This window comes from Lathyrus oleraceus, chromosome 6 (assembly GCF_024323335.1).
Source record: "Lathyrus oleraceus cultivar Zhongwan6 chromosome 6, CAAS_Psat_ZW6_1.0, whole genome shotgun sequence".
NCBI classification, from domain to species: Eukaryota; Viridiplantae; Streptophyta; class Magnoliopsida; order Fabales; family Fabaceae; genus Lathyrus; species Lathyrus oleraceus.
Genome location: NC_066584.1, coordinates 231,681,589 through 231,753,677, shown reverse-complemented (window position 1 = coordinate 231,753,677; position 72,089 = coordinate 231,681,589). Strand labels below are relative to the sequence as shown.

General features: G+C 38.0%; 2 protein-coding genes across 4 annotated transcripts; both read left to right on the top strand.

Moving 5' to 3' along the window:
* Positions 1 to 47,560: 47,560 nt before the first annotated feature.
* On the top strand, positions 47,561 to 50,394 carry LOC127091557 (protein WHAT'S THIS FACTOR 9, mitochondrial). Of its 3 annotated transcripts, none has more exons than XM_051030223.1 (3): positions 47,561 to 48,439; positions 48,601 to 49,935; positions 50,195 to 50,394. In XM_051030223.1, the coding sequence occupies exon 2, from the start codon at positions 48,649 to 48,651 to the stop codon at positions 49,681 to 49,683; it is 1,035 nt and encodes a 344-aa protein (XP_050886180.1). In that variant the 5' UTR covers positions 47,561 to 48,439; positions 48,601 to 48,648; the 3' UTR covers positions 49,684 to 49,935; positions 50,195 to 50,394. The 3 variants fall into 3 exon arrangements, with proteins under 3 accessions (XP_050886180.1, XP_050886179.1, XP_050886178.1); XM_051030222.1 differs by having other exon boundaries at positions 48,573 to 49,935; XM_051030221.1 differs by having other exon boundaries at positions 47,561 to 49,935.
* A 13,091-nt stretch (positions 50,395 to 63,485) lies between these two features.
* LOC127094915 (secreted RxLR effector protein 161-like) lies at positions 63,486 to 65,239 on the top strand. Its single transcript, XM_051033674.1, has 2 exons — positions 63,486 to 63,783; positions 65,034 to 65,239. The coding sequence occupies exons 1-2, from the start codon at positions 63,486 to 63,488 to the stop codon at positions 65,237 to 65,239; spliced, it is 504 nt and encodes a 167-aa protein (XP_050889631.1).
* Positions 65,240 to 72,089: the final 6,850 nt, after the last annotated feature.

Sequence of the window (72,089 nt, the reverse complement as noted above, 5' to 3'; positions counted from 1 at the left end):
CTCCCGGTTGGGGACGTCTGTTGGAGTTACCGATGAAAGAAGACAAGTTCGAGATTGGATATCAGCCAGCTCTGACTTCTACAACTTCAACACTTCAGACTCACCAGGGGCCGATTACTTTCTCCAGTGCTGGCATCATTCAGTATGGCTAGGTCTCTGCGGTCAACGATGAAGATGGGGATAGTGATTGCGACATCGATAACTGGGTGCGTCCGAGGATCCCGGGTGAAGTCATCAATAATTGGTCTTCTGAGGAGATTGTCCGAGTCACTTTTCTGGAGGAGTAATTTTTCTTGTTTATTCATGCATGTCTAAGTCTTACGTTCCGCCCAGGGCGTAATGACTCATTGTAGGGCTCTTCTATGCGAATATCTGCATTTTTATCATAAATAAAGGACGTCTTTTTGCATTCAAATATTTTGTTCACTGTCTTTCTATTTTTGCAGTTTTTAAAAAATAAAAAAATACATTTTGGCAATGTTTTTTTTAGCTTTCATTCCTTGTTCACACTCATAAGCACATACCATCGCTCATGCAGATGCACGTCACCGGATCCTATTGATAACGGTTCTGCTATGGCTCGCTTCGACTTTGAAAATCCAATCTTTCAAGCTGAAGAAGAGGGTGATGAAGACTGTGAACTCCCTGAAGAACTTGTCATGCTATTGAAACAAGAGGAAAGGGTCATTCAACCGCATCAAGAGTCTACTGAAGTGATTAATCTTGGCACCGAGGACGCCAAGAGAGAGAGAGAGATCAAGATAAGGGCTGCGTTGGAAGATAATGTGAAGAAGGGGTTGATTGAATTGCTGCAAGAGTATGTTGACATCTTCGCCTGGTCTTATCAGGACATGCCAGGGCTTGACACCGACATCGTGGTACACCGCTTGCCTCTCAAAGAAGGTTGTCCTCTGATCAAGCAGAAGCTCAGAAGAACAAGACCAGAGATGACTGTCAAGATAAAAGAAGAAGTGAAAAAATAGTTGGATGCAGGGTTTCTAGCAGTCACCAATTATCCGCCATGGATTGCAAACATTGTTCCAGTACCTAAGAAGGATGGAAAGGTACGGATGTTTGTTGACTACCGGGATCTGAACAGAGCTAGCCCTAAGGACGATTTCCCATTACCTCACATTGACGTTTTGGTGGATAACACAGCTCAGTTCTCGATATTCTCCTTCATGGATGGTTTTTCTGGCTATAATCAAATCAAGATGGCACCAGAAGACATGGAGAAGACAACATTCATAACCCCATAGGGCACCTTCTGCTACAAGGTGATGCCGTTTGGTCTGAAAAATGCTGGGGCAACATATCAACGAGCGATGGTGACTCTTTTCCATGATATGATTCATCACGAAATCGAGGTTTATGTTGACGATATGATTGCCAAATCTCAGACAGAAGAAGAACATTTGGTGAATCTGCAGAAACTGTTTGAGCGTTTGAGAAAATTCAAGCTGAGGCTTAATCCGAACAAGTGTACTTTCGGGGTGAGATCTGGAAAACTGCTGGGTTTTATTGTTAGTGAAAAAGGGATTGAGGTGGATCCGGCCAAAGTGAAAGCGATACAAGAAATGCCTGAGCCGAGAACAGAAAAATAAGTCTGTGGTTTCTTAGGCAGGTTGAACTACATTGCAAGGTTCATCTCTCACCTAACAGCCACGTGTGAGCCAATTTTCAAGTTGCTGAGAAAAGATCAGGCCATCAGGTGGAACGATGATTGTCAAAGGGCTTTCGAAAAAATAAAGGAGTATTTGCAGAATCCTCCTATCCTCATGCCTCCGGTCCCAGGAAGACCGCTGATTATGTACTTGACAGTACTAGACAATTCCATGGGTTGTGTTCTCGGTCAACACGACGAGACAAGTATAAAAGAGCATGCCATCTACTACCTGAGTAAGAAATTCACAGACTGCAAGTCGAGATACTCAATGCTTGAAAAGACATGTTGTGCACTCGCATGGGCTGCTAAGCGTTTGAGACAATACATGCTGACTCACACGACCTTATTGATCTCCAAAATGGATCCAGTCAAGTATATATTTGAGAAGCCAGCTCTCACCGGAAGGGTAGCTCGTTGGCAAATGGTACTGACAGAGTACGACATCCAGTATACATCCCAGAAAGCCATCAAGGGGAGTATTCTGTCAGACTATCTTGCTCAACAGCCGGTTGAAGATTATGAGCCGATGAAGTTTGATTTTCCAGATGAAGACATCATGTTCCTCAAGATGAAAGACTACGAAGAGCCAATTGTTCAGGAGGGACCTGATCCAGACGAAAAGTGGACTTTGTTGTTTGATGGGGCTGTCAATGCCAGAGGAAATGGAATTGGTGGTGTCATTACTACTCCGAAAGGGGCCCACATGCCTTTCACCGCTCGTTTGACTTTTGAGTGCACCAATAATGAAGCTGAGTATGAAGCCTGTATTTTGGGTATTGAGCAAGCCATTGATTTGAGAATCAAGACTCTGGACATTTTCGGAGATTCAGCTCTAGTAATCAATCAAGTGAATGGCGATTGGAATACTCTTCAGCCTAATCTGGTCCCCTACAGAGATTACACGAGGAGACTGTTGACTTTCTTCACAACGGTAAAGTTGTATCATATACCTCGCGATGAGAATCAGATGGCAGATGCTCTTGCTACTCTATCCACCATGATCAAAGTGACTCGGTGGAACTATGCTCCCAGGATCGACGTTATGCGCCTTGATAGGGGCGCATATGTGTTTGCTGCTGAACTGGTAGTCGACGACAAGCCCTGGTATCACGACATCAAGTGCTTTATGAAGAATCAAGAGTACCCTGCAGGGGCATCCAACAATGATAGAAAGACTTTGAGAAGATTGGCAGGCAGTTTCTTCTTGAACAAAGACAATGTGCTGTATAAGAGGAACTTCGACATGGTTTTGCTCAGATGCATGGATAGACACGAAGCAGACATGTTAATGCGGGAAGTTCATGAAGGCTCCTTCGGTGCTCATGCCGGCGGACATGCAATGGCTAAGAAATTGTTGAGAGCGGGTTTGTCATACCCCAAAATTTGCCCATTAATATTTCAAGACATTTTTCAGGGCACTCCGACTCATTTTTATGACATTGATCTTAAAGGAACAAAGGCCCAGCTCACGAGTGGCCCAATCCAGAAAATGGCCCAAACTGGCCTGCTCGCTAGGCGAGCAAATCCTTCGCCTAGCGAACGTTCGCTGCACGCTCGCCTAGCGAACGTTCGCTACACGCTCGCCTAGCGAACGTTCGCTACACGCTCGCCTAGCGAAGCTGACAGATAACAGAAAATTCTGGGCTTCACTCTGAGCCCATTAGGTCACCACAATCACTATAAATACCGACACTTCAGTCACGAAAAGGGACAGACGAAGGCGGACGGAAACCCTGGCATAGAAACCCTGAAGATCAACTTAGAGTATTCCGAGTAAAGAAACCCTGAAGGCCGCTCATCCGCGCCGAAGCTACCGCCGCCCAACTCCATCCGATACCAAGAGTGATCAGTCCTTTCAACATCGCCTCTCAGTTGCAAACAGGTTTGCGCATCATTATTGCTTTATGCTTTTAATCGGTAACCTCTACATACATAATGCATCATGATTAAATTTTTGGATATGTATTTTGATTTCACATGTGGATTTAAATATGCCTGAATATCCTGAATGTTTGTCCATGCTATTCCTGTAATTAAATGCCATGAGGTTCAAGGTTCCGGAGATGGTGCTGTTGTCAAACTCAAAACACGTAGCCGCTCGCTAGCACATCGCTAAGCGAGCCTGTAGCGAGTACTCGCTAAGCCTTCGCTAGGCGAGGCAGGGGCGAACGTAGCAGTGGTTGTTTTTTTTTTTTTTCTTTTTTTTTTTTTTTTTTTTTTTTTTGGTTTTGTCTTATGTTTGTCTTATTATAATCACGCGTTATTTGGCCATGTAACTGCTGTGTTTATTTTGTGGTGCAATTTTCAATTGCACCTTATCTCGGTATTCTAACCCGTGTGCTGAATTGTGTAAAGGCTTACATATTCCCGAAGAGACGGCCGGCTAGGTATTCCACTTTATTTGTGGGATGCCCTTTGTGGAGTTTCACCTTAAATTACCTAATTAATTTTAATGTGGAGATCCACCCTCAATTACTTAGCTGATTTTAATGTATTGATTTTAATGCGGAGATTCATCCTAATTGCCTAATTGATTATAAAATACGGCCTTTAAATATGTGATCTTGGACCTCTCTTTGCTGCCCTACGGTATTACGGTATAACGGTCGTGTCCCGCGAATGTAGGGATACACTTAGCAAAGACCCTTCGGTTAAATCATCATAAAATAAATCATGGTCCCTCGGATGTTGCCTTCGAAAATACGATTTTGTCCCTCGATGACCCTTCGGTGTAGCCTACGGTTAAATGATGATCGTCCCTTCGAATGCTAAGGTATCCTTACAACTGTTGCCTTCAATGACCTATCGATGACCCTACAATGACCCTTTTACATCCAAAGGATAAAACTACTTACTTCTCAATAGTAAGGACAGTTTTACCCTCATAAGGATAGGAAATGCCCATAACGACCTTAGGAAGGTATAACTCTCAATTACTGGATCATAACCTAAAACATTTTCCACCCCTCACACTTTGCAAGTCCCAGAAAATCACCACTTGGTATACATTCATACTAGAATCATTACCAAGTTATATTTTTCTAAACTGTTTTTTCAAAATCAAACGAGATAAATACTTTGTATACATTCATACGAGAATCATTACAAAGTTAAACTCTCTTTTCGAAACATTTTTAAACAATTCACCAACACTTTTCAGACAAAAATATAAGTGATCCAGCAATTAAGAGCCCATGGATAACCATGGATACAAAGGGTGCTAATACCTTCCCTTTGTATAATGTACCTCCCGAACCTAAGAATCTAAATTAAGGTCTTTCCTGTTCTTTTCCACCTTTCCTTATGGGATAAAAGAAAAGTCGGTGGCGACTCTTGCTATTCGCGACATTGCGATAAAAAGCAAAATACCCCAAGTCTGTTCACCGTATGACAGAACTGGCGACTCTGCTGGGGACGATACAAGAGAGGTTACCTTAAAAAACAAGATCACTTATTTAAAATTGTCTGATTTACTTTTAAGGGATTGCTTGGGTATTCTTGAGTGAAAGATCCTACACCCGGATCTAGTGTACCTTAGGTAAGTAGCAATAGATCATCGCGACTATCCGGCGTATACTGGAATGGTTAAAATGATGGCTACGGTTAATGTGACACTTTGGATGTCCTGATGTTCCTCATGTTTACTTGAGGAAAAATTTGGCATCTGCGTGGTGTCATTAAAGCATTAACCAGACCTTTAGAACCCTAATTGACTCATCCTGGCCATTAGAAAGTAGTGAGATAACTGACTTCGGTTCCGACTGGGGTTGGTTGAGACTCGATACTACACTCCTTGAGATTGGACTTTAGGGAAGCTTCGGTCAACCACTTGGTGTTGCACTGAAGTGGACTTGAAGGAAGGTCAATGATTGGAGATCCTTTTAGAACCCGGTTACTATTCTAGGACAGGTTGAACCAACCAAACTTCAGTAGGGAGGGTACTTACCTATGGAACTCATGCAAGCCTTAAAACTTAGGAGTGATTGTTGTGTGACTTGCTTGTGTTTGTTTACATAACATCATAACATAATAACATCATAACATCATAATAGCATGACATTATAACCATTTCAAGGACTTAGGGATTTAACTTTGCTCTGTTTCGTAAAGCTATGGCTCCCAGGAAGACTATCCGGATTAATCTTGTGGCAATCTCTCCTCAACTCAAGGATTTAGTGTCAGAACTTCCTGATCGGGCTCAGTTTATCCAGAAACATGGTTCTCTCCTCAATTTAGTTACCACTGGGTTCAAAGAAGATATGATGAGAGTTTTATTCCAGTTCTTCGACCCTAAACATCATTGCTTCACATTCCCAGATTATCAGTTGGTACCCATATTGGAAGAATTCTCCAGACTGCTTGGGATACCTATCCTTGATCAACTACCGTTCAGCGGTTTAGAAAAGGTTCCGAAGTCTGAAGAAGTTGCCGCAGCTTTACACATGACGAAGTCCGACATTGAAGCTAATTGGGTAACAAGGAGTGGAGTTAAGGGTTTACTTGCTAAGTTTCTGATAAATAAGGCCCGAGAATTCTTAAAGGATATGAATGTCCATGCTGTCGAAGATGTTCTAGCATTGCTAATCTATGGTTTGGTGCTATTTCCTAACCCAGACCAATTCGTAGATATGAATGCTATTAAGATATTTCTCACTCATAACCCTGTGCCTACCTTGCTCGGAGACATTCTGCATTCCCTTCACACTCGTACTATGAAAAGGCAAGGGACTCTCATGTGCTGCATACCTCTATTGTCTAGGTGGTTTATTTCACACCTTCCTCAATCAGTCTTGAAGAATGAGCAAAATCTGAAATGGTCTCAAAGGATAATGTCACTCTCCCATTCAGACATCCGTTGGTGTCCTCATCTCGAAGAAAATGTTACCATCATTGACCGTTGTGGCGAGTTCCCTAATGTACCACTCCTAGGAATAAGAGGAGGTATTACTTATAATCCTGCTTTAGCTCTGCGACAGTTTGGTTGTGCTCGAAGAGATGGTCCACATGAAATGATCATCGAAGGCATTGTGTTCGACTATGACAACGATTCCCAAGGCCTCCGTCAAAGATTTGTACGAGCTTGGGGCATGGTGAAGAGAGGTACGTTAGGACAGAAAAATTCTATTCCTATGGAACCTTATCTCAGATGGGTACGCGCCAGAGCTCGTGAACTTGTCATGCCGTATCTTGCAATCGGACCTCAGATTGTCGAACCTGAAGCTGAAGGAGGTGCTCCTCAGATCATTCCTTATCCAGATATGCCTACCAATGTTGAGGAACTAAAGAGATCCTGGATCCAGTTGAGAGAAGAAAGGGATACTTTCGAGACTCAGTTCGTCGCAGAAAGGAAGAAAGTGTTAGAACTTACCAGTCAGCTTAATGAGGAACGAAGACTCAATGCGTATCTTCGCCCAAAAAGAAGCCGTCCCTGGGAGACTTGAGCTTTTATTGTATTTTTATTATTATTTCTTGTAATGAGCAATGATTAAGAAATTAGTAATAAAGGTTCCTCTCTTTTTGGTAGTTTACGCAAAGTTAAATTCCAAAAGTCCTTGAAAACATTTCATACATTGCATAGCATAACATAACATTGCATAACAGGTATCCTAAAAGATCAATGTTCTCACGGTCTTCCTTCTAAACAGAAAAATGGATCTCGAACAAACTGTCAAAGATCTCCAGACTCAGAATGCTCAATTCAAGGAGATGATGCTAAGCTTATCCAAGGGGCAGGAGGAACTGAAGGCTCTTTTGCTCGAAAAGAAGAAAGACAAGAAAGCTGTGAGTTTCATTAACCCGGGAAGAAGGCGTAAAGGACAGGCCGCAAGAGTCAAGTTTGGGATCCCGAATGGTCCAGAAGAGGAGACAGAGAATGATTCAGAAGAGGAGAATGTCGATCTCTTCAACCCTGAAGACGACGATGAAGATTATGAAAATGAACAGTACTCTCCAAGAGATGATAAGTATAGGTTGCTGGAAGAACGTATGCTAGCTATGGAGGGTCAGAAGGCGCCCGGTCTGGATTTCGAAAGTTTGGGTCTGGTCTCCGATGTGACCATTCCTCGCAAATTCAAAATCCCCACTTTCACTAAGTACGATGGTGCATCCTGTCCTCAGATGCATCTGAGAGCTTATGTGAGAAAGATTCAGCCGCATACCACTGACAGGAAGCTATGGATCCATTTCTTCCAAGAGAGCCTGTCTGGCACACAGTTGGAATGGTATTATCAGCTCGAGAGCTCTGACATCCGCACCTGGACTGATTTAGCAACAACTTTCTATAAACAGTACCAGTATAACTCTGAACTAGCGCCTACCCGGCTACAGCTGCAGAATATGACTATGGGATCTAAAGAAAGCTTTAAAGAATATGCTCAAAAGTGGAGAGATTTGGCTGGCAGAGTCAAACCCCCTATGACTGACAGAGAATTGGTGGATATGTTCATGGGCACACTGACCGGCCCATTCTACAGCCATCTACTGGGAAGTTCTTCATCAGGCTTCACTGAACTTATATTGACAGGTGAACGTGTTGAAAGCGGCATCCGAAGTGGAAAGATACAGGCGGCTGCCTCTGCAAGCACCAAAAGGTCCTATCAGGGGAGGAATGAATCAAATGCTGTGTACGGTCAAAAGGGTCGTAACGAGAAAAACCGTGACCATGACATCGGAGCAGTTACGATTGCAGCACCCCCATCTCAAAACTTCCAGCCCAAACAAGACAGGCCAAGAAGGCAGTTTACCAGGATCAATATGACCTTGGCACAGGCACTGCAGGGAATGCTAAAGGCAAATTTGATCACCCTCAGAGACCCTCCTACGAATCCCAACACTACTTCTTCTCATTATAACCCTAATGCCAGGTGTGCATATCACTCCGATAGCCCCGGGCATGATACAAACGATTGCTGGTCATTGAAGAATAAGATTCAGGATATGATCGAAGCTGGAGAAATTGAGTTTGAGCCTCCGGAGACCCCTAATGTCATCACTGCTCCTATGCCTAATCATGACAAGACGGTTAATGTCGTGGATGACGACGATCACGTTTCCAATGTGGCGGACTTAACATCTCCTCTCCCGATCATAAAGAGGAATTTATTGCAAGCTGGTTTATTTCCAGGTTGTGCTGAAGATTGCAATCTCTGTATATTCCAACCAGATGATTGTTGGGAATTGAAGAATGGTATTCAACGGCTGATGGATGATCGTACAGTTCTCTTCGAAAATATTCCTAAGGCGGAAAACCCTATTGAAGAAATATCTGTGATTGCTAGGTCCAAAGTTCCAGTGAAGATTACCGCTACTAGGGCGCCTGTGAAGATTACTGTTGAGCCCAGGGTAGCTCCCCTAATCATTACTGCACCTGGCCCGATCCCGTATTCCTCAAGCAAAGCTATTCCGTGGAATTATGGCGGTGATGTTTACGTCCATGGCGTAAAGCAAATTGACAATTCTACTAATCCTAATGGCATCGTTGGGACTAGTAAAATTACTCGAAGTGGAAGGATCTTCTTCCAGAAATCTCACCTCCTGTCCTTGAAACTCGAGGAAAGGAACCAGTCAATCCTTCTCAGTCAGAGACACCGGTCGAAGTTACTCCCGAAGATGTTGCCAAACAGGAAATGGAAGAAGTGCTGAAAATCATCCGCAAGAGTGATTTCGATGTGGTAGAACAGTTGTGGCATACCCCGTCTAAGATCTCGATGTTATCCTTGCTGTTATCTTCTGAATCTCATGCCAATGCATTGATAAAATTCTTGAAGACTGCTCATGTGCCTCAGGAAACATCTGTCGATCAGTTCGAAAATTATGTTGCTCACTTGGCTGTTGACAATGGCCTAGGCTTTCCCGATGCTGACCTGACACCAGCGGGAAAGAATCACAATAAAGCCCTGCATATCTCCATTGAGTGTAGGGGAATCACTTTGTCTCATGTGTTGATCGATAATGGCTCTTCCTTGAATGTGCTGCCAACAGCTGTGCTGGATAAGCTGGATTGTAAAAGCATCGAACTGAAACCTAGTGACATTGTGGTACGTGCTTACGATGGTGCGAAGAGTGTTGTCCATGGCGAAGTAGTCCTCCCTATCAAGATAGGACCTCAAGTCTTCAATACTACCTTCCATGTAATGAGCATTCGTCCTGCCTATTCCTGCTTACTGGGACGCCCTTGGATTCATGGGTCAGGTGTTGTAGCTTCGTCTCTCCATCAAAAGCTGAGGTATCCCACAGAGGGCAAAATTGTCACCGTGTGTGGAGAAGAAGAGTACATTGTCAGTAGTGTGCATGCCTTCAGATACATCGAGATGGATGGTGAATTCATTGAGACTCCTTGTCAGTCATTTGAAGTAGTTCCTCCGACCAATCCTGTCCTTAAGCCAACTTCCGGTGTGCCCAAGGTTATTCGGACTCCTCCTGCTATGATTTCCCTGAAGGACGCTCAAGCTGTGGTTGAAGATGGTGGCTGTACTGGTTGGGGTCAACTGATCGACGTACCGTACAAGTCTGACAAATTTGGCCTGGGGTTTAGCTCTGAGAAGGTAGCCAAGAGTCAAATTAATGCTGTAGAAGACGCTGACAGCGATTGCGACCTGGATAGCTGGATTTTCCCAACAATTGGCGACGGACTCAATAATTGGAAGGCTGAAGACACTATCCCGATTTCCTTTAGTCAAGAGTAATTGTTATTGTCTATTTTGGTGTTGCAAATTTTTGTTTTTTTTTACAATTGAACTTCTCCAAGCGTTGTGTCTATGCCCGGGGCACAATAGCTAATTTGTTAAGGGTTTTTTCATTTTCATAAGCATATTCATATTCAATAAATCAATGGACTTTTTGCATTCAAATATTGCGCTCTTTGTCTTTTCCGTCATCTTCCAAACAAGCTATGTTTTCTTACACACACTCACGTAACGAATTGCAGATCCATACCCACTCTGGATCCTGTTGATAATAGTTCTACTACTGTTCATTATGACTTTGAAAATCCGATCTACCAAGCCGAGGATGGAAGTGTGGAAGATTGTGAAGTACCTGGAGAACTTGCCAGACTGTTACTGCAGGAAGAGAGGACTGCACGAGGAGTCAGTTGAGATTGTAAATCTGGGTACCGAAGTAGACAAGAAAGAAGTCAAAATAGGAGCAGGCTTGGAAAACAGTGTCAAAAGAAGGTTGATTCAGATGTTACATGACTATGTAGAGATTTTTGCTTGGTCTTATGACGACATGCCAGGACTGGATACTGATATAGTAGTACATCGGCTACCAACGAGGGAAGATTGTCGTCCTGTTAAGCAAAAAGTTCGTCGCATGCGTCCTGAAATGTCTGAGAAAATCAAAGCCGAGGTTATGAAACAATTTGATGCAGGTTTTCTGGCTGTTACTTCTTATCCTCAATGGGTTGCTAATGTGGTACCAGTGCCGAAGAAGGATGGCAAGGTGCGAATGTGTGTAGACTACAGAGATTTGAATAAAGCGAGTCCCAAAGACGACTTTCCACTGCCGCACATTGATGTTCTGGTAGATAACACCGCTCAACACAAGGTATTCTCATTCATGGATGGATTCTCAGGTTATAACCAGATTAAGATGGCGCCTGAGGACATGGAGAAAACTACGTTTGTAACGCAATGGGGCACGTTCTGTTATAAAGTAATGCCATTTGGTTTAAAGAACGCAGGGGCAACGTACCAGCGTGCTATAGTGGTTTTGTTCCATGATATGATCCATCATGAAATAGAAGTGTATGTGGATGACATGATAGCCAGATCTCATACTAAGGGAGAGCATCTCGATCATTTATACAAACTGTTCGAGAGGTTGAAGAAATACAAGTTGAGGTTGAACCCGAACAAATGCACCTTTGGAGTAAGATCCGGCAAACTCTTGGGCTTTATTGTCAGTGGTAAAGGGATTGAGGTTGACCCGGCTAAGGTGAGGGCTATTCAAGAAATGCCGGTTCCCCATACAGATAAAGAGGTCAGAGGTTTCTTGGGACGTTTGAATTATATTGCCCGATTTATCTCCCACTTGACTGCTACCTGCAAACCCCTCTTCAACTACTGAGGAAGAATCAAGAGATGATATGGAATGACGAATGTCAAGAAGCTTTTGACAAAATCAAGAAGTATCTCCAGGAACCTCCGATCCTGATACCACCAGTTGAAGGAAGACCTCTAATCATGTATTTGACCGTGTTAGAAAATTCAATGGGGTGTGTGTTGGGGCAACATGACGAGTCTGGTCGAAAAGAGCATGCCATATACTACCTTAGCAAAAAGTTTACCGACTGTGAAACAAGGTACTCACTGCTCGAGAGAACTTGCTGTGCTTTGGCTTGGGCTGCTCGCCGACTAAGACAGTATATGTTGAATCATACCACTTTGTTGATTTCTAAGATGGATCCCATCAAATACATATTTGAGAAACCTGCCCTCTCCGGAAGAATAGCGAGATGGCAGATGATTTTAACAGAGTATGATATCCAGTATACTACCCAGAAAGCAATCAAAGGAAGCGTGCTAGCCGATCATTTGGCTCATCAAGCAGTGGATGATTACCAATCTATGAATTTTGAGTTCCCAGATGAGGATGTCATGCTTGTTACTGATTATGAAGAACCTGGACCGGATGAAGGACCCGAACCGGGATCCCGATGGACTATGGTTTTTGATGGATCTTCTAATGCGTTGGGTAATGGCGTTGGTGTTGTAATTATTTCTCCCAAGGGTTGCCATACGCCTTTCACTGCTAGACTATGTTTCGACTGTACCAACAATATGGCCGAGTATGAAGCATGTATTTTGGGACTCAAAGCTGCTATAGACCTGAGTATCAAGTTTTTAAACGTATACGGAGACTCAGCCTTAGTAATCAGTCAGATCAAAGGAGAATGGGACACTAAACATCAGAATCTCATCCCTTATCGAGAGCGGATGTTGACATTAATCCCATACTTTGAAGAGATTACATTCGAACATATTCCACGAGAGGAGAATCAGTTGGCAGACGCCTTGGCCACCATGTCATCTATGTTCAGAGTCAGATGGGACAATGAAGCTCCCAGGATCACCATTGAGCGACTAGATGAACCAGCATATTGTTATGAACTTAACGCTGATGAAGTAGAAGAGAAACCGTGGTTCCACGAAGTAAAAAGGTATTTAGAAGCTCGGGAATACCCGAAAGGGGCGTCCATCAATGACAGAAAATTCCTGAGGAGGTTCTCCGCTAAATTCTTTTTGAGTAATGGAGTATTATACAAACGTAATCATGACTCAACTTTGCTTCGCTGTGTGGATAAAAAGGAAGCAGAAAAGATTATGGAAGACATGCATGACGGTATTTTTGGGACTCATTCTAGTGGGCATACGATGGCCAAGAAGATTCTGAGATCAGGGTATTATTGGTCTACCATGGAAGCTGATTGCCATCATCACTCCAGAACCTGTCACAAGTGCCAGATATATGCGGATAAAGTACATGCGCCTCCTGCTCCATTGAACGTGTTGACAGCACCTTGGCCCTTTGCAATGTGGGGCATTGATATGATTGGAGAGATTAAACCTACTGCTTCTAACGGGCATCGTTTCATCCTTGTTGCTATTGATTACTTTACAAAGTGGGTAGAGGCCGCCTCATTCGCTTCTGTCACCAAGAATGTGGTGGCACGATTCATCAAGAATAATCTCATTTGTCGATGTGGCATCCCTGAAAGAATTATTACTGACAATGGTACTAATTTGAACAACAAGATGATTACTGAACTCTGCACGCAGTTCAAAATAAAACACCATAACTCTTCTCCGTACCGGCCAAAGATGAACGGTGCCGTGGAGGCTGCTAATAAGAATATCAAGAAGATCATACAAAAGATGACGGTGACGTACAAAGACTAGCATGAGATGTTACCGTTTGCTCTTCACGGTTATCGCACTTCAGTACGCACTTCGACAGGAGCAACTCCTTTCTCTTTAGTCTACGGAATGGAAGCCGTTTTACCAGTGGAAGTCCAGATTCCCTCTCTAAGAATCATAAAAGAGGCGGGCTTAAATGAAGATGAATGGATTCAGACTCGACTCGACCAGATAAACTTGATCGATGAGAAGAGACTTGCGGCTGTGTGTCATGGACAGATATATCAGAAGCGCATGACCCAGGCATTTAACAAAAGAGTCAAGAGACAGGTATATCGAATTGGCGATTTGGTAATAAAGCGTATCATTCTACCACAGGGTGATCCCAGAGGCAAATGGATTCCCACATACGAAGGGCCATTTGTAGTTAAGAAGGTATTCTCTGGTGGAGCCATGATGCTTGCTACAATGGATGACGAAGAGTCCCCGCATCCCGTGAACACGAACATAGTTAAAAAAAAATACTACGCATGTACACCTGGCAAGTCGAAAACCTGAAAAGGCGGCTTGGGCAAAAAAGGGTATCCTGGTGGACTGAAAACCTGAAAAGGCGGTCCAGGCAAAAAATTAGGGATCAAAGCGTATGACTATGTCCCGTTCTCAGACAGCTTCATCCAAGTTCAAAGGACTGAACAAGCTAATCACTTCTATCCGACAGCAGGAGATGAGAGGCTTGAAGACATAATGGCAGTAGGGGAATTAAAGTCAATAGGACGTTTTCGGCATAGCTTTCTCTTTGTTTTCTTGACAATTTCCTCTTACTAGGATTTCTGTCTCCTTGTACACAAATTGCCTGTTTATAGGCCCTCTTTCGAAATCAATATAATTTTAGTTTAAAAAAAAATGCTTTTGTTTTACTTTGTCTGTTTTGTTTGCGTAAACGTCCATTGATTTAATTTGAATTAATATATGCATTTGAGTATGATCAATGTTTACCAAAAATACATACATAAAATAGCAATATCAATTACTAAAAGACTTCAGGATCGAGAAAAAGGTCTAACCATGCTTTCCAACAAGTCCGATTGCTAATTCTATTCCCCAACAAAAACCAGCTATTTCCCAGAAGAGGTCGGCATCACCAGACAGACGGATCATCTCTTCCATCCCCAGTAGATATTCCCACCATCAGACAAGAATCAAGTATCCCCAACTAAGAAAGGATCACCGATACCAGTATCTCCAACCAGAAGACTGAGATTTATTTCCCCAATGGAGTCCTCGGGAAGAACTTTTCAGATGCATAATTCATTCATTACATCATTTCACAGCATACGCATGCATACATTGTTCGCATTTATTGTCAAAAGCATAAAACATCTCATGCATCATGACATGGCATGAAGCTAACTTTATTTTTCAGGTTAATTATTCCCCTGATACAGTCAAAACAAAGGTCCATTCAGATGGACATCCTCATCAATTACGTTCAGGATTCAACTACATCTTTCAGATATACTCCATGTCAACATTCATTCTGACATCCTCCTAACGATGGCATCTATAAGCCCATCCCAGACATTTATTGCAAATACAACATATACAAATACTATCAGATATAGCCTAGCGTACGATTCATTCTGATTCAGCTCAACATATGACTCTTTCAACTCAGATGCGATCTAACGTACGATCCATTCCGACCTTCAACAACTCCAATACGGTCTAGCATACGACCCATTTGGACCTTCAAGGCCTCAAATGCTACCTAGCGTACGGTACATTCTGAAGTGTAGTCTGGCGTATGACTACCCCCTTCATCATCAGGTACAGCCTAACGGACGGCTCAGTCTACAACTCAGATACGATCTAGCATACGATCCATTCTGATCCTTCACCCTCAGTAACGATACAGCCTAACGGACGGCTCGTTCCGCAACTCAGATACGATCTAGCGTACGATCCATTCTGATCCTTTATCCCCAGCAGTGTATGACTCATTCGGATTCTTATCTCATTTTGATTCGGCACAACATATTACTCCTCCAACAATACGGTCTAGCGTACGACCCATTCGGATCTTCATTCCTCAGATACTACCTAGCGTACGGTACATCCCGAGGTATAGTCTAGCGTACGACTACTTTTCGTCAGATACAGCCTAACAGACGACCCATTCTGCAACTCAGATACGATCTAGCGTATGATCCATTATGATCTGTTATCCCCAGCGGCGTATGACCCATTCTAACTCCCCAGTGAAGTCGACGGCCTAATGAATGACTCACTATACGGTCTAGCGTATGACCCAGTGACACCCATGACTTCAGATATCTTCTAACGTACGACGTACTCTGAAGCTCTCATCATCAAACTCCCTAGATGGCATCTTTAAACCCATCTCCATCAAGACTAACTAATTGACAAGTGCAAATTTTTGGGGCATCCTAAGTGTTCAATAATCTTCCACCTCCAGACCACGAATGGCATACATACCATTCTGACTCTCTCGGTTCAAGAATATTGAACAGGGGCAGCTGTCATACCCCAAAATTTGCCCATTAATATTTCAAGACATTTTTCAGGGCACTCCGACTCATTTTTATGACACTGATCTTAAAGGAACAAAGGCCCAGCTCACGAGTGGCCCAATCCAGAAAATGGCCCAAACTGGCCTGCTCGCTAGGCGAGCAAATCCTTCGCCTAGCGAACGTTCGCTGCACGCTCGCCTAGAGAACATTCGCTACACGCTCGCCTAGCGAACGTTCGCTACACGCTCGCCTAGCGAAGCTGACAGATAACAGAAAATTCTGGGCTTCACTCTGAGCCCATTAGGTCACCACAATCACTATAAATACCGACACTTCAGTCACGAAAAGGGACAGACGAAGGCGGACGGAAACCCTGGCATAGAAACCCTGAAGATCAACTTAGAGTATTCCGAGTAAAGAAACCCTGAAGGCCGCTCATCCGCGCCGAAGCTACCGCCGCCCAACTCCATCCGATACCAAGAGTGATCAGTCCTTTCAACATCGCCTCTCAGTTGCAAACAGGTTTGCGCATCATTATTGCTTTATGCTTTTAATCGGTAACCTCTACATACATAATGCATCATGATTAAATTTTTGGATATGTATTTTGATTTCACATGTGGATTTAAATATGCCTGAATATCCTGAATGTTTGTCCATGCTATTCCTGTAATTAAATGCCATGAGGTTCAAGGTTCCGGAGATGGTGCTGTTGTCAAACTCAAAACACGTAGCCGCTCGCTAGCACATCGCTAAGCGAGCCTGTAGCGAGTACTCGCTAAGCCTTCGCTAGGCGAGGCAGGGGCGAACGTAGCAGTGGTTGTTTTTTTTTTTTTTTCTTTTTTTTTTTTTTGGTTTTGTCTTATGTTTGTCTTATTATAATCACGCGTTATTTGGCCATGTAACTGCTGTGTTTATTTTGTGGTGCAATTTTCAATTGCACCTTATCTCGGTATTCTAACCCGTGTGCTGATTGTGTAAAGGCTTACATATTCCCGAAGAGACGGCCGGCTAGGTATTCCACTTTATTTGTGGGATGCCCTTTGTTGAGTTTCACCCTAAATTACCTAATTAATTTTAATGTATTAATTTTAATGTGGAGATCCACCCTCAATTACTTAGCTGATTTTAATGTATTGATTTTAATGCGGAGATTCATCCTAATTGCCTAATTGATTATAAAATACGGCCTTTAAATATGTGATCTTGGACCTCTCTTTGCTGCCCTACGGTATTACGGTATAACGATCGTGTCCCGCGAATGTAGGGATACACTTAGCAAAGACCCTTCGGTTAAATCATCATAAAATAAATCATGGTCCCTCGGATGTTGCCTTCGAAAATACGATTTTGTCCCTCGATGACCCTTCGGTGTAGCCTACGGTTAAATGATGATCGTCCCTTCGAATGCTAAGGTATCCTTACAACTGTTGCCTTCAATGACCTATCGATGACCCTACAATGACCCTTTTACATCCAAAGGATAAAACTACTTACTTCTCAATAGTAAGGACAGTTTTACCCTCATAAGGATAGGAAATGCCCATAACGACCTTAGGAAGGTATAACTCTCAATTACTGGATCATAACCTAAAACATTTTCCACCCCTCACACTTTGCAAGTCCCAGAAAATCACCACTTGGTATACATTCATACTAGAATCATTACCAAGTTATATTTTTCTAAACTGTGTTTTCAAAATCAAACGAGATAAATACTTTGTATACATTCATACGAGAATCATTACAAAGTTAAACTCTCTTTTCGAAACATTTTTAAACAATTCACCAACACTTTTCAGACAAAAATATAAGTGATCCAGCAATTAAGAGCCCATGGATAACCATGGATACAAAGGGTGCTAATACCTTCCCTTTGTATAATGTACCTCCCGAACCTAAGAATCTAAATTAAGGTCTTTCCTGTTCTTTTCCACCTTTCCTTATGGGATAAAAGAAAAGTCGGTGGCGACTCTTGCTATCCGCGACATTGCGATAAAAAGCAAAATACCCCAAGTCAGTTCACCGTATGACAGGGTTATTACTGGATGACCATGGAAGCTGATTGTTTCAAATATGCTCGGAAGTGTCATAAATGCCAGATTTATGCTGATAAGGTGCATGTGCCGTCAAATCCTCTGAATGTGATGTCTTCGCCGTGACTGTTTGCTATGTGGGGCATTGATATGATTGGAAAAATTGAGCCGACCGCCTCTAATGGGCATCGCTTCATCCTTGTTGCCATTGACTATTTCACCAAGTGGGTCGAAGCAGCGTCATTCGCGAATGTCACCAGACATGTGGTTGCCCGATTCATTAAGAAAGAAATCATTTGTCGTTATTGGATTCCCGAAAGGATCATTACTGATAATGGTTCTAATCTCAATAACAAAATGATAAAGGAGTTGTGCAAGAACGTCAACATTCAACATCATAATTCTTCCCCTTATCGCCCTAAGATGAACGGCGCTGTTGAGGCAGCAAATAAGAACATAAAGAAGATTGTGCAGAAGATGGTCGTCACGTACAGAGATTGGCATGAGATGCCACCCTTCTCCTTGCATGGGTACCGTACTTCAGTACGTACGTCGACCGGGGCAACCCCTTACTCCCTTGTGTATGGTATGGAAGCAGTCATACCTGTTGAAGTGGAGATTCCTTCTCTAAGAGTCCTGTTGGATGTCAAGTTAGACGAAGCTGAATGGGTTCGGACAAGGTTCAATGAGTTGAGTCTTATCGAAGAGAAGCGAATGGCAGCTATTTGTCATGGGCAGTTGTATCAGAGTCGGATGAAGAGAGCCTTTGATCAGAAAGTGCGTCCTTGATGTTTCCAAGTCGGAGATTTGGTGTTGAAAAGGATCCTTCCTCCTCAGACAGATCACAGGGGCAAGTGGACTCCTAACTATGATGGACCGTATATTGTCACCAAGGTTTTCGATGGTGGAGCCTTAATGCTTGCAACTATGGATGGTGAAAACTTCACTTCCCCTGTGAACTCATACACAGTTAAAAAATACTTCGCATAAAATAGACCCGCTGGACAATAAAAAGAATAGTCCAGGCAAAAAATGGGCATCCCGACAAAGCAAGAAAATGAAAAGGTTCGGGCAAAAGTTAGGGATTAAAAAATGAAAAGACTGTACACCCGGTAAGTTGAAAACCTGAAAGGGCAACTTAGGCAAAAATGGGTATCCCGGTGGATTGAAAACCCGAAAGGGCAATCCAAGCAAATGTTAGGGATTAAGTGAATGACTGCGTTCTGAGTAGTTATGAATATCCTCTCGTGTCGATAACTGGAAACTTTCGAAAGGTAGGAAACATTCCAATCACTCTTTTCAGAAAGCTGATCATCTGGAGGATCTTGAAGACGAGCGAGTCATAGCAGAATTGGAACCGATAGGAATCCATTTCACATTGCCATTAGATTAATTTCTGTTTTTTATCTTTTGTGCGATTACCTCTTTCCAGGGATTGCTTCCTGATGTAAATGCCTATTCAGAGGCCATTCAATCAATAAAATCATGTTATTCAGTATATCCCCGTTTTATTTTCTTTTTACTGTTTTGTTTGCAAAAATGACGTCCGAATTTTTGATAAACATTGCATCATGAAACATAAGAGCTTTACAGGTACATGCTCAATAAACATTTAAAATTGCTGTAAAGTTTAAGTGCTTTGGATCTTCTATTTAAAACAAGTACACTCGGGGCATTTCCTTAAGGTCCCCATCAAATGATCGCGGATGTCTTTCCTCAAGCAGTTGGAATTTGGTATCTTATCCATGTAGAGCTGGTCCGAGCGTTGGATTCTTCAATCCCCAACAGCTTCTCATTACTGTACTCCCCTAAGCGGTTGTTTCAGATTATACACACTACGCCAAAAAGTGGAATAGACAGCGCCCCTTAGAGGGCGCTTTATTACAAAAGCGCACTCTAAAGTGAAGAGAAAAAATAAGGAGCATACTATTGGAATAGACAGCGCACTTTAGAGGGCGCTTTTGTAACAAAGCGCACTCTAAAGTGAAGCGAAAAAATAATGAGGAAATGGAGGGACACCAATAGAGGACGCTTTATTGAAAGCGCCCTCTAAGGGTAACCTTAGAGGGCGCTTTTAAAAAAGCGCTCTCTATGTCCATGTACATTTCCAGTTTATAAGGCGCTTTTGGAAAGCCTTAGAGAGCGCTTTTAGAAGCGCCCTCTTAGGCCCCATTTAGAGGGTGCTTTTGTAACAAAGCGCCCTCTAAAGTGAAGCCAAAAAAAAATAATGAGGAAATGGAGGGACAACAATAGAGGGCGCTTTAGTGAAAGCGCCCTCTAAGGTTACCCTTAGAGGGCGCTTTTAAAAAAGCGCTCTCTAAGTCCATGTACATTTCCAGTTTAGAAGGCGCTTTTGGAAAGCCTTAGAGAGCGCTTTCAGAAGCGCCCTCTTAGGCCCCCTTTAGAGGGCGCTTTTTTTACAAAAGCGCCCTCTAAGGTCCCCTTTAGTAAACATTAAAATTATAACATATACTGCATGTCTCTTTATTTTCCCTCTCTATAAGCTATTTCGTTTACGTAACTGGGTTTTCTCTCTACTGCGATTACTCTCGTCCTCCGTTCGTTCTCCCTCCCTCAGTGTCATCGTCGCCGTCGCCTTTTTCTGCTGCTGCGTTCACGTTCACGTCCACCGTCACTGTTCACTTTCTTCTCCATCGTTACCGTCACCTTGAAGGTATTTTTCTTCTCCATCGTTACCGTTCACTTTCTTCATGTGTTTGATTAGGGCATTTTCTAAACTTAGTTTTACATTTTGTGCATTATGTTGATTAATGTTGTTTAGGGAAAACTGAGTTTTTTATTTCTGATTGAAAACTGATATCATTTGAAGTGTGTTTGAGCTTGTGCTTGGAAGTTTGATGATTATGGATGCAAGTTTGTTCATGTTCCAAACACCATAAGTTTGCATTGGTCTTTTGCATGCAGTAGGTGTGTGTGAGTTTGTATTCAATAATGATAAAAAAAAAGAGTTTAGATTGTTGTAACATGAGAGAAATGGAAGGTATATGAATGTGTTCACGTATTGAATCATTGTCTTACTTGGGTCTTATTGAATCATTTCTATATTACAGATAAAATGGCTAACCAAGACGATACCCATGACGCGAATGGATCACGTAACAATGTTGAAAAAGAAATCAAACGAGGATTGACTGTTATGAAGTCAATCATTCGTGCAAGAGACAAGGGTGTAAAATTTGAAGTACATTGGAGTGTTGAAGACCAACTAATTGAGCCTAACGGTTCAATGTTGGCAAGTTACATTGGTTTCCTTGTTCGACAACATATTCCGATTACATGTGATAATTGGAGAAGTCCGGACTTGAAGGTTGGCAAAGAAAAAATATGGTCGGAGATACAGGTACTTACCATATATTGTTATATGTTTTTTTTGTTGACTATTTGTTGACCATATATTGTTATAATATTACTTTATAATAACACACTCCATGTGTATGTTTTTTAGAGATCCTTTCACATCGATGAAAGCCGGCAAAAATATTGTATTCAATTGGCCGGAAAAAGACTCCGAGGATTTCGATCCTTTTTGTCCAACAAATTTCTCAAGGATGAGGAAGGAAAATTTGTTGAAGCAGAACGGCCAATGAAGTATGCCGAGATTATTTCAGCCGATGAATGGGATAACTTTGTCGCCAAACGAAGAAACGAAAAATTCCATGTAATGTCTATTAATTATGGTATTATACAATTGTTAAGTTACTTGGTTCTAATATGCCTTAAACTTTTTTATCCAGGAAGTAAGCGACAAAAATCGGAAAAGGGCATCAAAATCCGCGTATCCGTACAAAAAAGGGCGTACGGGATATGCACGGTTACAACAAAGAATTGTGAGTATATTCAAATGCTATGAGCTTATACATTGTCACAATATGTTATAATTGATGATCTTATAATCTAATTCAATGTGTAGCTAGCCGAGGAGAAAAGCGACGCAACATCTCTTCCGGAGCACGTATTATGGAAGGATGCTCGGGTTGGGAAGGATGGGGCTGTCGTTGAAGCGGTCCAAACTGTTTATGACGAATGTGTAAGTATATGTAACATTATTTCTTTAATTATATCGAAAATTTTGTTAGACATATAATTCATTTTTAATCTCCTCTAATAATATTTCAGGAGACTTTATCCCAAACCTTACCTTCCACCGAGGTCCAGGATTGCAGGAGCGTACTTAGTCGAGTACTAAATGTTCCTGAGTATTCCGGTCGTGTGAGGGGTAAGGGTTTTGGTGTGACTCCGTCGTCATTTTATAAAAAACCAAAAACAAAAAATCCTACCAACAAAGAGGTGATGGAGACCTTGGCGGAGTTAAGGGCACAAGTACTCCAACTGCAAAACGAGAATGCAAGGTATAGAGAGGAAAGGTACGCCTCCGAGGCAAAAGATACTAGTGACCGAGCTAGTATCAATTGTCAACCGAAATTTCCCGAGGTAATTATATATGTTATTATGAAATTAAAATAGCATTTTTTTACTTGACACATATACACGTTAACAATAACATTTATTATTGGTTTAGGGCATTTCACCTTGTCAGCTGTATCTATCGTCACCAACTTATCGCATGGTTGGCAAGGGAAAAGTGCACAACACTTCGGGTGAATTACTTCACCATAATCCCCTCCCGGTGGGATATATGAAAGTTTCGGTTGACCTTGTATTAGATACCGACGCGCTTCTACCATTACCTGACGTTGTTTCAGAGACAACGTTGATGCGAGAAGCAGTCGGATCCTTTGTTGGATGGCCGTCAGATCTAATTTTCCTAGATGCCGAGGTATATATGTTCTAAATGATTATGAATCTTTAGTATTCACATTTCAATTCAGCTACAATTATGATATTTAATCAATCCTTATTACATGGTAATGTTAGACTCCTACAAGACCCACGCATAAAGCTGGTAAAGGGATTTCAAGACGCATCGAGTCGGTTGCATCTCTAAAAGAGGTACAAATATATATATACCTATTGAATTATATACGCAACGATTCTGTTGCATCACAAAAAGTCATGATTTAATTTATATGAATTTTTAGGTTCCCGGTCGAAAGTTGAAAAAAGCTGGTAACGATATTCCTCCAACGACGTCCGGGACAAAATCTCAAATTATGATGCGTCTTGAGAAAATGGTGAATGAGTCCGATATTATGCACGGGGCCATTCGTAGTATAGATTTTGATGAAGGTGTTTTCGGAGCTGCTCATTTCGAAATAATTGCAAAGGAGGACATGCAACAACTTTTTGAACACGACGAATTGGGCATCGCTGTCATTCATACATACATATGATACTCCGATCAATCTATAATTTACTTAGTTGAACAATTTATTTACACATTTCAATGAGTAGTCTAATGTTTATTATGTTTCTATTTAAGGTATATGTATGTAACATTGCTGCGGGGAACTGAATTGTGTAACCGTTTCAATTTTATTGCTGCTTCCCGTATCAACGCAACGTTAATAACGAAAAATCCAACATCCGTAAAGAATGATCTAGTCGATAGATTCATGGCGGCCGGCGATAATACTACACCCAGTTTGTATTTTTTACCGTTTAATTCTGGCAACGGGTTAGATTTTCTTTCTAATAATTTCATTCTAATCTATGTATATCTTTTACGTAGAAAATTTTCATTCATCTAAATTTTTGTTTTATTTTACAGTGGTCACTGGGTGTTGGTTGCTATGGATCTTTCGAGACTAATAGTGTATTATCTCGATTCGTTATCGGGTGATTGGAGTAAATATCCGAGTATGAAGAAGACAGTTGACGCGTAAGTGAAATTCCCCTAAATATTCGTGTGTATTTGTATATTTAATTATGTCTGTCAGATTGATCTCAATATACGTTTTTATTTTGTTAGGGCAATAATAAAATTTAGATCGAAAAAGAATTATCGCAATAGGAAGGACATTACCTAGATCAGAGTTCAGGTATATATTAAGTATCTTATTTTTTGCTTATAATAGTGTTTGTTTTTTTGCTTATAATAATGTTTGTAAGAAATTAACTATATATATATTGTTTGTTTTTCTGTGTAGTGTCCTCAGCAAAATAATTCGGTCGATTGCGGATTTTTTGTATTGAGATTTATGAGAGATATCATTGCGTTGAATCGTATAGACATCCCAAAAATGGTATGGAATAATAACTTAGGGTTTATTTTAATATTATCGGATATTTCATCTAATTTGTTACTAAATCATGAATATGTTTTATTCTCTTAATTGTAGTACTTTGAGGAATACAAATCTTACTCAAGAGCTCATTTGGATGAAATGAAGGATGAATTGTGTCAATTCATTGTTGATCAAAGAATCATATAGCTATGTTGTATATTATTGTACATATATGTATGGAATGTTGTTGTTGTATGCTGTTGTTGTATATATGTTGTATATTGTTGTTGTACTTTTACTAAATCATGAATATGTTGTTGTATATTGTTGATCAAAGAATCATATATTAATGTTGTATATAAATGGATTCATGTTGTATATATCAATGGATTAATGGTGTATAACATTGGATTAAAGGATGAAATCAATATGAATTTTACACTTTTGCAGCATGCGAATAGGTTACCAATTAAATATCCACTGTTTTTCAAACAAATTTTTTTAAAATAACTAACACTTTAGAGGGCGCTTTCTGTAGGAAGCGCCCTCTAAACATTTTACATTGACAACTTTAGAGGGCGCTTTGTCCAGAAAGCGCCCTCTAAACACTTTACATTGACAACTTTAGAGGGCGCTTTTTCCAGAAAGCACCCTCTAAACACTTTACATTGACAACTTTAGAGGGCGCTTTTTCCAGAAAGCGCCCTCTAAGGTGTCCCTTTATGGACCACTCCAGAGGGCGTTTTTTTCTGAAAGCGCACTATAATGTGGCCCTTAAAGGGCCACTTTAGACAGCGCTTTCTCCAGGAAAACAAAGCGCTGTCTTTACCTATGCCAGTGCCACTTTAGAGGGTGCTTAAAAGCGCTGTTATAGGCCAAAATAAGCGCCCTATTTTCCCTTATTTGGCGTAGTGACACTCCCCAGTAGAGTTGACAGTGCCAGACTGTATATCCCCAGCGGAGTTGACAGTGCCAGACTGTATCTTCCCAGCAGAAGCGGCTGCTCCTCAGAGTTCGATGCCAGATCGATGATCTCGACGCTAAATCCATGGTCTCTCTCCTTAAAGCTGAATCTCGGTACCGTATCGGTGTTTGCTTCCCCTGCTGAGTCGTCTCTCTCGCAGATTATGGTTGCCAGAACCACTGTCGCTTTCCCCAACAGCAAGTTTTCAGTGCCATTCTCTCCTCAATCAGAGCCTCGGTATTTTGTTATTTTCCAGAACACCGTGTGGCGGGTCATTTCCCCACAGAGTTCTTTGTGTTGTGCATCTCCAACAGCCTTGCCAGGGTCCAGAAGATGGTGATCATTTCCCCAGCAGAATTCCTTGCCTCGGCTTGGCATTCTACCCAGCATTTTGCATCCCTGCATATAGAATCATATTGCATTATATCCTCCCAAATCGCATAGCATTTCAATTTTCAAACATACGCATATAAAACATAAAACATTCTCGGTATCCCAAGTGATAAGCCAGAAGTTGTTTCCAGCGCTCAGACTAAAGGTTGTTCATGACCTATTATCCCCAGCATAGGTCGTTGGCCCACGCGCTGCCTCAATTATCATTTTCCCTATTCATGCCGATGTTGACAGGCATGAAGTTTCCGGTATCCAGACCGAAGTGGCGTTCAGGCCAATTTTCCGATGTTCAGATCGAAGAAGTTTCCGACGTTCAGGTTGATGCAACTTGCGGCATTCATGCCAGTTTTTCCGGTATTCAGACCGAAGCGGCATTCAGGTCAGTTTTTCCGGTATTCAGACCGAAGTGGCATTCAGGCCAATTTTCCGATAATCAGATCGAAGAAGTTTCCGACGTTCAGGTCGACGCAACTTGCGGCATTCAGGCCAGTTTTTCTGGTATTCAAACCGAAGTGGCATTCAGGCCAATTTTCCAATGTTCAGATCGAAGAAGTCTCCGACGTTCAGGTCGACGTAATTTGTGGCATTCAGGCCAGTTTCCCGGTGTTCAGACCGATGTTTGATAATCTCATATCTTCCGATGCTCAGATCGAAGTCATTTCCAGTATTCAGACTGATGAGCGGCATTCAGGCCATGGTTATTTCTGTGTTACCATTTATTTTGGTATCCAGGTTAACATTCCTTTTCGGTATTCAGACCGACTCCCACCGTACCAGACGGAGTGTTCTTTCAAGACCACCTCTTTGCCGATTCTGACAGGCATTGTTACTTCACTTCACTTCAGTGCAAATTTTCAGGCTTTTATTGTATTCAATCCCTTGATACCTCGAAAGTGCGAAAGTCGCGACTATCTTCTTTTTGGGTCTCCAGTTGATTGAATAGGGGCAGCTGTAATACCCCAAATTTGCACCCTTCATTCATGCATTCATTTTTAGGTCATTTAACACTTCATATTGCATTTCATCATGTCAATCAGAATTAGCTCCAAGAAGCTTGAATATCATCCAAGACACTTTGTGGGTTCTATCTGGGTGATCAGTCAACACAGGGGAATGACTTGAGTTACTTCCAACGTGTTCAAATAGGGCCTATTCATCATACAAAACGCTAATTTGGAAGGAGCAGAAGTCTGTTCCTGAGTTGTCATGCTCGCTAGGCGAGTAGCATGGTTCGCTTAGCGAATCTGAACTGTAATGCTCGCTAGGCGAGCAAATTCTTCGCTAGGCGAAGCGCACACGTTTTAAAAATATAACAGAAAAATCTTGGACTTGGACCTCTCTCATTTGAGTCCGCAAAGCCACGAAAATCAGGTTATAAATTCTAGACTTCCATCTCCAAAAAAAAGAGAGACCTGACCTAACCCCAGAGAAGAGAAATAGCTAAGAGAAGAAGCCAACAGAATTCAGAGCAGCCTCCGGACACTAAAAGAAAATTCCATCTCATATAAACCCTAAGATTGCTTTGCAAACCCAACCGTGCAATTCAATTTCAATCGATCTCTCCAATCAGGTTTGCCCTATTTTCACTACTTTATGCTTTCAATTTGAAGTTTCTAAATGTGTGAGGCATTATGGGTGAATGTGGAAGAGTGGGTATAGTTAGGTTTCACATGTGGGTTTAGATATGCATGAATGTGTAAAACAATACCTTGAATATTTGATCACTTAATTTCTGAAATGAGTACCATAAGGTTCGGGGTTACCGAAATCGGACTGTTATCAGGGAAGAAACCAAAACCCGCAGGCATTCGCTAGCACCTCGCTAGGCGAGCCTGTAGCGAAGCTTCGCTAAGCCTTCGCTAAGCGAAGCAGTAGCGAGCATGACAGTAGCGGTTTTTCTTTCTAATTGCTCTAACCCGTTCTGGTGTTTTTTGTGATATGTTTCCTCTTGCATCCGTGCATTGGTCACCTGACGCTGCCGTTGCTATGTTTCTATTGTGTGGTGCAACTCTTGATTGCACCCTATCTTGTTTCTCTAACCTGTTTGTTGAGTTTTTGTGAGGGCTCACATGACTCTTGAAGAGATAGCTTGCTTGGTATTCTACTTTATTTGTGGGGTACCATTTGGAGATTTATTCCGATTACTTTGCTGACTTGCTTTCTTTGATGGTGCTAGCCTGAGAGATCTCCGGGTTTCTTATTTCTTTAGTTGTTGTTACTTCGGATTTTTATCCGTGTGGTAGATCTCTTGATCCCTTTTACCTCTTTTCAGCATTTTACCGCTTTCTTAGCTGGAAGACCTCGATAGGAGGCAATGTTTTTATGTGTTTACTTTTGTGCCTAAAGACCTCCAAGGAGAGGCACCAGTGATAAAGACCTCCACGAAGAGGCAGCAGACGGATAAAAGGGATTAGTAATCAATCCCTCGTTATTCAGTGTGTCGTTCTTTAAGCTTGCACTGCGTGCTGATGCTTCAGAACCAAAGCCCAAGATCTTTTGTCCGGTCGGTCAGTGGAGGGGGTTCCACCTTTCTGAATCCCCACTTTTTTGTCATGAGCTCACCCTGTCCAGGGTTAAGATCTATGAGGTCTTATCCTCATTACCCTTTTGATCTGCTCACCCTGACGTTCAATATCAGTGGTTAAGAGCCCATTTGATTACCTTTCCATGGCTTGTTTGTCGAGGTTGATATGACCCCTCTTGACTAAAGCCCCACCCACGTACGTTTGAGCCCCCTCGCTGGCGCGTTTACTTTATGCATGTTTGTTTTGTATGGTGTGATCGTCTCCCCATAGGATTGCTAGGCTTCGTATAGTCTCTCGTTGCATGTCAATTAAGGTAGCACTGTTCCTTCGTCTAGGACTTCCTTTTTGCATGAGCATTCCTAAAACACAAACAAACTCATTGATTTTTCTTCTCCTAAGAACACGTTAACTCCTTCTACTACAGGCGAGTAAGTCTCCAAAGGTCGAGCATCTGGTAGATTGTGTAGTAACATCGTTCACCTCAAAAACCCAAAACAAACCCGTAGTTAGTCGAACTACGGCATGCTCTGATTCTCATTCCAGATGAGATACGTAGGCATAAGACGCGATGTCTTAGCGAGCACACTCCTCTTTAGCCCATAGGTCAGCCGAGCTACGAAGACTCTGATTCTCATATTCAGATGAGATACGTATGCAATGGATGCGACATCCGTGCGGGTCATTTTCTTTTGACCCCTCTTTTAGTAAATAGTACATTAGATAAACCCACACCCTTTAGACAAGAACAACATGAGTGGATCCCGTAGAGTACTACGGATGCGTAGGGGTGCTAATACCTTCCCTTCGCATAATCGGCTCCCGAACCCAAGATTTGGTTGCGAGACCTTGTCTTTTCCTTTCCTTTTTTCCAGGTTTACTTCGAGCGTTTCCTTTCCCTCCTTTGGGATAAATAACACATGGTGGCGACTCTTCTGTCATTTCTTCTTCGCCGGTTGTTTTTTCGCGTCCTATATTTTTTTGGCTGCGACACTCACGTTGCTAATTTCAAGAGAAATCATATGATTTTCAGTCTTTGCCTCTAAGTTTTTCCTAGCCACTTTCTCCATTTGTCCTTCTAACTACATTTTGAAGGTTACGAAAATAAAAATGATAGAGATATATATATTTATAATCAGTCAAATTCAACCCTCCTTGACGGACCTAAAACACACTACAAGAAATAATAGAGTATAATAAAATTTTCATCTTAACCAACAATCAACCGATGTGTAAACTATACACACACCACACCACACACACACACCACACACACACACACACACACACACAATATATATATATATATATATATATATATATATATTATATATATATATATATATATATATATTATATATATATATAATATATTAAGTACTATATATTCTCTCGATTGAGTAGGAAATTAAGGGGGACGTTTTAATCAACTTCCATTTGAATTCCAACAATGACATTTTAGCGCCTTCTATTTTTATTTATTTTATTTATGATTTATTCCCTTGGTTGGGTTGGCAATCGACCCATTCGAATCCCAACAACTGCATTTTAATGCATTTTATTTTATTTATGACCTATTCCATTGCTAACAACCAAAGGGAAAAGTTTTGATTAACATCATTTTAATCGCAAAAACTGCATTTTAATACCTTTTATTATTTATTTATGACCTATTTCCTCGGTTGAGTTCACAATCGATGGATTTTTTTTTATTAACCCCCATTTGAATCCCAACATAAAGTAATAACAATCAAGACATTAGTAACTCATGTATTTATAAAGTCATCAAAAATTATTCTCGGGAGCCATTTAGTAAATATGTCAGCAATCTGATGATGAGATGGAACATTGAGAACTCGAGTTTGACCGCAAGCCACCTTCTCGCGAACAAAATGAATATCCATCTCGATGTGTTTCGTGCGTTGGTGTTGAACGGAGTTTCTAGAGAGGTAAATGGAACTGACATTGTCATAGTACAACAATGTTTCTTTTGAGGCTGGAAAATAAAGTTCTAGGAGAAGATTATGAATCCACCATGACTCGGATACGACGTTGGCTACCCATCTATATTAAACTTAAGCACTAGAGAGAAAGAGGGTGTGTTTTTGTTTGGATAACCATGAGATAAGATTATCACTAAGGAAAACACAGTAATAAGAGGTATATCACCTTGTGTCAAGACATACACCCCAATCATCATCAGTATTGTAAGTAAGACCAGTGTAGTGCTATATTTGTAAAAGACGGCGAGGGCAGGAGCTGAGTATCCCCTAGGAAGGGCAACGATCATGTGTCGCCCCCAAAGAGGTATCGCCTTGTCCCAAATACTTCCCTCTCGCTCAAATATTGGAAAACATGGGAAAAGAAGTTCCTTGGGTAGAGAGAAGTTAGGGTTAGTAGCCGGTTTACGTCTCCCTAGGAAATATGGATTCAACAGTCCACCATTGACTGAGTGGACATAAATCCTTCCAAAGTAACCATAGACCCAAGGAATCTATAAATATTCTTCCCATAACGGGAGAAAGATAAATCATAAATTACACACAACACCAAAAGCTACACGTTAATAGATAAAGTCTTGCACCTCACGTGAGTAGGACCTCTACAATCACCGTAACATCATTGTACATGGCTTCTCACCTCCGTGGGAAAGTCCCTACCACCATAAATTGTTATAAACCTACTAAGGCATATGAGTATCCCCTACTCTCACAAGGGTATCATGCACACATGTACTTTTTGACCAGTGGCAGCCACCGTGGGGCCCTATTAAAACAAACCTAGGTCACACCTCTTCCATTCTCATTCCTTCCATCTTCCATTCGAAGATGACCGATAAAACTTTATTCTCCAATACAAACACCATATTCAAAGGTTTCACTGGTGGACGTAATTCCAACTACTTCCAAAGGAAATACGCAAGACATGTGCTTGCTATTAATGTGACATCTCTTAGGTTCCTTAGGGGTGTACGAGGGGAAACATGGGTTAACAGTACCTTCTTCGATAGTGGTGCCATTAGAACTAACCCTCATGATAATGAACCCATGGTCATCACTGTAAAACATGGCAATTGGGATATCAAGTGAGTCTTGATAGATCCTGGGAGTTCTGTTGATGACCTATTCTGGGATGCGTTTCAGAAACTTCACCTTAATTATAGTGAGGTCAAAGTATTCAGAGGCTCGTTAATAGGATTATCGGGCAAAATAAGTTCAAGTAAGGGGCCACAAGAACTTAGAAACAACATGCGGCGAAGGTGAAAATGCCAAGGAGATTCAAGCCTGCTACTTTATCATAGACACCGTGTCGTATACAACACCATTTTAGGCCGAACTGCCATCAATGCACTAGGAGCGATTATCTTCACTATGTACCTGGTACTAAAATACCCACTGCCTAGTGGGCAAATTGGGATGATACGAGGAAACCAACAATTAGCTCAAGAATGTTATTATAATAACCCAGCGATAGAAAAGGAAGAGTCCATCCTTGTGGGTGCCCCTCCCTGAAGCCTCAAATGCAGACGTTGATTTATAGGACCCCAAGTTAGGCACAAACAATGAAATACTCATGCTCATAGAGGACCTGAAAGAAGTTATAATAGGCCCCTCTCCACATCAGGTGATGAAGATAGGTACCTGTTGCATCTCGAAAAAAATGCGATCCTTTGCGAAGCGTTTACACGCTCGCGGAAAAATGTTCGAACATAGTCGCCCCCAAACTTTATTTATTCCCAAGCAGGAAAGGGGAAATATCGATGAAACCCTTAAAAAATAAAAAGAAAATGGTCATCGCAACAAAATCCGGGTTTGGGAGTCAACTACGTAAGGGGAAGGTATTAGAATCCCTCACATCTGTTGTACCAACGGGAACCTCTTAGTTAAATTTGTGATTGAATATTAGTGTGATGTTAATTGTGATCTTCTACTTATTGAGAGAGAAAAAGAAAGAAAGGAAAACATTTTTTATTAAAGGGGTGTCCGACAAGATTTCAAAATCCTGCTCCTACGTATCTTTAGGTGCTATGGAGAACTCAAGGCTACATAGTTCTGCTTACAAAGAACTACTAGGTTGATTGCTTTTAATGAGTGATCCTTTGGACATATCAAGTGACTAAACCTTTAATTTCTGCTCGCTTTTGGAGGCGGAAGTCTTTGTTTGTTTCACATCGATATGGACAAAGCATACTCGTTTCTAAAAATGTTTTCGAAGTCACACAAGGGCATAAAACAAGTTTGATATGTTGAGTGCCTTGTTGGATAACGATTACTCAAATGGTCGAGTAAGGCAACTCATATCCAAATAATCGAGAAGAGGAATAGGAGGCTATATACCATCTCCATTTTCACCCTTAATTGTAAAAGGATTTAGATAAGGTTAATGTATTTTGGACGGGCGACAAATACTCGAATGGCCGAGTAAGGCTACTGGTATCCAAGTACTCAAGGAAGGGAATAAAAGGCTCTATACCACCTCATTTTTCGTTCAAGTTTTTCTATAAAAAATGGGTTTGACTATGTTTTGATTATGAAAGCGGTTTGAGGTGAATTGGATTAGAAGTTTTTAATAGATGACAATTGCTCGAATGATCGAGTAAGGAAACTCGTATCCAAACAATCGAGGAGAGAAATCGAAAGCTCTAGACCATCTCCATTTTCACCCTTTTTGAAATGGTTGTTTTAATTATGATTAGGTATTTTAGTTTTTATTGAGAAAAGACGCTCGATGTTGATTAAGATTTTTATTTGCGTTGAAATTTAACAGGATGAAATGATTTGCAGGTTTTTGAAAATGATGGAGAAGTGGAAATAGTTTTTGTTTGGGAAAATTGCTCGACGTTGGATCAAGTATTTGATTTTGTTCTTTTCTGAAAGTGATTGATTTTAATCTTGAGTTAAAAATCAACTAACACAATAACAATAAAGGAAACCAGTAAACTTCGATTTATTTCTAGTTTCTTGGTTTTCTCTTGGGCCTCCTTACAATGAGTTCATTTCTATTTATAGTTATTTATTGAGCTTATATGATAGAATTAAGACATTCCGAACAAGGGAATGATACCTTAATTGAATCTAAGACTCTACAAGGATACTAGAGCAGTATCTCTAAAAATTGAATGAGACTCTTTATATTGATGAAGCAGCATCCCAAACAGCAAAATGAGATTCTCTGTATCATATCGAAGCAGCATCTTATATGATAGATTTAAGATATTTCGAAGAAGGGAATGATACCTTAATTGAATCTAAGACTCTTCAAGGATACTAGAGCGGTATCTCTAAAAATTGAATGAGACTCTTCATATTGATGAAGCAGCATCCCAAACAGCAAAATGAGATTCTTTGTATCATATCGAAGCAACATCTTATATGATAGAATTAAGACATTCTGAACAAGGGAAATCTTATCTCTTCTTCCTCTGCAATCGAACTGTAACAAACAACAAAAAACTTTAAAAAAAACTAAAACTCTATTTTTCCATTCTCTCATGAACAAACCAAAGCTTCTCATGAACATAAAAAATAACATTAATCTCTCTCTACATGAAACCCTTCTTCCACCTAGAATCCAAGTCATCTCAAAAACTCTAAAACAACAATAAAAGATTGATAAAATGCATAAAACAAAAAAGAAGGACACCGGAAAAACGAAGAAGAGGATCGTATGAAGGCGACTAAGGTGGCGTGTTGTGACGTTGTGCCATGGCGTATCGCTGCGAGGTAGACATATGCGGTCTTTGATGCCGGGATGTTTAAGTTATGGTGAACCGTGGTGGTTGTTTCCGGCTTGATGGTGGTGTACAACGCGGTTATTATAGTCGTCGGAGGAAATGAGTATTTTTTTTATGAAGGTGGAAGGTAGCATGAGAAGTTATGTTGTAGTTTGTGTTATGTTGGAGAAAAAGAGTTTATGACGAGGTAGTATATTATTGTGTAGTGATATTGATGAAGTTGTTGAAGTGATATGAAGAGTTGTTGTTGTATAAATGATGTTGAAGAGGTTTGAATATTGTTTTGGAATGTGTTTGATGAAAAGTGATCTTTTTTGTTTGTTGTTGATGATGTTATGTAAATAGGGAAGAAGAGAAAATAGCTTTGTTTTGGTGTTGTGAGTTAAGGGCGAGGGAAAAAGAAAAGATTGGCGGGGCTTGGAAGTGTGTTTATGGTTTTTGTCTTTGAAGAGGAAATGTAGTAGCGAGTTGATGAAAATGTGATGTTTGTGGTTTTTTGTGTTTTTAGATGGGAGAGTAATATTGTGATGGGTAGAATATGTGTTATGAAAAGTTAAGAGTGAGAGTTGTCATTATTTTTTCTTAAATTAAAAAAAAGGCTAAAATCAAAGTTTATTAATTAAAATAAAACTAGAAACACAAAAATAAAATCAAATTAAAAAATATAATTAATTTTACTAAAAAACAAAAATAATCGAATAAAAATGAACAAAAATCGGGCGCAAAAAGGCTTGCAAAATTAAACTGAATGCGCCAAAATTATTAGCATGAAATAAACTTCTCGAAAAGCATACAATTTTGAAAATAAAAATGAGTAGTTAAAAGATTCAATGCGACAAAAAAATTAGTCGAAGAAATAAAACGAGTATGCCAAGTTAAACTATGTGAACCGTAGATTAAGACTCAACCGGTCTAATTCGACATATACTTAGAAATTGACTCAACCAGTCTGCCTGTAGATCCGAAAATTTATCTTGAGTGACATTTTAAATAATATGCAGAATGAAATGTGTGTTGTGACGAGTATAAAATTCAAATGTCTGGTGAATGCCTTGATTTACTAATCGAGAAATTGTGAATAGATAATCAGATGCAAATGAATCACTCTTGGACCATTTGCTTCTAAATCTCAATTAAAATTAAAACTCCACAAAGGTTCAGATGCAATGGAATGAACGATGCGCTGAGCTGAGAAATCAAGTCTTTTGACTTCTTAATCAACAGATGACTGAATGAATGTCATCAAGACCAAATAAATTTTCAGAACTCCGAACTTTCCATCTAAATCCCGATGGATGCTTTTGACTTGATGAAATGCATGATAAACTAATCATGCTTATGCTATGCTACCGCAGGTGAAAAAATTAGGGTAAAATTTAGGGTATGATAGTGCCTTACTTACCAAGGAAGAAGAACACAAACCAGTCGTCCGACTAACTAGAAATGTTGACTTATTCACCCGGACCCCCTATGATATGCCCGGGATAGATATAAGAGTAGTGAGACACCACCTCACCATCAACCCTTCTTCCAAATCAGTGGCTCAGAGGAAGCAAAAAGTCGAAGAGGAGAAAAAAGTCGCCATTGAAGAAGAGGTAGGAAAACTATCTAGTGTTAGGTTCATAATAAAAAAAAATACCCTACCCGACTTGCCAACATGGTATTGGTAAGAAAAGCAAACAACATATAAAACGTGTGTGTCGACTTCACTGATTTGAACGCCGCCTATCACAAGGATCTGTATCCACTACTAGACATTGATCGACTTATCAATGGGTCCTCGAGCTACCGCACTTTAAACTTCATGGATGCCTATTAGGGATATAATCAAATTCAGATGGATCCCCTAAATTCTCCAAAAACCGCCTTCATGTAAAATCACAACAACTACTACTACAATGTCATGCCCTTCGACCTCAAGAATGATGACTCCACCTACCAGCGACTAATGAATGCCATCTTCTCCCACCAAATTGAGTGGAATGTAAAAGTCTATGTTGATGATATGATAGTGAAAACTATTGAGGGAAACAACCATGCTGAATATTTGGAGGATGTCCTACACTCAGTCAGGAAATGCAATATCGCTTGAATCCCGCCAAGTGCTCCTTCAGAGTTTAAGCTGGAAAATTCTTAGGGTTCGTGCTGATAAAAAGATGCATTGAAGCCAATCCAAATAATTCTTAGTGTTGTTCCTTTTGATTGACTGCATTATATAAAACAACATGGATAGTACAAGACAATTAGATGTTCTGGTGCAACATGTGGGACAAGATAATTTAGCATGTATGCAACATCTAGCCCCGTCTACAAGCCATGATTTGTGTGTGATCAGTGCATGTTTTTGTAGTTTTCTGAGCGAGATTCTTGTTGTTCTAAAAAGATTTGTTAGTAAGTTATTAGTTATATTTGTTTGAAATATTTAATAAGATCAACTCTAATTATATGAATATTTAAATTCAAATCAAATCTTTTGGTGGAGGTTTTTGAAAAAAAAAATCTTAACTGGACCTCCTTCGGATATACTAATCTCAAATCAAATGCCCATCAGAGAAAAGCCTAGTTGTTGCATTTCAATTTAAGGAAACTCAAATCTAACATTTGAACGTGTACTCAAGAGTTGAAGATCTTTGTGTTAGGGTTTCTATATTGAGTTTTTGTTTGTGTTGTTATTTGTGCAGCTTTCTAACGCCTAAGTTACATATTTAAATGCGTATTAAATGCGTAGAGGTTGGTTTGATAGTTGAGTTGTAATTCAACAATCCTTAATCTAATTATTATATTGATCACTAGGATTAGTGGTTAAGATAAAGTGAGAGAGGTTCTTGTATTTAGGGGGAGTTTTAAATAGAAAGACACATGTAGTATTAAGAAAAGGGAATTGAACAAGGGTTGTTCATCTCAGACACTTTGTACTAATACTATTGAGAGTGAATTTCCTTTTTTGGGTTGAAAGCCCCTAGAGGTGTTGCACAAAATTGTGTTACCAATTTTCTTGTATTCTTTATTTGTTTTATGATTTATTATTTATTTTTTATTATCTGTCAAACCTTGTGTAAGATGTTAAACATGCTGGCTTGGACATCCGTTCCTACATTGGACAAAATTTTAGTTGGCATCAGAGCAGACACACTGTTCTATTTGGGTTAGCTATAGGGAGAGTATCTTCTATTCAAATGGACAACATTACATGTCTTGGATGACACCAATTATGATTATTAGAAATCCATAATGGTTTCTTTACCCAAGTCCTTAGATAAAAAAACATGAAAGGTTGTTATAAATGATGGAAACACCATGTGATTACCTCTGAAGATAGAACATTAATCTTAAAACCTGAAGTTGATTGGAAAAATGTTGAAGATGATTAAGCTCTTGGAAACTCCAAGGCCTTGAATGCTATTTTTAATGGTGTGTATAAGAATATGTTCAGATTGATCAATACATGTACCAAAGCTAAATAAGCATGAAAGATTCTCGAACTGCACATGAAGACATATCCAAAGTTTGTATGTCAAGGCTGCAACTCATCACTACAAAGTTTGAGAATCTGAGAATGAATGAAGATGAATCCATATATGACTTCAACATCAGTCCGCGTGACATTGCCAACACTTCTTTTACTTTAGAAGATAAGATGTCTAAAGAAAAGACGGCCAGAAAAATCCTCAGTACGAAGTTTGATACAAAGGTTATAGCTATTGAAGAAGCCCAAGACTTAAGCAGCATAAAAATGGATGAACTCATTGGATCTTTGCAAACCTTTGATATGGCAATAAATGATAGAACTAAAAATAAAAAAATAGTATTGCTTTTATATCCAACACTGGAGAGGATTGAGATCAAGGTGAAAATCTATCAGATGTTATAGCTCTTGTTGGTAAAATTTTTAGCAAAGCTTTAAAGAGACTGGGCGAGAATGGAGGACAAATGTTGAAAACAATTTTCCAGATAAATTCAAGAACATTGGTCCCTAGAGCAAGAGCAAAGCCGAAGACAAACTAAACAAAGGAAAATGTGCCACGTCTTTAATGAAGCGGAAAAATGGTATATCAATCACTTGGTCTGATTCTGATAATGAGAATGAAGAAAAATAGCTAACAAGGTGAATAATATCACTAGAAAATATGATTCTGGTAGTGAGTCTAGTGATGAAGAGTTGGTTGAAACATACCGACTTTTGCTCACTCAGTGGAAGGAAGCATGCATGGTCATAGAGAAACAAAAGAAAACTATCAGTGCTCTACTTCAGAAAAAGAGAAGTTTGTTTCTCCTGAAAAGAAAAATGAGTTTTTGATGAAGGACCACATGTCTCAGTATCATACCCAACATATGTACCCTCACTACAAAGGAAATAAGAAACCATCATGGAGATGTCACTACTATGGAAGGTGTGGTCATATAAATCCCTACTACTATAGACTGCATGGATATCCTCAGTCCTATAGTCATCCAAGGTTCAACATAAATAAGGGCAAGAAACTTCAAGCAAGGAAGTGTGGAAACCCAAAGAAACAACCATAATTCTCATATCTCATACATCTTTTAGAGTTTCCTCAAGATAAGATTGGTATTTTAATAGTGGATGTTCCAGGTACATGACTGAAGAAAAGAACTATCTTGAAGAGTTGAAACTCTACTCCAATAGTTATGTTACCTTTGATGATGGATCAACAAGAAAAATCAAGGGCATATGAAAAATGGTCCATCTAGGTCTATCTAGCCTTGATGATGTGGTGTTGATAGAAAGATCAACTGCAAACTTGATAAGTATAAGTCAATTATGTGATCAAGGTCTGAATTTGAGCTTCAACAAATCATAATGCATTTTTTCCAGCAAAGATTAAGAAGTCTTAATGAAAGGATCCATATCCAAAGAGAATTGTTACTTATGGGTATCTCACAACAAAATTCAGCCATCAACTTGTTTGATATCCAAGGTAGATGATACCAAGCTATGGGACTAAAAACTTGGTCATCTCAACCTCAAGAGTATGAGAAAGATCATATCTGAAGATGCTATTAGGGGATTGCCAAAACTCAAGGTTGAAGAAGGAAAAATCTGTGGAGAGTGCCAAATAGGAAAGCATACCAAGATATCCTACAAGAAGCTCCAACATCTTTCGACCTCCAAATTTTTAGAGTTATTTCATATGAAGGTTATAGGGCCGATGTAAGTATAAATTATGGGTGGGAAAAGACATGTCTTTATGTGTGTGGATTATTTCTCAAGGTATACTTGAGTCAAATTTATTAAAGAAAAACCTGACACTTGTGATGTCTTCAAAGAGCTATGTCAACATCTACAAAGAGAAAAAAGGAGTTGGATTGTGAGGATATGAAGTGAACATGACAAAGAGTTTGAAAACTCTAAGTTCTCTGAGTTTTATTCCTCTTAAGGGATTGGTCATGAATTCTTAGCACCTATCACACCTCAGCAAAATGGAGTGGTTGAGAGGAAAAATACGTCTCTGCAAGAATCAATTAGAGTTATGTTACATGCCAAGAACCTACCTTACTATTTTTGAGCTGAAGCAATATACACAACTTGTCACATTCACAATTGTGTGACCATAAGATCTGGAACCAAAGAAACTCAATATGAGCTATGGAAAGGGAGAAAACCAACTATCAAATACTTTCATGTATATGGTAGCAAGTGCTACATCTTGGCAAATTGTGAGAAAAGAAGGAAGATGGATCCCAAGAGTGATGGAGGAATCTTCCTAGGATATTCCATCAATAGCACAACTTACATAGTGTATAACAAATATACAAAGATTGTGATGTAATCCATAAATTTTGTTATTGATGATACTCTAGAAGATAAGAAATAAGATGAAGATGAAGATAATATTTTTCCTCAACAAATTGATGTCCCAAAAGATGTCCTACCCTAGGTGTTTGACATTGGGTCTGAAACTCAAATTCTGAAAATCCTCAAACCAACATTGCACCACCAATCAGGATTCAGAAGGATCATCCCATTAAAAATGTCATAGGAAATCTAAATGAAGGAGTTATCACCAAATCCGGAGAGATGATTGAAAACTCATGTTTTATTTCAAAGATTGAACATAAGAACATCAAGGAATAATTAAATGATGAATTCTTGATCAATTATATGCAAGAAGAACTATTCTAGTTCAAACAGAATAAGCTATGAGAATTAGTTCCTAGACTTGAAGATATGAATGTCATTGGTACCAAATGGATTTTCAAGAACAAATATGATGAAAATGGTAATGTGAAAAAAGGAACATGGCTCGTTTTGTTTCTCTAGGGCATACTAAAATAGAAGGAGAAGATTTTGATGAGACATTTACTCCAATTGCTAGACTTGAGTCCATTAGATTATTACTTGGAATTTCCTACTTGATGAAATTCAGATTGTATCAAATGGATGTTAAAAGTGAATTTTTGAATGGGTATCTTAATGAAGAAGTCTATGTAGAGCGACCTAAGGGATTCATTGATTCCAATTTTCCAAATCATGTGTACAAGCTGAAGAAAGTTCTCTATAGTTTAAACCAAGCTCCAAGAGCTTGGTATGAGCGGTTTACCGAGTTCCTGATCAACAATGGATACAATAAATGAGGAACAAATAAAACTATATTTGTGAAGAACTATGGAGGAAAGATAGCCCAAATTTATGTTGATTACATAGTGTTTGGTGGGATGTTAGACAAGATGGTGGAGCATTTTGTTCAACAAATGCAGTTTGAGTTTAAGACAAGTCTTGTAGGAGAACTAACTTACTTTCTTGGTCTTCAAGTAAAGTAAATGAAAGACAACGATTTTGTATCTCAAAGCAAGTATACAAAGAGTATAGTGAAAAATTTGGTCTTGACAAGGCTAACCATAAAAAAACTCCAACTTCAACTCATGTGAAGTTATCAAAAGATGAAAATAGAGTTGATGTAGATCAAAGTCTCTACAAAAGTATGAGAGGAAGTCTTCTATACCTCACAACAAGCATACCTGAAATCACTTTTGTTGTAGGAGTATGTGCAAGACACCAAGCTAAACCCAATGCCAGTCATTTGAATCAAGTAAAGATAATCCTAAAGTACATGAATGGAACCTATGACCATGGTTTTCTATATTCTCATAATACAAATTCAATATTGATTGGATATTTTGATGCTGATTGGGCTGAGAGTGCAGATGATAAAAGGAGTACTTATGCTAATTGGTAGGATATCAAATGGCGCATGCATTTGCTTGTTGCACTAGGGCACCACTAGACATGGCTACTGCATGGACCACAAACCAATGCAATTGACGCCTACATTATACCATTAAGAGCATGCGCCATTGCAAGTGGCACATGCTTTGTTTTTATTTTATTTTAATTTTTTAATTTATAATTGTCAAAAATAAAAATAAAAATAAAAATAATTAATAATATTATGTTATAAAATTAAAATACACAACAAATGACAAGAAAGTCAATGACCCGCCCGACCGAAACACCATCCTGTTCCACATCCTGGTGCATTAGCCTGCATTCGAGGTCTCCCATGATTTCTCTGAGGTGTTTGGGGTCTTTGAATGTTGACATGATGTAATAGTGGTTGGTGTAAAGGTTCTGCGGAAGGTCCAACAATATTTGACAAATTCGCCATAATTTCTCCACAATAGCTGAGGTTTCCCGCCAACGGCGCTGCCGTAATTGAGTTCGATGCCCATGTTGTCGTAGTTAGATCGTTGTGGTTGGGTTGTGAGTGGACGGTATGGTTGCCCGAATTGGGATATTGAATCTTTTAGAAACGAAGCAATGGTTCCTGTGGTGTAAGAAAGTCAAATAGTGGTTAGGTGATACGACGATGAGATGTGTTGAGTGTTCATTGGTTGGGGGCTATGGTGGAATGAGATGGAATCGTATGAATTATCAGGGCTATAGACAAATGTGGCGGCTGCATATGGTTGTTGGTGGTATGAGTTAGGTTCTTGGTTTTGTGTTTGGGTGTGTGATATGTACTGGTTGCGAAGTTGGGTGTTTGGTGGTTAGGTGTATATGGTATGGTGACAGTGTGAGGTTGGTCGTTGGATTTGGGTGGGTTGACACTGTTCTTGGGTTTGGTAATGGGGCGAGGTTAGTTAATGGGCGGAGATTTATTGTTGGTAAGGAGGAAGCTGCCAAAGCTAACACACATGTGGTCACAATGTTTGACTGTATTAATGATTGGTTTAGTGTTGATGAGTCAATGGATCATAATGAAGGGAGGCCAGGGGAACACTATTGAGTGGAACTAGATAGAGGTTTGTGCGACTGCGAAAAGTTCCAAGCCTTTCATATGCTCTGCTCCTATGTCATAACAACATGTTCAAAGGTTCAACATGATCCTTTTAACTTACTATCCGCCGTTTACAAAGTCATAAACCTATGCAATGTTTATAATATTAGCTTTTCGATGGTAGCAAAAGAGGATTATTGGCCTGCATATCAATGGGACATACTCTGACACAATGAAATAATGCGAAGAAATAAAAAAGGTCGCCCTAACAACACGCGTACTCGAACCGAAATTGATACATCAGATAAGATGGTGAGATTATGTAGTTCATGTCGCCAGTCCGGACATAATTGTATAAACTGTCTCAGTGTTGGACCAAACACATCAACATAATTTTAAATGTTTTGCTTTATATTAAAAACAACTTTCATTTCATAAATATCATAACATTCGGTTAGAATAACTTGAAAACAACAACTAAACAATAATTTAAACAACAATTAAACAACAACACAAACAACTACAACAATAAAACAACAACAAAAACATATACTACCACTAAACAATATAACCATATAACTATGTAATTACAACCATCAAAACAATTTTGTGAGAACTATACATCATCGTGTGAACATCTCTGTCAGTTTTAACATTCACCCAAAAATGAACTTCTCCATTTTGGTTGAACATGGTATCAAGCCTTTGAGTTCTTCTGATCTTTTCATCCTTTGCAGTGTCTCCATCTAACCAACAAATCAATATCCTGTTAAGATGTCTGAACGTCTCTATATTTCATAGTCGGATCTTCACCGGAGACTTTACTGTCGAATAAATTAAATTACCATTTCTCTTGTGAATGTAAGGACACATATATGAAGATATTTTGAAGAAAAACTGAACCAAATTGAAGAAAAATGAAAGGAGATGGTTATGAGTTGTATGAAAAATAATGATACGGGATGTTGTATTTATAGAGGTGCAAAAAAAGCAGTAGCCACACGGAGTGGCGCATGCACCAAGTGATGCATGCATGCGTCACATGCAATCACGAATTCTGCATGCAGCAACCACTAGGCATGACACCATAATGCAACAAGGCAATGCATTCACCAATTGCATTGGCTTGTGGTGCATGTAGTAGCCACTAGACATGAAGCCATAGTGCAACAAGCAATGCATGCACCATTTGATATGACGACTATTTTTTACGTGTAATTTTTTTATTTAAAAAATGGTTATATTAATAATTAATTTTAAAAAATAATTATTTTGGTATTATTTTTAAAAATAGTGATTTTTTTTTTAATAATGTCCTAAAGAGTAAACCCTTTAGAGAATGCCCGAGACTAGTTTTATATCCCTGGCAATATCAATTGAGATAATTGGAAAAATCTTTCTAAAAGCTTAATTTTATAAAGAAACAGGCATGGATATTTACAATCAATCCAATAGGGTATCTCAAGAATTGGTAATTGTGTTGTAAATAAAAAATTCGTCACTCGTTTATAATTTACATATCTTATGTAATATGTCATTTTAATTATATGTCCATTCAAATACTAGACTTGAAAGAAATACTTGGATTATGATTACTCGATGATCTATATATAGATAGTTTACACATTTTGAGTTTATGCTAGTAAAGGACACTGGTTACTAAAATTTGTCTCGATGAAGGGAAATGAAGTACTCCCTTTGTCTCATATTTGTATCTATCATATAAGAATTACATTTTAACTCAAAACAATGGTGGATGTTTTTTTCTTTAGCAGTAAACCATCACATTCTTGTATGGGTGTTGGTGCCGGTTGGTTGAAAAATGACTGAAAAAATAGATGCATTGAATGAATATTTCACTAAAATGAAATTTATTAAACCAAAATTCTTTAAATCCCTCCATTAAATTATCCATCACTGTACAAAGTCGTATATTGGATAAATTTACGGTTTTTGTTTGAATAAATTTAAATTTGAACCTCTCTTAAATGATAATGTAATACTATTTCTAAATATGATTATTATTATTTTTTTAAATATAACCTTTTTAAAACATTTAATTTGTCCAAAATAATTTTTTTAAAAGGGCAAATTAAATATAAAATTATGATACACCGACGGTGACGATTTAAAGAAATGTATACTATCATCTAGTAAAAATATATTATTCTATTATATTATATTAAAATTTTTCAGAATAATTTGACGGAATAAGGTTTGACAATGTAAAACTAAGTTTTTTTTAAATAACCAACATTTTCAATTAAAATATCAAAATAATCAAAATTTAAAAAAATATATCAAAATAACCACATTTTTTAACTGATGCGCCAGTTGAACAAACACATCCAATTAAGATCTAAAGGAGACGCCATTGGAGCTGACGCGTGCTCCCATTGACATTGCACTTAGGCCCCATGCTTCTTGGCGCATGCATGTGTGGTTTAGTGTGTGCGCCTATGCATCTAGTGTATGCATGTGTGTGTGACGCCTAGGGCATTAGCGCATGCATTTCATGGTTCATGTATAAATAACATGCGCATCTCCCATATTTTTACAGACAACTTCTTACCCTCCAACCCCGTTTTCTTTCATTCTACTTCAATCTCCTTCAATTTTTTGTTCTTTAACCATGTCTGAATACATTCACAAGAGAAATGCCGATTTAATCTTTTCAGCAGTGCAACCTCTGATAAAGATTCGACATTGGAATATATAATCGTTTGAACGTCTTAATCGGACGTTGAACCATTGGTTAGATGGAGAAATTGCAGATGGTGAAAGGATTAGAAGAATTCAATGGTTTGAGTCAACGTTCAACCAAAATGGAGAAGTGCGTGTATGAGTGGATATTAAGACTGACAGAGACGTTCACAGGATGATGTATAGCATGTTCAAAATTATTTGGATGGTTGTAATCGCTTAGTTATAATAATGGTATTTTATTCGTTGTAGTCTGTTGTGTTGTTGTTTATGTGTTGCTTGTGTGTTGAATGTGTTGTATTTGTTTGTGATGATATTTCCTCACAAAGTTATCATATGAAATAAATATTGTTTTTAATATAAAGTAAAAGAGGTACATGTAAAATTATCTTGTTGTGCTTGTTTCAACACTGGGACAGTTAGTACGACTGTGACGGGGCTGTCGACATGAACTACACAATCAAACCGTTTTGTTCGCCGTATCCATTTCGGTTTGAATACGGGTGCTGTTTGGGTGACCCTTTTTCTTTCTTCGCATTACTTTGTTGTTCCAGAGAATGTCCCCTTGATATTCAGGTCAGTAATCCTCTTTTGCAACAACGAAAAAGCTAATTTTGTAAACATTGGATAGGCTTATGACTTTGTAAACGTAGGATAGTAAGTATGATGGATCCTTTAGAACCTTTGAAAGTAGGGCATACGAAAGGCTTGAAACATTCCGTAGTCGCACCAACCTCTATCTAGTTCCACTCTATATTGTCCCATCGACATGCCTTCATTGTGATCCATGGACTCAACAACACTGTACCAACATTTAATACGGTCAAACACCGTGACCACGTGTGTGTTAGCTTTTGTAGCTTCGTGTATAATGAATTTCATTGAAGCATCACTGAACAACTGCCCAGATTGTAACACTGAACTCCATTTGGAACGTCTGGTCTCAAACAACGCCCCTAGCCTGAAATATGTTGCTTGCACTAAAGCAGTTATAGGTAGGTTTTGTATGCCTTTGAAGACAAAGTTCATTGATTCCATAAGATTTGTTGTCATGTGGCCCCAACGTTGACCGTTGTCGTATGACTTAGTCCACTTTTCCAATGTAATACTGTTGATCCATCGTACTGCATATGCGTTAGACAATCTGATGTTTTCGCGATAGTGTTTGAAAGAAGATTCTGTTAATGCATAACTTGCATTGACAACCTTCTTTCGCAATGTTTTGTCTTTGATCTCTCGCACAAAATTTTGAGAGATATGTCTAATGCAGTAGACATGCGTCGACGAAGGATCCTGCCATCCATTATCAATGTTTTTGTAGGCACTCACTATTGAAGGGTGTCGATCAGAGATCAAACATAAGTTAGGTTGAGGAGCAACGTGCAATCAAAGATATTTTAGGAAAAAGCTTCATCCCTCAGCAGTCCCCCCTTCGCAAAAGAGATGTGTCATCATTGGAGGAATCGACGACAACACATCTTAAACAAACCAGTCATGCAGGGTGCTAGACCAACTCAACAATATATGACATGGTTTAGGTCGGTTTACAACGCCACAATTTGTGTCTGAGCCAAGGTATTTGATTGATCCACGCTAACTAGTTTCATCATCATACACCCAACAATAAATCCTCTTCTAAGAACAATGTCAACCACCCAAACCCAACAACCAACCTCACACCATCACCCTATAATATACACCCAACAACCAAACACCTAATCTCACAATCCATTCATGCCACACATCTAAACTCAAAACGAAGAATCAAACTCTAACCACCAACCACCATACACAACCACCACAACAGTCTATAGCCCAGGTGATTCATAAGATTCATGCCATCGTAGCCCCCTACCAATGACCATCCAAACATCCCATCGCCCCAACACCCAACTATTGTTTGACTATAGTACACCTCAGGAACCATTGATTCGTTTCCAAACCGATTCAATGTCCCAACTCGGGCAATCATACCGTCCACAATTCACCCAACCACAACGATCCAACTACGACAACATGGACACCAAACTCAATTACAGAAGCGTCGCTGGCGACAATCCCCCAACTATTGGGGACAAATGATGATACATCTATCAAGTACCGCTGGACTTTTCACCGGACCTTCACACCAGCCACCATTGGATCATGTCAACATTCAAAGAGCCCAAACACCTCAGGAAAATCGTGGGAGACCTCGAAGACAAACTAACACACCTGGATGTGGAACACGTGGGCGTTTCAATCGGACGGATCATTGAATTTCTTATCAATTCTATGTAATTTTTCGCTATAATATAAATATAATTTTTATTTTCAGTATTTTTTTAAATTTATTATAAATTTAATATTTAAAATTTACGAAAATAATATGAAAGGAGCATGCGCCACATGCATTGGTTTTGCATGCATGTTGGTTATTTTGATATATTTTTGATATTTTAGTTGAAAATATTGATTATTTTAAAAAAAAAAATCTAAAATTAACTGAGATACTATTAATGGATTACCTCCTTTATCTATATAATTTAGTATTAAGTATTTACTCCCTCCGTTATTTTTTTAAGTTTCATTTTTTTGACTTTTTACATATACCAAGAAAATTAATCATTATTGTTATTTTTCAAATAATAATTTTTTTTTATCTATAATACCATTAATTATTTATTATATTCATTTTATTTTTTTTCTCCGATAATTATCTAAGAGTAGTTTTAAAAAAAAAAACAATTAATATTACCTTAAACTTTAATTCCAACTAACCATCATTTGGATCCTCAAACGCATGGTTTGCTTTAATTCTCCGCGGAGAAAGAAAGAGATCAAAGCAATGAAACCTCCGATGTATCCTCAATCTTCCTTGGTAACAAATTAAAATTCACATCGGGTTGTTCTCCTGTCAACTTTGCGAAGTCAAGCTCGTAGACTCTCCTTTAGCCTGTAGGCCGATCTCCATATGGATGCGCGAGTGAAGGAATGACGGGACTCCTCCTCTTTCCCAGAGACTTTCTTCCTCTATCAAAATCAAGGGGATAAAGAAGACATGGGCTACCGCTAAACTTTTCCTCAACTTCAACCGTTTGGTACGCTCCGGCACCTCCAATGCGAGAAGTGCGCTATTTCCCTAATCCAAATTGTCAAAACTCACGTCATAGTAATAAGAAGAGTTGCCTGGTACCTTTTTTTTCTTCAGTCAAGTTCAGTCAAATCCGAAGCAGCGAAACTTTTTCTTTCCAAGAAAGTGAGACTTTTAAAGCAACGGAGAGGGAGTAATACCGATAAAACAAAAAAAAGTTTACATACAAGAGTATGGTCTTGAATAAAAGAAGAGCATGAACATGAACCCTACTTTTTGAACCCTTTCTCATTTGTATCTTCTCGGGAAAAAATCTCTCTTTCTTGCTCTCTCTTCTTTGGTACTCTCACTCGCCCACCCAAATTATCATTATTTCATCACATTCACTCAACATTTCCCTCAACCCCATTCTCTCTAAAGTCGACATTTGATCAATCCATCACAACTGTATTAAGGCAGGTTAAGAGGCTGCGTGCTTTCACTCACGACTTCATGTGCTTCTGTCTTAGGGAAGGCTAACACAACACCGCGGGAGCGTCACTTGAGAGCAAATCTCCACTTCGCACCGCAATTGTAAGTGCATGAGTTCTGTTTTATAAATTGAATAATATTTATTGCTTTGGTGTGGATCCTCAAATTCTCAATCATTATACATGATGTTTCGTTCTTTATTTGATACCGCAAAAAATTATGGTTTCCTTCATAGTTGTAAGCAAGGATTTATTTACCAGCAGAAGTTTAGTCTAGTGAACATAAAGTTGAAATGGGTGAAAGATAGAACAATGGATTCTGTTGTCACATGTCAGAGGGATCTTAAGGCCGCTGGGATCCTTGTTTCAATCATTTATTCTTCTCCGGAATGTTGTCTTCCAATATATCGTCTTTCTCGTCATCGTGGACAACTTGGACTTCCAAATGACCTTAAACTCGCCACTTTTATCAGAAGATATCCCAATGTTTTTGTTGAGTCGTCTTTTCTTGATAGCGGCGGCTCGCCTGTTCCGTGTTTCGGATTGAGTCGTGAAGCGTTGAAGCTCCATTGCAAAGAAGTTGATATACTTAGAGAAAATATGTTTGAGCTTAGGGATAGGTTGTGCAAATTGCTTATGCTCACAAGAGATTGGATGCTTCCACTACAGACCATTGACCAGTTGAAATGGGATTTGGGTTTACCGTATGATTACCAGGATTCTTTTATTCTGAATCATCATCCTGAAATATTCTCTTTTGTTCGCCTCCCCGACGGTCGGGTTGGCTTGAAGTTATTATTTTGGGATGATAAGCTTGCTGTATCAGAGTTAGAGAAGAATGCTTCTCTGCAACAAGAAGAACAAGACATAAAAAGTGGAACCTTTACATTTCCGATCAGTTTTACCAGGGGTTTTGGTTTGAAAAGGAAAAGCATGGAGTGGTTGAAAGAGTGGCAGAAACTCCCTTATACTTCGCCCTACACCAATGCCTCTCATTTGGATACTCGTACGGATGTATCTGAGAAGAGGGTAGTTGGTGTTTTTCATGAGCTCCTTCATCTTACACTTCATAAGCAAACGGAGCGTAAGAATGTTAGCAACTTACGCAGACCCTTGGCCTTACCGCAAAAGTTCACTAAAGCATTTGAACGACATCCTGGTATTTTTTACATTTCCAAGAAGAATGACACCCAAACAGTTGTTCTGAGGGAAGCCTACAATGGTGGGGAACTTGTGCAGAATCACCCCCTTGTTAAAATTAGAGAGGAATTTGCGAATCTACTGAAGAAAGGACTACTTGATAGGAGTAAGGGTGTATACAAGAAAAGTATAGATGCCATTTCATAGTGCTATAAAAATGGACCATGGGAAGTGAAGCCTATGAATGTTATTTGAAGGATGATTGTTGTTGGCTCCTCAAACTGATGGAGCAGATCAGAGGTTGATCCTCCTCAAACTGGAGAGTCAACAGAAGTTCTGGAACTCATAAATGATCCTATACAGATTGTTGTTAAACCTAATGGAACTGTTTCGAGCAGTGTTTGTGAGCTTTTAGAGTGCCTTGTGTGCTTGAATGCCATGTACCCTCCAATCCACCAGGTTGTTTTCTATTTTAATGCTTCATTGTAATTTGTGGGTTCCTGAGATGATTGGCAGGACATCTTTATTTGTGAATTTGTTAACAGCTTTTGCTTTGTTGTGATACAAACTGGTACCAAACAGAATGATTGAATACTAATATCTGAACTTTATTGATGATAAAATACAATTACAAAATGAATTTTCAAGAAATTATAGAGTCTTGGTCTCTCCCTTCCAAATAACCAATAGACTAACATATTGTTGATCTTTATTGCAGTGGTCAAATGGTCACACTTTATGCTCCTAGCTGATTGCATTTGTTACACAATGATAGAAGTAGAGATTATGAGAAAATGATAGAAGTAGAGCAACTGTGTATAGATCATACTTATCTTGAATGCAATTGGATAGTAATAGGGTGTAGGCCACTGCGCCAATATAAGATTTTCTATATTAGAATGGAAGTTTGATGGCTGATTGTGTGGCTTATGGGACTGGTTTTATCTTGTGAATTCAAGTTATGTGTGCCTTGAAAGAACCGGGCGTAGCAGCAAAATATTTCCGTCTGAGTTCCATTGCAGGCATAAAAAACCTTTAATTCCTTTTCTCTATTCTTCTACAACATTTTTTATTCTATATTTTTCTTATGAATTTTCCATTTTCATTTATAAAAGACGAAAATAGAATAATACATTGGGCAACTATTGCGTCCTTGTATTACATGCGGATTTAATGACTCATGTAATACAGTTTAAGTATTTACTCATGTCCTTCGAAAGGGATATCCTAGCAAGTACACGTTTTGGAATCGGGAGAAGAGGATTTCTTAATGAATTCAATAAGTTTTTCACTCATCACTCGAAAATTCAAGAAGTCTCTTTGTTTTCGAAGATGCATCTCCTGACGTATTCATTATACATTCAATGTAGACTATTATGAGTGACGCCTTATAAGTTGTGTGTTTTTATTTTGAAAATGCATCTTTGAAATATTTCATAAAAATTTCAGAGATATATAGTTGGAAGTTTAAACGGGATTTTAAAATATTTTATCACCTTTGCATGTCAGATACTTTCGGAGATGCATCTCCGGAATAATCTGATAATAACATCAACTGCATGAACACACAATCATTGTTGTCATTGTTGTTTTTCAACTCAAATCCTCATAAAAAATCCATTCATTCTCAATTCATTTTTTCGCTCCAAATCTTCAATCTTTTGGTTCTTCACATCAAAGGGGGCAATAAAAAAATAGAATTTCAAGAAAGATCATTTATTTTCCACTGCATTGCTCACACTAATTATGTTTTTTTTTTTTCTGAAAAAAATGAGCATTGTGTCCGAAAATGTATCTCCGAAACGAGTAAGAACTTCTCTGCAAATGCATTTTCAGAACTAGTCTATGTTCAATTTTCAGCTCTGTTTTCAGCAGTGTCGCTTATATGATATTATGTTGTAATTGTTTTCATTAGATATGATGCACCCCGATGTTTTCCTAAAACAAGTTGTTTCTCCGGATGTCCAAGGTGTTGTCATGAAGGCGGTAGATGTTGGGAACCAATTTAAAAACGAGCAAGAGTTTGAATCTCGTGATCAAATACTTCAATGGATTCGTATGGAGGCTGCTGAACTTGGATTTGGTGTGGTGATCAGAAGGTCTGATTATGGTTCGAATAGAAGATGCATTTTTGTGACAATGACGTGCGAAAGAAGCGGGAAATATAGAACTCCTCCCTAGAATTTTAAAAGAGACGATCAGTCGACCTCGGTAAATAGGAAAAGCTAAAGGGCATGGCAAAAGAGAACCACAAAAGGTCTCAGAGGTATCATGCTCTCAAAGATTTTTACTTTATTTGAGTTAACATGAATATTTTGTCCTAAAAAGTTGCTTGAGGACAACCAACAAGCTAAGTTTGGGGTTGTGATCAGTCATCATTTTTGTTTTATTTATCATCATTAGGACATTAAAAATATGTGATTTATCTGGATTTTTTATACTGTTTGAGTCATTTAGTGGTCAATTTCTTTAATTTTGTAATGATTTATGTTTTAATTGTTTCTGGTGTTTTTTATCTGTATGGGAAGGTTTTCATGTGTTTTGCAAGTTTGGAGAAAAAGAGAAAAGTGATCAGATCAAAGTTCGAGCCAAAAGGCAAAAGTTGAAGCCTAAGGAGCAAAAGATAATAGTCTTTCACATTTTCACTTGATGATACTGCTTCACCTGTCATCTCATTCCACACTCTCACCATGTCTCTTGGGTGTTTATATGTTTTTGCTCAACGTTCACAGTATGCACAATTATTTCGTAGGATTGAATAAATTCTATTTTGATAACAATATACCTGATACACACACTTTTTTAGGCCTTTCAGGGTTGTAATGGAGCTAGGGTATATTTGGAAAAGTGGGCTAAGTTTCAGAGTGAATACGATCATTCTCATCAGTATGCTTACTTTAAAGAAGTATCGTTGGAGCTCTTTCTTGTACTGGATTCTTGTAGATGCCATGGAGTGTTCAATTTTTGATTTTTTCTTTTTGACATCTAGTTGATATTTTGACTCCTTGTAGTGAGTGTTCTAACGATTATTTTTTATTTTTTTCCTTTTTTTCTTCAAATAAGCTGAATTTTTAACTTTTCTTTACTTTTTTTCATCAGATACACTCTTCTTCTTAGTTTCTGCACAGTTACCCCAAGTTTAAAGGTTTCTATTTCAATAATAACCCCAAACTTAGAATAAGCACATATCCTTGAACTCAACATACAAGCTATGAACATCCTAGGAAAATGTTTGGGTCTTACACAAAGGTCATTGATGAACCAATTAGCCTTTAGACATTAGAGATTTCATTGGTCAAATGAGAGAATCGGAAAGAATTGGGATGAAGATGAAGAAGGAGGGGATGATAGAAACACAAATTGATCAAAGGAGGAATTTCATCAAATAAAAACCATCCATTCATTTTGGGAGATGAAATATACATTTCATCAATCCCCTAAATCCAATGACTTTGATCCAACAAAAGTCAAATCAACCTTGACCAAGGCCCAAACAGAAAGTCAAACATCACAAGACCATAAAAATGGCTCAACAATATTTTTAAACATTTAATCAATTAAAATCCAATTAAAAAAGAATTAAAATACATTTTAACTTGGTCAAAACGTAAAATCCCTTTAAAACACCAAATAAATGGCCAAGGGATTTATCCTAGGTCAAACAAGATCAAATGACCTTAGACAAAAAATTTCACTATTTTTGAAAAGTCAGAAGTATTTTTAAACAATTAAAAATATGCACAAAAACATTTAATTCATGAAAAATATCAAAATTAATCCAAAAAATAATTTTAATTCAAATATGGAAGAGAAAAATATTTAAAGATTTTTGGTGAAAGTCCCATATTTTTTGGGTTAAAAGTGAAATTTCTATGAATTAAACAAAATAATGCAATTAAAAGAAAATTCAAAAAATAAAAAGAAATTGGAAAAAACGAGGGTAATCAGATCTCCCTCATTAATTGAGGTGGAAGATCTAATGGCCAAGCGCGTATCATCCACCATAGTCCACAGTCAACGCGCATGTATAAGTTGTATTCAAAAGCAATGACTTAGATTAAAACGTTCAAACATAATCAAATGGTCAGGAGGTGTGCCAACACACCACCGAAGCTAGGGCTCCGGTCATCTTCTCCGGTGGACCTCACCGGACTGGTCCACCACCAACTTAATGAAAAATGAAAAACAAGGACTCTATTTCGAAGAGAAAATGCTTAGGAGCTCGAATCTGACCTCATTTTTTCTCCAATTCCAAGTATATAGAAAGATACATGGAATTGAATTTTGAGGATCATGAATTGAGTTGCTTCGATTTGACCTCAAAGCAACTCAATCTTGTTGCCTACATTGGTAGGACTTCAGCCAACCAAAAATCAAAGAGAACGGTGAAGAATTGAGAGAGAATCGAAGAGATGAAGTTTATGAAAAATCACCTTCGAGGGAGCTTGTATCTTGCTTGATCTTGCTTCCAATTGGTCTTGGATTGACTTAAGAAGCTTGTAGGAAGTGAATTGGATCAAGGAAATGCTTGGATTCTTGGAGTTTCAACTTCAAAACAGAAGTGAAGTTGAAACTCGATTTTCATTTGAAAACCTTCAAGTTTATCCTCTAATGGTGAGGGTTATCGTTGCAGGATCAAAGCTTGGGCAAGGTGTCCCCTATTTTGAGTAGAAGTGGTTGTATTTATAGGCAATGCAATTGGTTTTCACACCCTTCCATTAAAATTCCAAAAATAACAATCTTCATTTGCATGGTTGCATGGACGTGTGATAGGCCCATGAAATGATGTAATCAGGTCCAAATTTCCTTATGAGCAATGTTGAAAGTGTGTCATGTAGCCATGCATTTTAAAATGAATTGTGATCATGAGATTCATCCAAATGGAACCTTGATGAAAAACCATACACAAGTCATCCAATTCTTGGCCAAATGAAGCGATCTTGGACTTTTTAGAAAGGTGAGATCAAGGGGAACAACGTTCATGTTGAACACTTTTCCATTTTAAGCTTGTATCATGATGAATTTTGAGGTGGAAGTTTGGGAAATCAAACATGATTGAAATTTTTCTAAGTCCCAAGTCAAATGCTCACTTCTTCCACCTTAAATAACTTTTGCTATGGGCTCATGCCGGAAGAGAAGGAATGTGTTGCTGACATGACATTGAATCTGGTGTAACCGAAAAATATACTTGCAACATTGAAACGGAAAAAACTCGAAAATATATCAAATATAAAAACAAGTTTATAATATTTGGTACCTAACTAACAATACGCTTAGGGGGATAGAACTGAAATGTAACAACTCTTAAAACTGTTGCATGATAACAATTATGTGTCTAGGTACCAAACATGCGAGGATGAGGTTACTGTTAGAGATATATTTTGGAATCATCCTGATTCCATGAAGTTGTTCAACAAGTTTTCTATTGTGCTCATACTTGATTCAACCTACAAGACCAATAAGTATAGACTTCGATTATTAAAGATGGTTGGTGTTAGCTCAACTAAGAATACATATTTTGTTGGATTTGTATTTCTTGAGTGTGAAAAAGAGGATAACTTTAATTGAGCCTTAGAGGTGTGTCAGACACTATTGAAGGATTAAGGTGAGATGCCTAAAGTGATTGTTATCGATTGTAATACCGTCTTGATGAATTCGGTGGCAAAGGTATTTCCTTCAACGTGGTGCTCATGGTCAGAAATCTTTGTAGGTGTTTGTTGGCATCTTCATTAACCTTTCCAGTGAAAGGTTTTATTTACAATTAATTAATTTTGCTAGAATGTAGTTGAAAATTTGTCACATTTATCGGTTGGTTGACAATGGTCAGTCGGCCACCCGATGCGTTTGCACCTCCATAGTCACCTAGGAGTCTTTCCGGAGGTGGATTCGGAGGATTATCAACCATTGGTTCTTTGAATTCGGAGTGATCATAGGTACTTTCTTCTTTGGGATCCACTCTTGCATTCATGCGTCTTTGGTGAAGAGTCCTCTCGATCTCTGCGTCAAAAAGAAATTCAGTTGAGGGTTCTCCTCGCATACACAAATTAGTAAATTATAAATGACAGAAAAATAATTTTATTGCAGAGAAACAAAATTTTAATTGAACTTTAAAATTAAACTCTATATTCTTGCAGTCCCCGACAACGGCGCCAAAAACTTGCTCGGAAAAATAGCAAGTGTACTATTTTGCTTGTTATAGTAGTAAAGGGGAAATTCCCCAAATATCGATCTCAAGGACTGCACGTCAATATTGAGTTTAAATTATCATTCAATTAAATAAAAGTTATAATTGGGTTTTTTTAATAATAATAAAGGCAAAGGCGAATAATAATGAAGAATAAGGATTTGCGAGGTAAGAGGAACAATGCCAGGGAAGGTGTATGATTTATGCCTGTAATAACTCTGAGTCACTATTGCATCAACAAATATCAATTACTACTAGTTCTCAAGGATATTTTCTCCCAAGTCCTTGGTGATAAAACCTTTAATCAATCTACCATAATTTCTATGTCCATAGGCAATTAGGATGAAGTTAAGCTTTATTATATCAAGAATGCTCTGATTCTTACAGGGTATCCCTAGTCCTAGGTGATATCTACTGCAGAGTAACCTTATGAAAACCTTACCAATGGCGGTCCAACCTAATTGATAACCATAGAACAATCTCAATTGGTTCAAAAGAGAAAGCATTAAACACACCAAAAGGTTACCGTAAGAATAATATTATAAATGCAAATGTAAACTCAACGTCACTACAATTCTAAATCAGGGACACCCCCTAGCATTGGGGGGTTTAGCTACTCATATTGTTCAAAACGAATGCAAGATAAAAATTACACATTGCAAGTAATTGGATGACTTGGATCTTCAATCGCTTCCACTCATGAAAACCTTCCACTCTCCGAATTCCTTGATCTCTGTGATACTTGATTGCTTGACAACTCTGGTGTTCGCCTCGTTCGAGGATGGTTTTTTCTTTGGTAGAAGGTTCTCTTATATAATGAAAATTCCAAGCAACAGGTGGACAACTCCAAAAATATCTTCACAAGCCCAATGATCAAAAGCCCGTCAAAAAAGGGAAATTTTGGGCCTGGGCTGAGATGGCCCGTGTCAGCTGACACGGGTGGCCGTGTCAGCTGACACGGGTGGCCGTGTCAGCTCACTACTTCACTTGACACGCCCATGAGGGCTCAACACGGTTGAGAAAAAGGCTTGACACGGGCCGTCTCAGCTGACACGGCCAACCGTGTCAGGTTATTGTCTTAGCTTTCATCCTCCTTCTGCCTGACACGACCCGTGTCAGGTGACACGGGTGGCCGTGTCAGGCCTCATGTGTTGAAAATTTTCCATTCCTTTGCTTGTCGAAATTCTACACTGTCTCGCTCCGAGTTCCTTGATTCTTCCACCTGGACATGTTGGACAAAAACACAAACATTCTACGCGTAAAATAAAAAATATAAAGTAAAACATGACAATGAATGGAAATGCTCAAATATTATACGGGAAGTAAAATTGCCTTGAAAAGTACCAAAATGCTTGCACAGTGTCTCAAAATCCTTGGTTTCTTGTCGGATCAGTAATGAAAACTTAATGAAAATGGTGACTGAACACTAAACGAGTTGATAATGTAGGCTCCGATAGCGCAAATCATGGATTCACAATTTTGAAAACATATGGTCTCCCATGTGCTTGTGTTATTGCAAAAAAAGGTGAAACTTGATGGTTTAATAAGAGTGGATGAAGTTTGCACTCATTGGAAGAGACTTAGGTTTGATGATGATGGTGTCATGAATGGCGGTAAATCGAATATCCATTTTGACCGAATGAGAAGTGATACAAGAGAGATTTTTAAAAGTCGTTAACAATATGAAACTCCACATCAAAAAAAAATTAAGGAATATATCTTATCCGGAAACCACCGACATGAAACAGTCCTCTGAACCGGTAAAAACAAAAGGTGTTCTGAAGAAAATAAAGCGTACACCAAATGACAATTCGACTACACAATCACCTTCATATTTTGAACATGTTGACAAAGTTTTTCCCGACTCACCAACTCCAAAATCTCAAAAAAGTGTTGCAAATGAGCTCACATTAGCAAAGCATCTCCTGCGCCCCTTCCACCAAAGTTTCCTTTCATTAACGAGATGCCGGTTTTTATGCACAAATACATCGAGCGAATCGTCAATGTTGAAAGGGACGATAATTGCGGTTATCGAGTAGGTTTAACTTTACTCAGTTAAGAAGAAGATAATCATACACTTGTCTGCCATCAACTTATCCAAGAGTTGAGGACCCATAAAGAATCATACACACGATTGTACGAAAATAAATAAAACTTCGACAAAGTTTATGAGTCTTGTAGCGGTAAATTCATGACCATCAAGCTATGGATAAGCTAGACATCAATTATGTGAAGACAAGCCTCCTACAAGATTTGATGAAGACAACATATCAAGCTCTCCATAATCAAAAGAATGGAAAAAAAAGATCACTTCAACTTTGCTCAAGCTTTCATGAATCTAATATAGGTATATGAAACTCTTGACAAAATACTCCTAGTGCTCAAAAGTTTTATCTTGCATTAAAATAATCATTCTAAGTCTTTTCTATCATGATTATTTATTTTGAAATATTGTTTAAAAATTGCATGTTCAAAAGTTTTTTAACTTAGAAATTTTTTCAACATTTTGGACAGGTCAATCGATTGATGCTGTATGTCAATCGATTGATCAAACTTTCTGTTTTAAATTTCTTTTCGTTTTTTAAACTGAACTAATCGATTGATGCCTTGATACAATCGATTGATCAATCTTTCTGTTTTAAATTTTTTCGTTTTTCAAACTGAACCAATCGATTGATGCTATATGTCAATCGATTGACCTTAGTATATTTTTTCATTTTTTAAGTTGTGTCAATCGATTGGTTGTGTGTGTCAATCGATTGATGCTGGAAATTTTTTGAAAAATCTGAAAAATTATTTCACCATTATTTACACCATTTCATCATAACTTTTCATGGTAAAAGCTTGCATCTTTTCATGATCAATTATCTGATTTCATTTCTAAACATTGCCATGTTATGATTGAAGGGATGCATTCATACTATAAATAATTCTTATATTTTCATTACAAATTTTACCTCTTTCAAATAAATTTGCAAAATCTCTATACATTTATTTTTCATCTATTTCTCATATTAAGATACTCTTGGAAAAAGAATTTTCATATCATTTTCTTCAAAAGTACTCTTGAGCACTTAGAGATTATTTTGCCTTTGAAATTTCATATTGAAAGAGAAGAAGACTATAATCAATTGATTAAAGTCTTATACAATACAATTAATCATATATTTATTCAAATACATTATAAAATCCTAAGTACCAAGGATTGTTTGGTTTTAGGTGTATTGCTTACGATCCAGGAATGTTGGATATAAGTGTCAAGAAAAGGAAGGATTGTTTTCTTTTCTTGTAAGTTAAGTTTTAAAGAGGATTGTTCTTGATTACTTAGTTAGAGGTTTGTTCTAGGTATCTAACATTATAGTGAGTTCTCTTTCATGTTGAAAAGGGAGTGGAGTACTCTCGACCTGTGAAGGGAACCACTATACATCATGGTGTTCTTTACTTTCCGCACTTTACCGCTTTTCATCACATAAGCATCTCAAGAAAGTAAAACTCAATAAACCGTAGAAAATCCGGAAAATAGTCTAAGTGCCTCATTCACCCTCCCCTTTAAGGCACTCCTTAAACTTACAATTGGCATCAGAGCAGGTTATAGGTAACCTATTCCTAAAAGATCCGCATGGCTTCCGTTAGCACGAATCCGGTTTTCAAAGACGGTGGAAGTAGTAACAAACCACCACTTTTCTCTGGAGAATATTTTGATTTTTGGAAGATCCGCATGAAGGCACATTTAGAAGCCCAAGGAGAAGGCATATGGGAAGCCGTTGAAGATGGTCCGCATAATCCAATGAGTGTGGTCAATGGCATTGGTACTCTAAAGATAAAGAGTTCGTATGATGAAGATGATAAGAAAAAAATCTTAAATGAAAAGAAAGCAATAAATATTCTTCAAAGTGCTTTAAGCTTGGACGAGTTCTTCCGCATATCTCAATGCAAATCGGCGAAAAATATATGGGATACCTTAGTGGAGACACATGAAGGCACCACCGAAGTAAAGAGATCAAGGTTGAATACATTAAGTCAAGAATATGAGATGTTTAGAATGATGCCCGGAGAATCCATCGTGGCACTACAAAAGAGATTTGTTCACTTGACTAACCACTTGATTGCTCTCGGAAAAACATTTACAAATGACGATCTCAATCTTAAAGTACTAAGATCATTAAGTCGAGAATGGCAACCGAAGGTGACGGGTATCTCCGAAAAGAAAAGTCTTTCAACAATGACGTTTGCATCACTCTTTGGAAAACTTCAAGAACATGAGTTAGAACTTGGTAAACTTGAGAAACATGAAAGTCAAGAAAAGAAATCTAAAGGGATTGCCTTGAAGGTAGACTCAAAAGAAGATAAAGATGATGACGCATTGGAGGAAGATGAGAATTTCATGCTCCTTGTTAAAAGGCTTGGTAAGTTCTTTAACAAAAATGATAAATCCTTTAACGCTAAAAAGAATAGACATTTCAGGAAAAAGGAGACCACCACATCTACGCAAGATGTAACATGCTACGAATGTGGAAAGTAAGGCCACATAAAGCCGGAATGTCCTAAACTTTCAAAGAAAGGCGGATTCAAGAGCAAGAAGGATTTCAAGAACAAAAAGGCATATCTTGCATGGGACGACAATGAAATTAGTTCTTCATCCGGATCGGATAGAGAGGAATGTGCAAACTTGGCGCTAATGGCTTCTCATCATTCCGATGATGAAGAAGAGGTTAGTAATGCTTTTTCTCTTTTTGATGATGATGCACAAGATGCAATTAATGAATTGTTAAATGAATGCAAAATTATTTATAAAACTATATCATCTCAAAAGAAACAAATTTCTTCCTTGCAAGAAAAGATTGAAATTTTTTAAAAAGGTTTTGAAAATGAAAAACAAAAGATGATTAGTGAAAAGAAGAATTTTGTATGTCTAGAGTGTGAGTCTCTCTCTTTCCAAATTGTCCAACTTAAAAGAGTACTTGAAAGGTATGAAAAAGTACAAATTGGTTTGGAAGGGATTCTTAGCCAACAAAGGTACTCAAATTACAAAAGTAGACTTGGTTACTCCAAATTTTCTAAACCAAGTTCAAATAAAACTATCTTTGTTAGGCCTAAGGATCAATCTCTAAAAGAAAGAGTCAACACACCAAAAGTTGTGCATCAACATCCTAAAAAGAAAAGGTTTACAAAGAAAAAGTCCTATATTCCTAGATATAAAAGCAATTTTGAACCAACTTGTTTTTATTGTGGTATTATTGGCCATACACCTAATGCTTGCTATGTTAGAAACTTTAGTGTAGCAAAGGGGCATTATGTATGGGTTGAGAAAGGTACTAATTATAAAGGACCCAAAGCAATTTGGGTACCTAACAAAACTTAATTTTATTTTGTAGGTATGCTTGAAGGCCACATCAAATCTTTGGTATTTGGATAATGGGTGCTCCAAGCATATGACTGGTGATGTGCACAAATTTTCAGATCTAATGCTTAAGGCCAAGGGTTATGTTACTTATGGAGATAACAACAAAGGAGGAATTCTTGGCATAGGCAAAGTAGGTGCACCAAATTTCATATCCATCAAAGATGTGCTATATGTCGAAGGACTAAAGCACAACCTCTTAAGCATAAGCCAACTTTGTGACAAAGGATTCAAAATAAGGTTCACAAAAGATGAATGTTTAATTGAAGACGAAGTCACACAAGAGGTAATGCTTATAGGTAAGCAAATTAATAATATTTTCATGATTTCCCTTGATGATGTCTCTTTGAAGGTTAAGTGTCTTATGGAAAATAACAATGACTCATGGTTATGGCATAAGAGATTTGCTCACATTCACATGGAGCACTTGAATAAGTTAGTAAAACATGATCTTGTCATTGGATTGCCAAAGATAAAGTTCATTAAATATAGACTTTGAGATGCTTGTCAAAAGGGGAAGCAAACCAAATCAACTTTCACATCCAAGAATGTGGTGTCCACTTCTAGGCCACTACAATTGTTACATATGGACTTATTTGGTCCATCAAGAACAAGAAGCTTTGGAGGTAACTTATATGCTTTAGTTATTGTTGATGATTACTCTAGATATACTTGGACATTCTTTTTAGTGCAGAAAAGTGATGCATTCAAAGCATTCAAGAAGTATGCAAAGCAAATTCAAAATGAGAAATCATTAACAATTGCCTCCATAAGAAGCGATCATGGTGGAGAATTCCAGAATACCTCTTTTGAAGACTTTTGTGAAGATCAAGGAATATTTCACAACTTCTCGGATCCAAGGACTCCTCAACAAAATGGAGTAGTTGAAAGAAAGAATAGGTCATTGGTGGAACTTGCAAGAACAATGCTTAGCGACTCAAATCTTCCTAAGTATTTTTGGGCAGATGCGGTTAGCACGACATATTTTGTAAGTAATAGAGTTAACATAAGACGTATCCTAAATAAGACTCCATATGAACTCTTCAAAGGAAGGAAACCCAACATTGCTTTCTTTCATATCTTTGGATGTAAGTGCTTTGTCCTTAACAATGACAAAGACAACCTTGGTAAGTTCGACGAAAAATCGGACGAAGGTATCTTTCTTGGTTATTCTCTTACAAGTAAAGCATATAGAATTTACAATAAAAGAACTTTAAATATAGAAGAATCCATGCATGTTAAGTTTGACGAATCTAACCCCTCGAAAGAGGAAATTGTTGTTTGTGATGATGATGATTTTGTAGAAATTCCTAAAGAAGATACTTCAAACAAGAATCAAGAAGAACCGATTCAACAAGAGTCAAATGAAAATGATCTACCTAAGGAATGGAGGACTCATAAAGATCATCCTATTGATAAAGTAATTGGTGACATTAGTCAAGGTGTTGCTACAAGATTGAATCTCAAGGATGCATGCTTAAACATGGCATTCGTTTCGCAAATAGAGCCCTCTAAAATTGATGAAGCTCTAGGAGATGATCAATGGATTTTTGCTATGCAAGAAGAATTAAACCAATTCGAGAGAAATCAAGTTTGGGAACTTGTTTCTTGACCAAGTGGTAAGCACATCATTGGAACAAGTTGGGTCTTTAAGAACAAACTTGATGAGAATGGAATAATTGTTCGAAACAAAGCAAGATTGGTCGCTCAAGGGTATAATCAAGAAGAAGGAATCGACTTTGAAGAAACTTTCGCTCCGGTTTCAAGGTTAGAAGTTATTCGTTTATTACTTGCTTACGCATGTTCAATGAATTTTCAGTTATTTCAAATGGACGTCAAAAACGCCTTCTTGAACGGCTACATCAACGAAGAAGTATATGTCAAACAACCTCTGGCTTTGAAGACTTCAAGCATCCTTCACATGTATACAAACTGAAGAAAGCACTCTATGGATTAAAACAAGCACCAAGAGCATGGTATGATCGTCTAAGTAATTTTCTATGTGAAAAAGGTTTTGAAAAAGGCAAAATAGACAAGACTTTATTTATCAAGAAGATAAAAGGGAACACCTTACTTGTTCAAGTCTACGTAGACGACATAATATTCGGTTCAACCAACAAAGAACTATGTGAAGAATTTGCGTTGATAATGGAAGGTGAATTTGAAATGTCTATGATGGGAAAGATGAACTACTTCCTTGGATTGCAAATCAAGCAACTAAAAGACGGAATCTTTATCAACCAATCAAAGTATTGCAAAGAGTTGTTAACGAGATTTGAAATGGATGGTTGTAAAGCAATGTCAACACCAATGAGCTCCGGAACCTATGTTGATCAAGACGAATCGGGTGTGTCAATTGATATTACAAAGTATCGAGGTATGATTGGTTCTTTATTATATTTAACGGCAAGCCGTCTTGACATAATGTTTAGTGTGTGTTTATGTGCTCGCTTCCAAGCAAATCCAGAGGAGTCACATCTCACCGCTGTTAAGAGAATCATGAAATATCTCAAGGGAACAACAAATGTCGGCCTATGGTATCCTAAAGGTAGTATTTGCAAATTGGTTGGTTATTCTGACGCTTACTATGCAGGATGTAAAACTGATCGAAAAAGTACTAGTGGGACATGCCACATCCTTGGAAATGCATTAGTTTCGTGGGCTTGCAAGAAACAAGCATGTGTTGCTCTAAGCACTGCCGAAGCAGAATACATCGCCGCAGGTAGCTGTTGTGCTCAAATACTTTGGCTTAAGCAACAACTTCGTGACTACGGACTCGATCTTGGATGCATTCCTCTTCTTTGTGACAACACTAGTGTGATAAACATTACAAAGAATCCGGTCATGCACTCAAGAACCAAACATATTGATAGTCGACATCACTTTCTTCGTGATCATGTGCTTCAAGGAGATATCGAAGTCACATTTGTGGATACTCATAACCAACTGGTCGACATCTTCACAAAACCTTTGGCGCGAGAACCATTCTACAAAATTTGAAGGGAACTTGGAATTCTAGATGAGTGTGATATTTAACTCATCAAAATAACATCAAAATTTAAAAGGTGCACTCTTTCTTTTAATATCTTATAATCACTTATTTATAGCTATTAAAATGTTCTTGTTATGATAAGTGTGCTTGTTTATGTGTTAATTTAAGTATTTTTCAAAAAAAAAATTGTGTCAATCGATTGATGGTAGGGTGTCAATCGATTGGTCCCTCTTATTTTCTCAAATTTCATTTTACATAAAGTTTCTACAATCGATTACATTTCGTTATTTTTCAATTTTTTTTACACAACCAATCGATTGGTCTTGCATGTTAATCGATTGATCCATTGAAATTTTTGTTTAATTTGGTCAGCTGCGCATGATTCTCTTCCACTCTTTATTTAATGGCCGTGTGATTTCTGATTTTACTGATACAATTCTCTTATTACATTTACTAGTATGTTGTCTTTTCCCTTTTTTTCTCCTATTCTTTCTCCTTTTCCTATTCTCTAGTAAATATCATTTACCAATATATTCTCTATCTTTATGTCACTTTATTTGTGCTTTCATTACTTTTAATTTTCTTGGTTCAACTACTTGTTTCTCATTACTTCAATCCACCACCACCATAAAGCCATTTCTCTCCATCAAACAACTTTAAGCATTCTCACGACTTTACACTTCTCTTCAAAGGATTTTTGCTTCATCTTTGGTTTCTCTCTCCAAGCTTTTTTTTCATGGCATCTCAACTATCATACAAAGGCAAAGGGAAAGGCAAAGCTTCTTCCTCAAGAGGCTCTCTAGATTTATCAAGGCTCTTTACTACAAAACATCAACAAGAAAGGTATGAAACCTTCTTCTTCCAAAAGAAAATCATGAAGCCTAAGTATAGCACTTTTGTTACTTTTCCTGAAGAAGTATTTACCTTTCCTAGTGTCTTTGAGGAGTTAGGTTTGTGTAACCTAATTGGTTTCCATTTAGATTTTTACCCTGAACTAGTTAAGGTTTTCTACTCCAATATGGTAAGGAAGAAAGGGAAATTAACATCTGTAGTGAAAGGAGTCCCAATCTCTTTAACTGCATCTGATATTTGTGCTATTTTTGAAATCCCTCCTGTTGGTCATAAATTTGTTGGGACAATTGCTCCATGGGAAAACTATAGCAAACATGCCTTTACAATAGCTTAAGCCGGTTGTCTGGACATCAAATTTATAACAAGAGAAAGAAGAGTTGTGGAGGAGATAACCTGGAACGAGTCTACTGGTCCCCGACAAAATTTTCTATTAATGACAGGATGTTACACTATTTTCTGGTATATGTTGTTGTGCCAAGATTTTCAAATCACTGCACTATCACTGATCCAGAAATGATGCTTCTCTATTCCATCAAAACTCACTTCCATGTCGATTGGGGTCATTCAATCATATCTCATATGATGTCTCATGATGAGCATGCCGAAGGTCTACCATATGATCACCTATTGACCAAGATTTTCCGACACTTCAACGTTAATCTGGAAAATGAGTTGTGTTTTTCAATGCAAAAACCTTCCTTTATGATTAGCATCAAACAGATCAATCGGAAGATGGGAGTCATCTTTAACCCTCGGACTCTTGAGATAAAGTATCTGGATATTGAAGATGAAGAACCTCAACAAGAATCCAACAGTGATGATGAGTTTAACCCTCCGACAGACGTTCAACCGGATCAACCCTCAAATCAAATGATTATGGACTATCTACAAGGCTTTCGCACAGATGTTATGACCGAGATTGGTCATTTATCGTCGAGAATGGATCGGTGGGAGTTATCTCAAACTGGCTTTCAAGGTAGTAGCTATCAAGGTGGTGGTTTTCAGGGTGGTGGCTATCCCGGTGGTGGATCAAATGATGGAAACAACAATCAATAGTTGGCTACCTTATGGTGTTTATGACTTTGTTATGTTTGTTATTCTGCTGTTTTTCTTATCCCTAGTTTATAACTTGCATGACTTATCTAGTTACTTGTGGTGTAATATTTAAACATCGTTTGTGTGTGTGGTTTAAATGCTTAAATTTTCTCTTAAATGTTATTATGTCTACTTTTCCCTTCTTTTTGATTATGACAAAGGGGGAGAAGATGTCTATAAATGTGTTGTGCTTGAATTTTTTAATGCAGGGGGAGTTTTGTATGTGATCATCTCTAGGACGATAGGGGGAGTATAAGTTCAAACTACTAATTGGTTGTCATCATCAAAAAGGGGGAGAATGTGAAGACAATCCTCCTACAAGATTTTGATGAAGACAACATATCAAGCTCTCCATAATCAAAAGAATGGAAAAAGAAGATCACTTCAGCTTTGCTTAAGCTTTCATGAATCTAATATAGGTATATGAAACTCTTGACAAAATACTCCTAGTGCTCAAAAGTTTTATCTTGCATTAAAATAATCATTCTAAGTCTTTTCTATCATGATTATTTATTTTGAAATATTGTTTAAAAATTGCATGTTCAAAAGTTTTTTAACTTAGAAATTTTTTCAACATTTTGGACAGGTCAATCGATTGATGTTGTATATCAATCGATTGATCAAACTTTCTGTTTTAAAATTTTTCATTTTTTAAACTGAACCAATCGATTGATGCCTTGATACAATCGATTGATCAATCTTTCTGTTTTAAAATTTTTCGTTTTTAAAACTGAACCAATCGATTGATGCTATATGTCAATCGATTGACCTTAGTATATTTTTTCATTTTTTAAGTTGTGTTAATCGATTAGTTGTGTGTGTCAATCAATTGATGCTGGAATTTTTTTGAAAAATCTGAAAAATTATTTCACCATTATTTACACCATTTCATCATAACTTTTCATGGTAAAAGCTTGCATCTTTTGATGATCAATTATCTGATTTCATTTCTAAACATTGCCATGTTATGATTGAAGGGATGCATTCATACTATAAATAATTCTTATATTTTCATTATAAATTTCACCTATTTCAAATAAATTTGCAAAATCTCTATACATTTATTTTTCATCTATTTCTCATATTAAGATACTCTTGGAAAAAGAATTTTCATATCATTTTCTTCAAAAGTACTCTTGAGCACTTAGAGATTATTTTGCCTTTGAAATTTCATATTGAAAGAGAAGAAGACTCTAATCAATTGATTAAAATCTTATACAATATAATTAATCATATATTCATTCAAATACTTTGTAAAATCCTAAGTACCAAGGATTATTTGGTTTTAGGTGTATTGCTTATGATCCATGATTGTTGGATATAAGTGTCAAGAAAAGAAATGATTGTTTTCTTTTCTTGTAAGTTAAGTTTTCAAGAGGATTGTTCTTGATTACTTAGTTAGAGGCTTGTTCTAGGTATCTAACATTATAGTGAATTCTCTTTCGTGTTGAAAGGGGAGTGGAGTACTCTCGATTTGTGAGGGGAACCACTATACATCGTGGTGTTCTTTACTTTCCGAACTTTACCGCTTTTCATCACATAAGCATCTCAAGAAAGTAAAACTCAATATACCGTAGAAAATCCGGAAAATCGTCTAAGTGCCTCATTCACCCCCCTTCTAAGGCACTCCTTAAACTTACAAATTAAACCAGAGTCGCCACCGTGCTTTTATTATTTCCAAGGGAAAAGGGAAAAGTAAGAACAAAACCTAAAAAAGATAAGGAGTTTTCAAATCAAAACTAATAAAATGCCAGAGATTACAGGTAAGGGGGTTGGTTACACAGAGAGAAGGTGTTAGCACCCAAAGTGTCCTAGGTACTCCTAGGGAGCCCTTTCTTGTGTGCATATGTATTTTTGTACAAAATAACGTTTGCAATAAAATAGGGTGTGGGGATGAGAAAAGAATTCATTAATTATATTTTTGTGTTTGACAAGAACTTCAGACTTGTGCCTACGTACCAACATAAAATGAGGGATAAAAACCTCGTAGTTCGTGGTATCAATTTCAAAGTGAGTGCATTGCTTTTAACAAAATTTTAAGTTGAACAAAGGCACCAAAGGACTTAAATGGTTTTAATGAGTATTAATTATTTTTGTCTTTTGGAAATTTTAAGTCAAGTATAATTAAGTTTATTTAAGAAAAGAAGTTTGAAAATGCAATGGCATAAGGCCAAAGTTTCTAATTTGCAATATGGTCTAAGTTTAGAAAACAAGCACAAGAAAAGAAGATTTAAAAAAAAGGGAGAGATTTTGAAATTAAAGAAGTGGGGAGGAGATGAAGAGACTAATCCTAAGCATAAATTTAAAAGTTGAGAGTTAAAAAGATCTGACCAATGGGCTGCAATCCAATAGACAAGAATGTCATATAGAAACCCAAATTTCCCTTGGACTTTAGAATCAAGCAACAAGCAATATACAAATAACAAGTTGGAGAGCAAGACATCAAATAAAGATAGCCACATCCAACCTTAGCAACCCCATGATCTTCTTCAAAAATTGCCCATATATCAAATGACTTCAAAAGATGGCATTATACATAAGTTCAAGATAACAGCTTCACAATGATCATGTTGCAGATGAACTCAAATGGATCTTCAATTTTGTATCAGATGAAATTTCATTTTACAAGTACTTGGTTTCATGAAAGTTGCATAGGGAGTGTTGCCTAAATTCTAAGTCCAATAGTCTCAAATCAAACCAACAGTCCACACAAAGTGTTTTTTAGGGTTTTTGTTCTTATTAGGTACATTAAGGTCAAAAGACCACACAAATACACAAGTATATACAAACACAATATATCATAAAAGATGGCCCAAATGGGCAAAGTGAAAATGACCTTAAAGTAAACAACTTGAATGGTATGAATAATGGCAAATGGATAAAACTTAAAAATTAAAGTGCATTAAAAGTAAATAACTTGAAATTAAATGTTAGTTGTTAGTTGATTAGAAGTTAGTATTGCTTTTGCTTTGTTTTTGTTTAAGTCATTCTTTGGAGAACACTCAACTCACTTATCACAAGCATGGATCCTTGAACCAAGACATCTTCCAAAGGAAAGAAAAAAGCTCAAGTTTCCATACAATACCATGAAAGAGGGGAGACTTACAATCTCACTAACTAGAATGATATGCCTTTTGTGTCACAAATTTAGCGCTATGTTAAGTAATCGTAATTGGACTTATGTAGAAGTCACAACTATTTGAGGTTGGGCAATAGAATTTTGGTGCTAATACATGTTAGAGACAAAGTATGATAAACTATGCTAATGAAACATGCCACACACAAAAAGAATATGCAAAACGGGGGACCTAATCTCATCCATACTTATGCTGATTTTGCAATCAACAAGCCTTAGGATATAGAGGTATCATTGGTCCATGACATGAATGGATAAAGAAGGGGAATCTGATGAAGAGGGAGGGGGAATGGATTCAACACAAATTGGTCGAAGGAGGACTTTTACCAAATTAAGATCATTCATTTTGGGAGATGGAATGTACATTCCATCAATCCCCTAAATCCAATGATCTTAACCTTGAAAAGTCAAATCAACCTTGACCAAGGCCCAACAACATAAGTCAAACTCATAAAGTCAATTAAAATGGCTCTACACAATTTATTTGGCATTTATACAATTAAAAATAATAAAAATATGCATTAAATTAAATTGTGGTTGGTCAATTTCCTAAAACCTCATCAAAACACCAAAGAAATGGCCATGGGATTTATCATAAGTCAAACAAGGTCAAAGGACCTTGGAGAATAATTTTCATAATTTTAGGAAACTGAAAAGTATTTTTAAATAATTAAAAATATTCATTATATCAATTAAATCATGAAAAATATTAATAATGATCCAAAAAATGATTTTAATTCAGAAAATGAAAGAGAATTTTATTTTTATTTTTTGGTGAAACCCTCATATTTTTTGGATAAATATTAAATTTAATATGAATTAATGAAAATAAAACAAATAAAATAAAAATCAATTAATTAGAAAAAACTTGGACCACTTGATCTCCCTCATTAATTGAGGTGGCAAATCAAGTGGACCAAAACACGCGTTCCATCATACACTCGAGTCAGCACGCCACACCAATGGTATTTAAAAGGAATGCTCGTGATTAAAACAAAATGACTTGATCCTATGGCTCATAACCTATCCAGCTCATCACCGGAGCAAAACACCGGTTGTCTTCTCAGGCGACCTTGGCCGGACTAGTTCTCTCATCACCATCACAAAAATGAAAAATAAGGACATGATTCTAAAGTAAAAATGGCACCGATCACGAATCTGACCTCAATTCATCCTAACTCCAAGTATATTGAGAGATACATGGAGTTGAAATTTGAGGTACATGAATTGAGTTGCTTCAATTTGGCCTCAAAGAAACTCAATCTTCTTGCCTACATTGGTAGGACTTCAGACAACCAAGGATCCAAGAGAATTTATGAAAATTGAGAGAGAATCGAAGAAAAGAAAAAATCTGGAAAATACCTTCAATGTTGTGCAGAACTTGATCTCTCTTGCTTTGATTCTTATTTGATCTTACTTAGGAAGCTTGCAGAAGTGGCTTAGGATTGAAACAAAGCTTTGGATCCCTGGAGTTTTGAATCTCCAAACAGTGAGATTCAAACTCAACTTTCAAAAGAAAATTCTCAGGTTTTCTTTTCAACTATGAGGGTTAGAGGTCTTGGATCAAAGCTGGCGCACAAGGGTCTCTAATTCTGATGCAGGGACTCTTATTTATAGCTGAAGCAAGTGATATTTGCACCTTCAAAGTTGTTTCCAAATTTGGAAATTAAGTGATGCATGCTTGCATGGGCGTGTATAGGCCCATGAAGCTACTCAATTAAGTCCATAATCACATGTAATTGAGTCTGAAAGTAGATTGGAATGCAAGGCAAAAGTGTGCAGCTGTTTGAAGTTGATCTTTGCCAAATGATGATGCCATGTTCAAGCCATGCGCAGACCACTCAAACCTTGTCCAAAATGAATGAAATTCAACTCTTTGGAAAGGTTAAATCAAGAGGAATAACTCTTATGTTGAATATGTTTCCATTTGAAGCTTGTATCATGATGAATTTTGAGGTGGAAGTTTGGAAATTTCAACATGTCAAAAACTTTTCTAAGTGTTAAGCCATATGTTCACTTATTCCACCTTGGCTAAATTTTTATGTGAGCTTCAAATGAGAAAAGTGTCTTCACAAAAATTGTATCTCTTTCAAAAACCTTCAAAATAGTCACAAATTTGACCTAATTTGGATTTGGATGAATGAGTTATGCATTTTTGAAGTTGAGGAAATTCACGTGTTCAATGGTATTGGTCCAAAATGACCTATAATGTATCCTAATATCACATGCTCATAAAAGTAGAATTAGATCTTCCTCCAAACATAAAAGTTTAAGTATACACCTTTAATTGGATTGTTAAACTTGGAAATCTCTCATATCATAAAAATTGAGCAAGTTATGACCTTGGGAAGTTGACCTCCAAATTAGGGTTTAGACCAAATGACCTATAATATTTCAACATAAAAAATGACTTTCTAAGCAAAAATAGATCTAGACCTCAACATGAAAGTTGTTTGGAATGTTATTTAGAGTAACGTTTCTCTTGGAATAATTTCCATATGATGAAAATTGTAGGAGATAGGGTCTAGGGGACCCCGGTTTTGATTAGATGAATTCCTCTGGTCAACCACCATCAACCACCTTGCAAACTTGCAATTCTATTGAACTTTTAAACTCATGGGAGATAATATATGCATAATATGATGGAATTTGAAGTGCCCCTTGAAATATTTGATCAACTGTTGAAGAAGCTTGTTGAAGAAGTTACACAAGATACCCAGATGAACTAGGGTTTCCAAGGCAAACCAATTCCAAATTCTTGAAGAATTCTTGATCAAAATAACATGCAAAGATCATGGGGACTCATATATGATGCCTAGGGCCATTGTGGATAATTTCTTGGTTGAGCTCTTAGCAATGAGGGTCTTAACCCTAGATGTGTGCTTGATAGATCAAAGGTGATCAAGTGCACTACCTACAAAAGAGTTAGACAAATGCAAAGACATATTTTTGG

Excerpts from the sequence above, each read along its gene's own strand:
- LOC127094915 (XM_051033674.1), top strand. The coding sequence starts at position 63,486 with ATGTTTAGTGTGTGTTTATGTGCTCGCTTCCAAGCAAATCCAGAGGAG. Across the intron at positions 63,784-65,033 it reads AGCAGAATACATCGCCGCAG|ATTTTTACCCTGAACTAGTT; the intron begins GTAGCTGTTGTG and ends GTTTCCATTTAG.
- LOC127091557 (XM_051030221.1), top strand. The coding sequence starts at position 48,520 with ATGATGTTTCGTTCTTTATTTGATACCGCAAAAAATTATGGTTTCCTT.